Raw genomic sequence first — 59,972 nt, 5'->3', positions numbered from 1 at the left:
GTCTTCCCTGATTTCCTTGATGGTGTGCTCCCTCTCCTTCAATTGTCCTTAACTTCTACTTATTTGTGTACATATTGTGTCCTCTCAGTAGAATATAAGCCAGTGTTAGGTAGTGCAGTAGATGGAGCACCAAGCCTAGAGTCAAGAAGACCTGAGTTCAAATCCAGCCTCAGGCATTCACTAGCTGTGTCATCCTAAGCAAGTCACTGCACCTCTGTCTGCAGGTCTAGCATTCTATCCACTCTGTCACCTAGCTGCTTCTTGTCTTCACCTGTTGTTATGATTGTTCAGTCATCCAGTCACATCTGACTCTTTGTGACCCCATGGACCTTAGGATGCCCTTCTATCCTTCGCTATCTCTCAGTCTGTCCAAGTTAATTTTCATTGTTTCCATCACACTATCTATCCACCTCATTCTCTGCTATCGCCTTTTCCTTTTGCTTTCAATCATTCCCAACATCAGGGTCTTTCCCAATGCATCCCATCTTCTCATTATGTGGCCAAAGTATTTAAACTTCAGCTTCAGTATTTGACCTTCCAGAGAAGAGCCTAAATTAATTTCTTAAAGTATTGACTGATTTGATCTCCTTGCTGTCCAAGGGACTCTCGAAAGTCTTCACTAGCAGGACAATTTGAAAGCTATTCTGTGGTGCTCAGCTTTCCTTATAATCCAACTCTCGCAGTCATACATGGCTCCTGGAAAAACCATAGCTTTAACTATACGGACCTTTGTCAGCAAGGTGATGTCTCTGCTTTTTAGTATGCTGTTCAGATTTGCCATAGCTTTCCTTCCAAGGAGCAAGCATTTTCATTTCATGGCTGTAGTCACCGTCTGCAGTGATCTTTGAGCCCAAGAATATAAAATCTGACACTGCTTCCATTTCTTCTCCTTCTATCTGCCAGGAAGTGATGGGGCCAGTTGCCAAGATTTTAGTTGTGTTTTTTTTTTTTTATGTTAAGCTTCAAGTCAGCTTTTACACTCTCCTCTTTCACCCCCATCAAGCAGTTTCTTAATTTCTCTTCACTTTCTGCCATCAGAGTGGTATATTATCCCCATATCTGAGATTGTTGACATTTCTCTCAGCAACCTTAATTCTGACTTTTGATTCATTCAGCCTGGCATTTAGCATGGTGTACTCTGCATACAAGTTAAGTAAATAAGGTGACAATATACAGCCTTGTTGTACTCTTTTTCCAATCTTAAACCAATCAGTTGTTCCATGTTTGGTTCTAACTGTTGCTTCTTGGCCCACATACAGGTTCCTTAGGAGACAAGTAAGTTGATCTAGTACGGATTTGCCACATTTTGTTGTGATCAAAAGAGTCAAAAGAGTACAAGAATATTACAGACCTATATAAAGCACTTCATCTCATTAAAACTCTAAAGATTCATGCCACATATTTCCATGACCAATTTAACTCAAGACTATTTGGGCCAGTCAAACTAGCCTCTGATTGTTCTTCCCACATGACACTCCATTGCCTATTTCCATATTTTTGCAAAGACTATCTCCCATGATTGGAAAGCATGGCTACCTCCAAGGGCTTCAGCACTCAGCTCAAGAGCCCCCTCTGCAAGAAGCTTTTCCTGCTACCCCCAGCTGCTAGTGACACCCTCCCCCCATTCATTTATATCTATTTTGTATGTGCTCTCTCTCTATATATATATATGTATGTTGTCTCCTATAGTAGGACATGAGCTCCTTGAGGACAGGAACTACTTTGATTTTTTTCTTTTTATCCCCAGAACCTAACACAGTGACTGGTACACAGCAGGAGCTTCTCCATGGAGAGAGAGAAAGAGAGAAGGAAAGAGAGAGAGTTTAGAGAGAAACATATATGTATACATACATATATATGCATTTAGAGATGACACATGTATGTATATATATATACATATATATACACATAAATGTGTGTGTGAATGTGTGTGAATATGCAGAAACCTTGTGATTTCATTGGCGGTTTCAACTCATTGCCTTAAGAGAGCTTCCTAGAGCACTGAGAAGTTAAGTAGGATCATGCCAGTGTGTATCAGAGACAAGACTCAAACCTAGGACTTTCTAGCTCTGAATCCAGCTCTCTATCTACTCTGCCATATTGCCTCGCATTCATATTCTCTCTCTGAATACATACATATGTACAAATATGTGCATGTATGCATGTACAGCCATATGAACTTTGACCCCAGAATACTAAAATTTGACTTTTGACTTGTAAGCCAGTTCATTGAACACATCCAATCTCATCTGTCTTCATATCTGGGAACCATACATACAGAGGTAAGAGCTAAATTCATGCTTCCAGCCCCCATCTCTCTCTAAGGTTCAGTCCCTATATTTCCCATTTCCTATCTGACATTTCCACATGGATATCCTATCTTCAGCTAAAATGCAGCATATCTAAAATGAAATTCCCCATTTCTGTCTGGAGTGAGTTCCCTGTCCTAAGTTCTCAATTCTTGTTCATGGCACCATCGTTCCCCCCCGTCACCCACACACAAAACCTGAATCATCTTTGACTGACCCTTGTCAATTATAATGGATGGATCACTGGCCCTGGAGTCAGGAGAACCTGAGTTCAAATTTGACTTCAAACATTTACTAGCTGCGTTACCCTGAGCAAGTCATTTAACCCCTATTGCCTCAATCTCCTCATCTTTAAAATGAGCTGGAGAAGGAAATGGCAAACTACTCTGGTATCTTGGTCAAGAAAACCCCAAATAGGGTCACAGAGTTGGACACAACTGAAATGACTCAACAACAATCACAGTTATTATGCATCTTAGGCAACCAATTTTTGTCATTTGTTCCTTCATATTGTCACTTGAAAGAGGTAAGTGAAAAGTGTAAGGTAGTAAGTCAAGTCTAACATAATAGAATTCTGAGTTTGAAGTTAAGAAGACCTGTGTTCAAGTCCTGCCTGACATGTACTGGCTGTATAATCAGCTGTATGTACAGTAGAAAAAGCAATGATTCTGGCTTCAGAGGACTCAGATTTGAAACCTCCCTCTGCCACTTATTATCTGTGTAAGCTTGAGCAAGTCAATTAATCTCTTTATGCCTCAGTTTCCTCAACTGAAAAATGAGGGGATTTGGAGGTGGCCTAGATGGCCTTTTGGTGTTTTCCAGGTTTGGATTTATGATTCTACAAATTCACTTAGTTTCTGGACACCCCCAGGTTACTCTACAACTTATAATTCCTGATCTGCATAGAGGGAGGGAGGTTTCCACAGAGAATTCTCCACAGCAATAAAATCAGGTCCAGACCAAATGCCTCCTGCCTGTACTATCCTTTCAATTTTTTTTTCAAGTGATCAGAGTTAAGTGATTTATCCAGGGTCACAAAGCTAGTAAGTTTCAGAGGTTGGATTTGAATTCAGGTCCTCCTAACTACTCCAGGGCAAGTGTTCTATCCACTGCACCACCTAGCTGTCCTATCCTTTCAATCTTAGTTGATGCCAAAATGAGGCCCAAATCATTTGTGTCTGATGTGTTGCATTGACCTTCTTATGGATTTCGTCTAGCCCTCTGGCCTTCATGTACCAATCCTTCTGGCTTGTCACTACAAATTAATTTTCCTAAAATGCCACTCTCTAAAGCAAAAACAAAACCCTCAAGAGCTCCACAATGCGTCAAATTCCAAACTTTTTATCAGAGACCCTTCAAGATTTTCTACAATCCTGCCTCAACCCCTCCACTACCAACTTTGTCTCCCATCATTTCCCAGGGCTTCTTAACAATGACTTCCTCCCATCAGGAATGCCCTCTCCCCTCTTCACTACTTAGACCAGGGGTTCTTAACCTGAGGTCCACAAACTTGTGTTTTGAATATTTTGTTAAGTGAATTTCAACATAGTTTCCTTTGTAATCTTTTGTGTTATTTTATTCATTTAAAAACATTATTCTGAGGGGTCCATAAGCTATATCAGACTGCCAAAGGGGTTCATGGAATGATGTGAAAATAGATTAAGAACTTCTAGTCTAGACAAATAGTCTTAATCTGTTCAGGACCAGTTTAAATCTCATTTTCACTTCCAAGTACCTTAGGTTTAGATTGTTCCTTTTCTCAGACAAGTAAACAGTACAGAGTGGTAGTTCTCAAACTTTATCTCAGGACCCTTTTACACTCTTCTAAATTAATGAAGACCCTGCCCCCTCAAGAGCTTCTTTTTGGGGGGATGGTTATAGATATACTATGTATGTATAATTATACATTTTTACATATTTAATATTATTACACATATTTCTATATATGAAAATTTACCATATTAGAAATTTAAACAACTTATTACAAAAAAAAATTTACCTCACAGACCACCTGAAGAGATCTTAGGGATCCCTAGGGGTCCCCAGACCACTTTGAAACTACAGGATATAGGGCAGGAGTTCTATAAGAATTCAATTATATGCTGCTTTTGTACCCCGTAAATGGGGAGTTGACATGTATTGGTGGAAAGAAGGCTGGATTGTTGAAAGCATTAACTCATCTTATGTTTCATTTTATCCCCCTCATTTAAGAGTGCCTTGTACAGATGGCTCCCCAAAAGGTTACTGTTTGAATATGAAGTCCAACACCACAATAAAGAGTGTAGAAGAGATGGCAATGGAGTCAAAGGACTCAGGTTCAAATCTCAATTCTGCTATTTAAATACCTACTTAACTTTGGGCAAATCACTTTTGTTCTCTGGAGTTCTATTTAATTTATAAAATCGATATCTTGGCATAGATAACTTCTAGGGTCCTTTCTACCTATAAAGCTACGAACCTAGGCTATTGAAATGATGCTGTGATATGAGAAGAATGGGGCTTGAGGGAGTGATATACGTATACCCCCCCACACACACACACACATACACACACATATACATCCCTCGTAGACTCAAAGAGTATTAGAACTGAGAGGGATCATTTAACATTTTTACAGATGGGGAAAACTAAAGCCAAGAACAAGAAACTAACTTGCCTAAGGCCATAAAGGCCATCAGCATGGTATAGTGGAAAGGGCACTGGTTTTAAGTTAGAGATCTGGGTTCAAATTCTGACTCTAACACTTATGACTTTTGTGACTAAGCTTAGGAATCTGAGACCTAAGTTCAGTCCTGCCTCAGACACTATTAGAGTGATCCTGGGAAAGGCGAAACCTCTATTTCTTCACCTGTAAAACGAGGATAATAATAGCATTTACCTCACAGGGTTGTAGTGAGGATCACATGACATTACTTATGTGCTTTGTAAACCTGGGCATTGTGGCCTCGTGAGAAATATTTAACAAAATACATATGACCAAAAAGGTGAATTCTTGCAAGGTTGTATATCCCCAAGATCTCAGTTTTAGCCCAGCCCCCTGCCTATCCTTCCTCTTTCTCTCCCTTACCCTTTTACCCTTGGCTGGAGAAGTCCCTCCCCAACCTAAGGCTATTTTCTATTTGCCTCCTCTCCCAATATTGAAGTCTTTGGACCCAGCAGTACTTGGTTTAAGACACAGAGGCAAGTCATCACCAAAGGGATGATGTGTTAGAAAGGAATGCTGGGAATGCAGACAAAACCTTAACAAAAGGAAGCAGCAACAGCATCAATGGCACTGAATTTTTTTTAAGCCATCATCTCTGTAGCCAATTCAAAGACTGGTCAGTGTTTGCTTATGTCAACCACAGGACCACAAGGCTCAGACACAAAGTCCATATCCCCTAATTCCTTGTAAGAGCCAGTAATGAAATTAACCACCGACTCCAACTCTGTCATTGAAAGAGCTACCAGACCCTTCATTCAGTCTGTAGCTCTCCTTCCTTTGAAACCATGACAGTCTTTATGGCGGCACCAGTCAAATGGCTGCCTCGGGTAACATTTTCTCTGGGAACTAAATATATCACAGAGCTAGCCAACTCCTTGCCACACCAAAGGAACCACAGGGTGTCCCCACAAAGTGGGCCCCTGGTTTACTCTAGCACCTTTCTTTGTTTTTCTAACATTTTTCCCCAAAAACCTATGAGGAGAGCACACCATGCTTTTTCAGCTACATGATTTTAATGGGTAAATGAATTCTTTCATTAGAGAGCTTGCAAAAAAAGAGAAAGAGAGAGAGATGAGCAATATTATTGACATCTCACTGAAACATAAATATATAAATTACACTTTTACACATTAAAAAAAAAACTTTAGACATATACATTCATGGGCATAGCATTGTGAATGGTACCCAGCTGAGAGTAAGCACAGGTGGCCTACAGAATTCAGGTTTCCACTCTCTGGGGAGAGAACATACCCCTCCAGGCATCTGTCTGGCATCTGGGTAAGGCTGAATTCTGACTTCATGCTGCCATTAACAGCCTGTTTCCCAAACTGCTTTTCTGTGGCTTGAAATGTGATCGTGCCAGAGATGGCAAGAACAGGTTCAATCTTTTCCCCAAAATTTGAAAGGCTACAAATGTTGGTTCCCCTCAGCCTCTCCCCACCCACCCCCCCTTCCCCATCCCACCCCAATGTCTTAGTGTTTACATCTCAAAGCTTCAGTTCATTCACATTCAGAGGCATTCCATTCAGGCTGAAAGCCTTATCATAAAGACATGCTACTTTATAAGTTCCTCTTTAAAAAACAAAAACAAAAACAGAAACCCTTTACTTCACTAACACATACAACAGAGAGAAAGGTTCCATCTCTTAGGAGACATTTCATGTGAAATGTGATAAACAAAATTAAAAGGAAAATGGCCACATGACCTAACCTACTTGGAGGTTTGAGGGAAGAAGAAATGAGGCAGCGTAATGAGCCACCAGGGTACTCAGAATAGTTAACTATCTATGTCTACCCAAGGCCATAAACTGAAGAAAAGTAGAAAATAAAATCAGACTCTTTTGCCTATACCGTCCAAGCAAGCCTGACTCAAACGTGGGTTTTTTTTTCCTTTTAAGTTAAATTCAGTCAAACAACCCCTCTGACTGAAGTTTTCACTTCCCTCCCAAAGGCTTTTGGCATCAGATGGACAAGAGCCTCAGTCAACTAACCAAATGTTTGGTCTGTGTGACAATAAATGAACAGTTGGGCCAATTTCTTTCATCAAATTGAACTGACCAATGATTCTGGAATTTTAAATATGACCACATCCTCTTTAATTTTCAAAGCAGTGGGTGGGGCCTGAAGCCAATTGGGTTCAGCTGAGCCCTCCAGAGAGGGCTCCAATGGAATCCCGGTGCGCCACTGGTAAATGAAAGAAGTATATGCATCTTAACCAGCCTTCTACTGCAAGGCAAGCTAGGTTTGAAACAGAATTTGAAGTTGATTGGGCTCTTCTACTAGAAAAATATGACCATAAAATATTGGGGTTTGTTGGGTTTTTTTTTTTGGATTCCTTTGGAGGTGGAGTTTTTTTGTTTTGTTGTGATGAGGGTTGGGGTCTTGGGGGAAGGGAGGGAAAAGGGGATGGTTTCAAGAAAACATAGGATTTCTCAGGTATATAAAACTGTTAATTTTAGATAAAAATACAAACTTCACCTTTACAAAAAACACATTTTCTGTTGAATACACGCAAAGCATAACATCTTACCAAAAATAAAGAATTTTAAAGTTCTGTCCAAATATTGGCAGCAGGTCCACTTCTCTGCTGTGACAACATTATACAATACAGATACAAGAAGAAGTTGTACATTTTCACCCAGCCAAACATGTCAAAAATTAACTTTCTATCTCATATATTGTAAAAAGAATGGCAAATTGCTAACACAGATATCACTGAATAGTCACCAACTGACAAAAGCCTGGAAGGGAGGATTTGGCATGGATGTTTCTATGATTGGTTTACGCACATTGTTTTACTCAAATGGCTTAAATTAAAAAGGGAGGGGAAGGAAGGAGAAAAATATAAACCCAGAAACATTTAGAAAATTATGCATAGGTAGGTATACCATGTTTATTTTAATACATCTCATTAGTTTGCATCCTGCTAGGAGAAATACCATCATACTGCCTGCCTTACTGTTACTTACAGCAGCCTTTTTCATGTGTTATTGGTAAATGGAGTCCAAGAGATTTAAAAAAAAAAAGCTAGGCAAAGAATAAAAAGAAAAGCTTAATAATCACTTTATGGTGTAAAAAAAATCCACTTAAGGCTCTCAAAAAGGTCTTTGTATAGACTTAAAACACTACGGAGCGAGGATGTATTGTGTCTATAGTGTTCGCGTGGCATTGGATACATTCCTGGTTGTTGTTGTTGTTTTCGTTTTGTGTGTGTGCCTGTAGTCCATCAGTGTCCATCCATCTTCATCAAGAACACAGGCCTATTTCTTGACAAAAAGCACCTTTGACCACTCTTGACAGAAATCCATTGTTCATTTAGATTTTTGTCACATTTTTGTAGGACTTTTTCGTCTCATCCATTCAGTCAACCTTTTATCTTTTTTTTGTATGGGTTTTTGTATAGTTTTTTTCTTTTTTCTTTCTTTTTTTTTTTTTTGGACAAGGAAGCTTCTTATTGTTTCACCGAGTGCTACAATACTTGCTTTGATGTCACATTAAACAAATGTACATTGTCTCTTTGTTCTCATCAAGTGTTCTTTCAGACAGTTTTTCACAGAGGAGAACGAGTAGAGTATACTGTCAATGAAGCACCATACATAGAAGGTTCAGGAATGTAACAAACCATGTACATCCGTGTCCCAGAGAAGGTTTTCTAGCTTATTTTCACCTCACATCTGTTGGGGGAAGAAAAGGATACAATAACTTTGGGATCAAAAAAATAATTACTGTTATCTTTTTATTTCTTTATCACCAACCAAAAGATATTCTAAATGGAACAATTAGCCCAATTAAAATAGCACAGAAAGTTGGTTAATAGGATTTAGTGGCTTCTGAGACCTGTACAAGTTGAAGTCCAAATTATCTCCTAAGTAGTAAAAAAAAAAAAAATTCTAGAGTCAGAATAAGGAGATCCGGAATATTCACATCCCAAATCTATCTCTATATGAACTTTAGCCATGGCAGCCATTTTACTTGGTCCAACTGTCTTTTTTGGTTGTGACATTGGTGTGATCTCCAAAGTCCCTTGAAGTTTTAAGATACTATAATACAGGAATTATGAAGACACTACCCTGCTTCACAGGTTTCAAAAGATCCTTGATTTGATAGGTTTCTCATCCTCTCCTCAACTCCATGTTTTAGAAGTAGAGAAGGAGAAATCTGAGATCCTCATAGAAAGTCATGTCTAGTTGTCTTCAATGAGACAATCATTGTCAAAGAGGGCTGGTGAATCATCTGCCATGGGGTGGGGGAAGGAGGATGCAAAATATTTAAAGCTCCTTTCTTACTCTAGGATTCTATGATTTAGGGTATTAAATCCATGAGTCCTTCTTCTAAAGTAGGCCAAAGTGGATGTAGAGATCCTCCCAGGTCTAGGATGAGATTTTTCCAGACATTCAACTTTTATATAGCCCAGTCCTTTGAAACAGAAACCATTTTCAACCTTACAATCCATTTCATGCATTGTTACAGGATGCTTTGACCCTCCAAATCAGTAAAAACAAAAAACAAAAGCCAGAAGAATGATACTTCAGATCACAGAAGCTCAAGTATTAATTAGGGCCTTTACAAAGGCAAGAAAGGCAAAGAGTCAAGGGATGGAAGAGGCCATTGGTTCCGGATAGCTTAAAGGGAAAACACCAGCAGGGTAGAATGATTAGAGCCAATCATATCTAATCTCTGCAGCTTTCAGGTAGCAAGTGTCAAGATTGGAAGAGTGATTCAGTTGGTGTGATAAAGAGTTTGATTGAGTTGTCCATTGTTTGTGGGATAACAGCGTATCCAGTTTATAGGTCCTACCTGATTACCAAATAGCTCCAGTGGGCCTTAGGTTGGTTTTAACTTTTTTCTTTTCCGTTTTTTACCTGTTTCCCTAGGCCTTCCTGTTAACATAAGGGCAAGGAGGGTGAAAAGCCCTAAGGGAATGCTGTTTGCTTAAAAACTGAAGTAATAAATACTTGAGATGTTTATCATTCTGAAAGAAAACTTCATAATCTTTTGCATTAAGGTACTTCCTTGTACTCTATTTTTTTTTAAACCGACCTTAGGAGTATATTATAAAACCATGCTGCTTTATCAACAAAGACTCACAACAAAAACCTAGGTTTCAACTGACTGAAGTTGGGAGCCTGAAGTTGAAAAAATATTCCCCTTCATCTCTACCATCCTGAAAAGCTAACTTTCATTAAAAGAAAAGGGGAAAACAAAAAACCAAACGAACAAAAAAACCACCTTTCCATCTCAAACCTTTGTTCTAATCAGGTTTCAGCCATATCTTTAGCTGTACCCCTGGATAAGACCTCACCACCCACTCCCATTCTACTCTCACACCCTTACCTCTCCACCATAAATAATCTTCAATTCCAATTTCTTCATGAGTTAATCTTTATGTTAAAGTCCAGATGACATATATGCTCAAAAGTATATGCCACACTTAATTCCAGCATTCACCAAGTATCCTAACAATTTTGCTGCTTACACCAACATACACCCCAACCCCTACCCCCAGAAAACAAAGATGTACAAGGCACCCACATCAAAAAGGTGGCCACTTACCAGTTTCTTCTTCTCGATAATCTGAATTAGAATTTGATGACATACAGGTGCACTCCAAATGCTCTTCTAACCTCACTAGAACTTCTTTTAATTTTGGTTTTTTCCTAACATATTCCACTTTTGCCACCTGCAAAATAAAAAAGTAAATACCAGTGAGACCCATATTGGTGCTTTAGTCATTAGCAGTCACATACTGAAAAAGAATGAACTCTAACAGTTTTTCAATAAGAGTGCAGAGCTAGCTGGTCATGGAGCGCCAACCAGAATGCAGCCCTCCTGAAGAACTAGTTTCATTCACTTCCAAATGGAATCCAACAGGATGCCCTCTGAAACTTCCAAAGAATCTAGCTGCCTTCCAGCAAAATCCCCACTACTTTGAAAAAATAAATCAAGACCAAAAATATTCTAATCATGATAAATATTTGAGATCTAGTTGGGTTTGTGTGCACGTGCTTTAAGAAAAAGCAAGATGCAACAGAATAGAAATCATTTGGTTGGAACCAGCAGGGAAAATCAGCAAAATGGAAGAAGGCATCTTTTTGAAGGTAGTTACGCAAATACATTATTTAACATCCTGTGACTTGTATATCATGCCATATTATTTTCATTTAAAGCAGTTAGCCAATGAAAATAACAAACTAAGGCTTGTTGACCTGGCCAAATACATTAATAACCTACACAGGAAAAAAAAAATCAGGATTTCAGTTTTCCCAACATTCCCCTCCAGCTTGTTTTCAGAAATTTAGGCCAAAGACCCTGGCACATAATCCCAGCCTGATGAAATCAGTTCCCAAGAGGACTGAAACATCCATCCAGAACAGACAGGGCCTTGGTTCTAAGATCTGGGGCGAGCCTGCACTCAGGGCATTTTGAGATAATGCTACCCAAACTAGGATTCTCTATCTTTAGATGAGACAACCCATGGAAGGTTCTGAATGAATCAATCGGCTTAATTGGCCCCAAGTGGCAGCTGGAAATGGAAATAAAACATTTAAAATTCCAATTACCCTTCAGGGAGAGTGCTAAAATAAAATTATTTTCTTTGTCCCAAAGAATTTGAGGTACAAAAAAATCCAGTGGAAGACTTTAGGGAATTGTGGGATAAAAAAATCATATTGGCACATCATAGATCATAGGCCAAATGCCAAACAATTCAGCCATCTTAATCTCCTGGGATTTTAAACAGAGTCCACTTGTCTTGATGCAATATTGAATAGGGTCCTGCAACAATCACATTCGCAGGCTGGGAAAACCAGGCACCAAGATGGCACTAAATGAACTTCTAGAGAGCACTTGCTATCTGGCAAAGCATTTCCTCATTCAAGGGTATGTCCAAGCCATCTGTGAGATCATTATCTTTCACATGAAAAATTAAGGGCACTGAAATTCCCTTGGTATGCTATTCAAGGCCACCTTCTTATGCTAACCTAACCATATTTCCCTCTAGTACACAGGTTCTTAACCTAATGCCCACGGAGAGATAACAAGGAGTCTGTAAACTTGAATGAGAAAGAAAAAATTGTGTGTTGTGTGTGTGTTGGAGGGGGTTTCTAATCTTATATATTTTATTTTATGCATTTAAAAACATTATTTTGATCAGGAGTCCAAAGGCTTTAACTGCCAAAGGGGTCAATGACATTAAAAGAAAAAATTTAAGAATCCAGTTGGTAAGCATAAGGAGAGGCCAACTGGAGATCCCTTGTTGTAGCATAATAAAACCCCTCTCCTCTAGCTAGGCCTGTCTCCTTTTCCTCATGGGTATGTTCGTTCCAAACTTGTACACTTTTCTAAAATATGAGAGATAGAGAACATCTATTAGATAGATATCTTAAACTCGATATTCCATAGACTTAAATATTAAACTCAACATTAAACTCATTATCTTTCCCCACAAACTCTCCCCTCTCCTTAGCTTCTCTATTACTATCAAAGGTACCACCATCCTCCCAGTGCCCCCAGGTCCACAACCTAAGGGTCATCCTGGCTGAACTCCTCAGTCTCTCTCTCTCTCACTCCTCCATATCCAATCTGTCACCAAGGCTGTCAGATTTTACTTTCAAAATACCTTCAATACATTCTCTTTTTAAATCTGACACTGCTACCACCATCTTGATATAGGTCCTGATCAACTCACACTTAGACTGTTGGTTGTCTGCCTGCCACAAGTTTCTCCACAAATCAACCAACATCATCTTCCCAAATTACAGGTCTAACCATGTCACACCTGCCTCCCCTTGCCCCACCCCCCAATAAATTCCAGTGGCTTCCTATCACCTCCAGGATCAAATATAAAAATCCTTATTTGGCATTCAAAGTTCTTAATAACTGCCAGCCTCATCTTTCCAGTATTCTTACATCTTATATACCCCACATACTCTGAGATCCTTTCAGCTGTTCCTCAGAACAAGACATTCTACTTTATTTTCCAAGTTTGAGAATTTTTGATGGCTGTTCCTCAGGCTTGGAATGCCCTCTTTACTCATCTCTACCTCCTGGCTTCTCTGACTTCTTTCAAGTCCCAGCTAAAATGCCATCTTGTATAGAAAGCCTTTCCCAATCCCTCTTAAGTCTAGTGCCTTCCCTCTGTCAATTATCTCCAATTTATTCTGTATATAACTTGTTTGTACATAGTTGTTTGCATGTTGTCCCTCCCATAGACTGTGAGCTCCCTAAAGCAGGCTCTGTCTTTTTACCTTTCTTTGTAGCCTCAGCACTTTGTTTACTAAATGACTTACTATATCTATGAGCCTATGAACAACCACTTGACTTCTGTGGGTCAAAAAAACAAGTAAATTAAAAATAAAAGATGATGACAATCATTTCCAATTCCTCCAAATGCTTGCTATGGGACTTTCTCCACCTTCCTTGTAAGGAGGAATTGACAGTTGAATTTTTCTTTTAAAGAAAAAGTTGTTCCTCAGTGAACAGAAAATGGACACAATGACTTGCATTGTACAATTAAGTTTAAGACAATCTCAATTTGTGATCGGAATCACCTGGATGGCCAAGACTGTCTACTTCACTTTGTGCACGTAGGCAAAGCTAGAACAAGATTCCACTGTAACATCTCAAGATGTCCATGGAGTAAACATACACATGCTATATTAATTGTTAACTCAGAGATGGTGCAAAGGGCTTTTGAGGGAGAAGTGAAAAGATATTTGGCCATGTAATATAACCAAACATGTTATGACCCTAAACTAAAGATTTGGGGAGTGGTAGTTGTTTTGTGTCCTATTTTGGAGATAGGAGTTATGAGGCAACCAAGCCCGTTTTATATGAAATTTCTCTAAGAATAAACTTTCACATGGACACTCACTCCTAAGGCATGTTGCCCTAGCCTACAATAAGGTTATTTTTCTCTTGTGCCATATTTATATTTGCGCTGTGTTCCCTCGCTGGGAAGCTCTACCCAAGTGATCTTTGCAACCTCTGACCAACATTGGTTCTTCAAACCAGAGAGCTGGATTTGAAGTCTGAGCCCAAAAGAAATTAGGAGAGCAGGGACATGGCAAGAAAACTCCTTCTTCCTTCCCATCCAACCTCAACTTCTATGTATTCACACTAAGGCTGTACCTGTATCTGCTAACCCATATGGTCTCTGTATCCAAGGACTGAGGAAAGAACAGATCATGGACAAAAAGAACATTTCTAGGTGTGTTAATAGGCTAGGCAAGGAACTCTTTCATATGTCTGTTCAATTCTATATTTTCACCCTATGCCCCTACTGCCAAGGCCTGTAGAAAGGTAAATCACGCTGGTGACCCATAGGGATGAAAGCAACAAAAAAGAATTTTGAAAGTTTCTTAAAGATAGAAGGTAGGAAAGACTGGGGCATAGAGGCATCATTTCCTAGATCTAAAAAGCCCCCTCCAGATATTCACCTTCCTTCTTTTGTGGGTAGAAATGGGTGAATATGGATACAGAATATTTTACACCCATTCAGTTGGCTAGCATGTTGGTTGTTTTAATTAACTATATATTTCCCTTTGTTAGTGAGAAAGGCTCACTGGGGAAAAGATATGAAAAGGAATATATTCAGAAATGACTGCTATGTTAAGGAGGTATCTAACGACCTAAACAGAGAAAAGGCCTTCATGCCCATTACTCAGAATCACAGACATCTTGAGTTGGAAGTGACCTTTAAGGTATTCTATTTCAAATCTTTACCTTTTACTCCTACATTGTGGTCAAATAATCCTATGGCCTCTGCATGAACAATTCCAATATAAAGGACAATCAGTCAACTAGCATTAAGTACCTACAATATGCCAGGCTGGGCAGCGCAGTGGATACAGAATTGGGCCTACGAGTCAGAAAGACTCATCTTCCTGAGTTCAAATATGGCTTAACATACTTACAAGCTGTGTAACCCTGGGCAAGTCACTTAACCCTGTTAGCCTCAGTTTCTTCATCTATAAAATGTGCTGGAGAAGAAAATGGCAAACCACTCCAATATCTCTGCCAAGAAAACCCAAATGGGATCACAAAGCATCAGACATGACCAAACACAATGTTCCAGGAACCGTGCTATGCACTGGGGTTACAAAGAAAGGCAAACAGTCCTTACCCAAGGACCTCACACTCTAAAGAGGGAGATGGTGTGCAATGACTGAGAACTTCCTATCTCACCAGGCAATCTGCTCTTGTTAAGCTCCCCCCCAAGGGCCATTACTACTTACATCTATTTTCTACACTAGCACTCCCGTTTTAACATCCAGGTGAGTGTGGTATAGTAGAAAGAATGTGAGATTTGGAGTCAGAATGGAAAATGTCAGAGTGGAGTCTAAATGCAAATCCTCCTTGTGCCACTTACTATCTGTGTGTCCTCAGGCAAAATCATTTCTTCCTGAGGCTGCTTTTTCATCTTTAAAATGAGAAGGCTGGACTAGATTAGTGTGTGCTGGTAAATGTTTAACAGCTAGATCTCCAGGGCAAAAATGTGTGCAGAGCATCCTTTTAAGTTTAAATTACATTGTTAACATTTTCTTCATCACTTCCTTAATTCTAGACAATCAACAAAATCATAAATCAAGCCCCAATTTCTATGTAGCATGTACCAATTCCCAAGGTGTAAAATGCTCACACTGAAATTTAACAAACAACAAGCCAATTAAAACTGGCCCAAGGACACTCCCGGCCTATTCGAACTTAAAAAATCCTTTCCACCTCTGTGTCCCATGCTGCTTCTACCCTATATCCCTGAAAGGATGACTAGAGAAGGAAAGAACAAGATGCTAAGCATCAGGACCCTCGTAGCATCAGGCCAGTTCCGCAAATGAACAAAAATTATTACAATAATCAATTTTGTAGTATGAGACTTAAGCATTAATACACAATACAAGGTAGACTGAGGAATGGCTAAACAAACCGTGATATGTGAATGTAATGGAATATACTGCCAAACCAGAACAATGAAGATCAAGAATCCGGAGAAGTATGGAAAGACCTACATAAACTGATGTAGAGGGGAAAACAATATGCACAATAACAACATTGTATAGTAAGTAGAACAATATACACAATGACTACAATACATACAATAACTACATTGTAAATAAGCAGAAGTAGGAAAACATTGTATAATAAGCAGAAAAATGTAACCAGTGACTACAATATGACTGACTACATTGTGAATAAGCAAAAGTAGGAAAAAATATATACAGTGACTGTAACATTTTGGTAAACAGTAAGGAAAAAATGAAACCAAAAAGCTTGAACCTGGAGAAGAGCTGAGAAAATGCACCTCAGCCACAACTCATTGAAGACAGGAGGGAGAGAGTGAGAGAGAGAGAGAGAGAGAGAGAGAGAGAGAGAGAGAGAGTGTGTGTGTGTGTGTGTGTGTGTGTGTGTGTGTGTGTGTAGAATACTGCATATACCTTCAGAAATAGTTGGTGTTTACTTCTGATGGACCACTTTTCTTAATTTTTGTTACAAGGGATATTTCTCTAGTTGAGGGAAGGCAGAACATAAGATATATGAGATATAAAGGCAAAAGAAATCACTAAAAATAAGATTTTTTTTAAACAAAACTGAGAAGCTGAGTATTAAAAAAAGTGATTTTTGTCTGATTAAAATCTTTTAAATCTCCAAAGAGTAAATATTTATTTTCTACTATTGGCTGTGTGAATTCATAATATTCCTGTCATTGTGTGTGTGGTTTTTTCTTTTCTTTCTCAGCCACACAACTCAGACATCACACTCCATTGGGCAAAATGAACACAACACCTCCCCTCCCCCGACACACACACACATACACACACACGCACGCACGCACACACACAATACAAACTTATTGAACCTGTCAAGAAAAGTTTCAGAGACCGAGCTCACCCCATCACTTCCCCTTTTATCAACAAGAACTCCATGCTACTCATCTTTTGCCCTGCAAACAAAAGTGCTACACTCAAGTCTTAGAAGCAGCAGGGCCCAAGTTAAAGACAATTTCCAAGGCTGTCAGATATCCATATGAAAAGATTTAGTATTGGTTGGGCCACAGAACACCACTTGGCTGGAAGGTCAACAAAGGGTCAAGCAATGTTTCCATCTCTTTTCTGAGTATCTGATTCTACATACACACCCCCTCCCTGAAGTCCTGATGGTCAAAATTTAAAAATAGATGGGTCAATAGATTTACCCCACATCAAAGGGCACATGACCTTCACACTTTTACAACAGTACCCAGAACAACTTGTTCTTAAGGCCAGTGGTTAAAGGTCAGGAGTTGTAGGCAGCAACGGTCTAAGACAAAGGTGCCAAACACCATGGGCAACTCAGCCAGAACCAGATGAAAATGTAAATGGGAAACAATTAACAAAAGAAATGAAAATACAGTAGATCACAGAGACATACATTGGTTTTTTAAATTAATATGTGCCAGCAGATCGCCATGCATGGTTTAATGTTCTCCCCCCCAACCCCTAATCCTATTTGAGTTTGACACTGCTGGTTTAAGAAATCAAATTCTGGGGCAGCTAGGTGGCACAGTGGATAGAGCATTGGCCCTGAAGTCAGGAGCACATGAGTTCAAATCCAGCCTCAGACCAGCACTTGCCACTTACTAGCTGTGTGACCCTGGGCAAGTCACTTAACCCCAATTGCCTAAAAACTTAAAAAAAAATCAAATTCTTCTCCTAGGTCCCATTTAAAAACAAAACAAACAAAACCCCTAATACTTCATATATGTTTATGCAAGGAGCCCACAAGACTGCATATTGGTCTAACCAAGCAAGACCATATTGTTTAAAAATTCTTCCTCCACCTGGTAATATATAATAGGAAACAGGATGAAGTGGCATTGAAAACACTTGATTTTCCAAGTTGGAGCAGCTCAGGTCACAACTATTCTCTGGAGTCACCCCAGTATCTTCTTCAACTCCAGATGCTAATCCATGCTAAATTCAAGGACAAAAGGTTTTCTAGATCTCTTTTTCATTACCAGAGCATCTCCTACTTTTCTTCCAGTCCTTACAATGACTTCCATGTTTCCATTATCAGGGCAGCTGTAACCTGGTCTTTGTATTTCTTTTTTTTCTTTTTTTTTTTATTAATTTATTTTGATTTATCAACAATCACTTCTATAAGCTTTTGAATTTTAAAAATTTTCTCCCTCTCCCTCCCCAAGATGGTGCACAATCTGATATAGGCTATACATATACATTCCTATTAAACATATTTTCGCATTAATGATGTTATATGGAAGAATTAGAATCAATAGGATGAACACCAGAATAGGAGGAAACAAAACAAAACAGAAGAAAAAAAAATAGCAAATAGTATGCTTCGATCTGTATTCAGATTCCTGGTCTTTGTGTTTCCACTAACTATACTACTGACCCTGAGGACAAGTCACTTCACCTGAACCTCAGGTTATTTACCTGCAAAGCAAAAAGGTTGGACTGGAGAATCACAAATGTCCTCTTAGCATTCTAGAACTCTATTCTATTTATGCATACCTGGTTCATATCCTTGTGTCTGCCTTGGATCCAAGATACAATTTCTGGATCTTCCAGTCAAAAACTCTCTGAAGGCAACCTTGAGTCAAATGACAACGAACAGGAACCCTACCCCTCATACATGCCCAATTCTTTTTTCATGAGGTTCTGTATTATTAGGTGGTATTTTACACCTGCTTCTCACTGGTTGTTCAAAAAACTGACTTTAAGATTATTAGACTGAAATGTTGTTTTTCTCAATTTCGCTCAATAAAAGACTCAACATTTCCCAAGAATGAGAGGTGATGTGCAGAGAGCACCCCCTACTAGCAATCAAGAAACTGGAGTTGTCAACCCAGCTCTGCCTTGATCCAAGTATGTGACTTTGGGTTAAAGTCCTTTCCTTATTTAAGGCCCTCACCTTCCATATCTGTAAAACAGGTAGTTGAATTAGCTAATCTCTAAGATCCCTTCAGGTTCTAAAAAGTCCTCAAGTGTTAAAAGTGCTAATCTGTGTATGATGTTCAAAATACTCATAACTCCAATACACATAGTCAATTACCATTTGCTGCCTAGGTTCCATACTCCCACACACTCCCACCAACATTATCTCCATAATGATGGGGTTGAAATGAGCTTGCTCAACATAACTTCAAGTTAATTCTGATGCCAGGGCCCTGACAAAAGTTTCATTGGTTTACAACTTTAGAACCGGTAGTAAAGCAACTACAAATCTTATTTGTTATACAGGTCTTTGGATGGGGGAGGAGAAGGGATACTGGGGAAAATTTTGGTGATATAAAACAGGACATCAATAAAAAATTATTTAAAAAAGAAAAAAAACTGCTGTTTTGCTAGAAGCTCTGTTAGAAAATATTAAAGAGAATTGAAGAGAGACATGGACACACCCAAAAACAGAGATGGACCAAAGAATCCACAGTGGAGAGTGTCCTTTAGACCTAAAAATTCTAAAAAATATACATGTTTATCACTTGGTCCTTAATTCCAATTTTTTAGCCTTCAATGCCAAGCTCAGTAATACATATTACAGGATGATTATGCATTTAGCACTAATTAAGTTCTTGATATGTATCAAATGGCAAACACATCATCAGGAACCGGTTGGATTCTTTGAGACCCAGTGCTTTGAAAAGCCTCTAAATGTGACCAAAAAAACTGAGCCTGGCTATCTATCCCTTACTCCTCCCAAAGAGCCACAGGACTTCCAAGCACAAATGGGTGGCAGGGTCATTAATTTATAAGCTTTCATCTAAACATCCCTCCTTACCTACCTGAATGCTATGCAATGTATTTTGTCTGTTGGCTTCATGATTGCTTAAGGTATACTAATGAAGGTCTGTAGCTCTATATACCACCAGCGATATACTATAGATATGTAATTTTGAATGGATTTCAATGAAAATTTGGGCATCTTCTCAATGAGTGTCCTAGCACTTCACCTTTGAACCAGAGCTCAAAGGCCTTAAGTCTGCTTTTTCCACATCAGAACTCCTGTTCTGAGACACATCCTGATGGGTGAATATCTCACACAGCCCAGCCACATTTCCCGTTATACCCCAGACAGTTCACCAGTCAGACTCTCTCCTTTAAACATGTACCCTCTGCACCAAACTCCCTTTTTTCAAATACCAGAATCATAATCAAATCATTACTACTAGAAAGGGTGTGTCAATCTACCACCCAATGGCTCCACTCACTATGCCTGTCACTTTATTTACCAAAAACTCTATTGGTCACAACTCTCAACTCACAACAAACACAACTGTTTATGTGTTATCTCCCCCCTGTCTTAAGGACAGGGACTACATCTATTTTTCTGCTGATGCCTTCATCACAGCACTTGACACACAGTAAGAATTTAATAAATGCTTTGTCCTTCATTCATTTCCAGGTAGAAGCTAAAGAGAGGCATGTTTACAGTGAATAAGGCCTACTTTTTTTTTAAACATAATTAGTAGTTACAGTACAAGACTGAGACTCAAGGCTCAGCTCTTCTAAGAAGCCCAGAACATGCCACAGATGGGAGCCCACATAATGAGGTAGGAAGAGTGCTGGTTTTGACGTCAGAGGATCTCAGTTCAAATTCTACAGATGCTAACCCTTTCTACGCCACATAGGACAAACCATTTAACTGGGGGCTCCAAAGTTTCCTCGGCTACAAAATCAAGAGGTTGACTATCAGATATACCTTTCAACTTTAAATCTATGATCCGATGATTTTATTACTCCTCAATGACTGCGCCCAATCTCAGAGTGGAGAGGATTATAGTCAGAAATAAGGGTGACGGGGCAGCTAGGTGGTGCAGCAGATAAAGCACTGGCCTCTGAATCAGGAGGATCTGAGTTCAAATGTGACCTCAAATCTGACCTCAGACACTTACTAGCTGTATGAACCTAGGCAAATCACTTAATCTAGATTGGAAGGAAGGAAGAGAGTGAGAGGAAGAAAGGAAGGAAATAAGGGTGTTGGCAGTTGGGGAACAGGAGTTGAACTAAAGATCATTCATTTCTCTTGTGGTGTTAAGAAAAAAAAGCAGGCCTTATTCACTGTAAACATGCCACTAGCTACTAGCTTCAAGTTACTAGCGGGTAGAGGGAATAGGAAAGAATGCCTAAAGAAAGTGGGATTTGAGCCAAGTCTTGGAGATAGCCAAGAAAACCAAAAGTCCAAGTTGCAGGAGCAGAGCACTGCAAATTTAGGAGATAACCAAAGGAGAGTGTCCATCTCCGGCATGGCGGATGGAAGGTCATGTCAAAGGAAGCACAAGCAGGCCAGCATAGATACATACAGTGTAGGATGGAGAATAAAATCTAAGACTAGGAATTGGAGAGATCATCTAGTCTAAAACCTCCACTTAATATAATAAGAGGAAACTGAGGCCCAGCTCTGTCACTGAGATGTATAATTCTGGTACAAGTCACTTCCCCTCTTAGGACCTAAAAACCTACAAGAGATATGGCAGTTGGAATTCAAAGTAATCTAACCAAAATAGATGGGCCATAGATACAGCTAGCTCCCAATCTACCCACCAGAGAGGGAAGTCAACTTCAATTTGGAGAAAGATCTTTTTTTGTCCTTTCTGTGCCATTTGAGATTCCTTGTAGAAATGATGACAATGATGATGACAAAGATGATGACAATTATCATTATCATCATCATAATTTTATCTAATATTCAGGTAGAGAACTAATAATACTAGTGCCTTACATATACTATCTGATTTGATTCTTATAACAACTCTGGGGTAGTGATACTATTACCCTCATTTTATAGATGAGGAAACTGAGACTCAGAAAGGTTACTTGCCCAAGGTCTGAGTGTCTGAGGCAGGATTTGAGCCTTACTCCACAGCCAATATTCTATTCATTATACTACCAAGCTGTTCCACCATTCTTGACCAGCCAGCAACCCTAGTAGCTATAGAGACTGGGCAAAGACCAAGAAAAGGAATTTAAAAAAAAAAAACCCAGAGATTCTTCAAGGCAGTAGAAATGGATAGGGGTCAGAGGATGTGGGCACAGTGGACAACTCCACCCCTGGACTTCAGTGGGAACTGGCCAAGCCCTCTTATTAAATAGAGCCCAGTCATGGAAAATCAAGAAAGCCTAAAACAAAGACTCTTTCAGGGGAAGAGATGCAACACATTTCTGGCACCACATTCTATAAATAAATGTCAAACATTACCCCTACCAATCAGGAGAAACAACTGTCAATGGGTGAACTGAGGCCCTTCTAAGTGAGGGCCCTTGACACAGGTGCCTTCCCAATGGAACAAAGATTAAAAGTCATCATATCTAGAAGCCATAATCACCTTGTCAATAAACAGTAAGGAAGCAAGTTTTGGCCTGGCCCCTTGTGTAATGTGGGGGGAACTGACCTTTATGCCTGGACATGTTTTCCAGTGTGACAAGTTCTTAGAGAACTGACAGGCCTATGAGCTCACTGCTGGGTTGTTATTGTTTGTTTGTTTGTTTGTTTTTTCTTAAAGGCCTTTTAGAATTTTAATCAAGAGACTATATTTATTGAAAAAATGTTTTACAAAGTGGGGGGGGGGCCGGGGTTTGAGAACTGGCCACAATGCCTAAACCTGATCATATCCTCAGCTGCTTTCCAGGAATAGCCCACATCAACCTGCTAACCATCACTTCCCTACTACCTTCCCTATGACCCCTGGGTAGGGTTGGCTAAGAAAGACAAAGGCATTCAGTTCTAAATATGGAACGTCAAGAAAGAGGCTGAATGAAATGCCTAAAACAATTCATTATATCAAAGCTCACCAGTGTCTGACATTTGCAGTGAATCAATATGGAGTCTGTATAATGAGTTCTGGTATAAGGACACTATCTGGGAAAGACTAAGAGGGGCAACAAATATGCAGCCTCTACAATAAGTATCCTGTTCCCTGCTGACCTCTTGTCCTCTTCTATGTGAAGACTCATGACTGTTTGGGGCCAGATGTTTTCTTCAGAAGGTCCTGTTTAGTATTGGGTGGGTGGCAGCTACGGATGGGCTAACAGAGGGTAAGCAAGGAGGTCATAGTGCCCTGGGGTATTTGCTTAGGAAGAGTTGAATGAGAAAATAGCCATGGAATCAGTCCTTAAATCTGGGATGATTTTAACTCTTTGAAAGTCAAAAAAAAGCAAAGAAAAAATGAAGGCTGTGTGACTTGTCTTGGACAAATTGCACATCACAGAAAAGGGAAAGAGACACTATTAATTTTTAGTTTTGTGCCCTCTCTTCCATTAACTCATGGGGAATCATGCTACATTTGTTTAACAGGATGGACCAAGATCCCAGGTCTGGAAAGGTGATACAGGACAGAAACCCATAATGTTAATACTACAGATGCCACCATGAGGTATGTTTACATGCCAACTTCATGGCTGACATTCCATATCTAAAATGATAGTACCCAACTTCCATTTCCCTAGTATGGTAGAGTGCCTTCCAAATAGTTGTCACTTAATAAATGATTGAAAATCATGAGGACAGTATTTTAAGGTCAATGAATTGAGGAGCCCTCCATCAAAGTAGTTTTACTAAGATTATCAACTGATTGAGAAACTACATAACCAAAAAAAAAAAAAAAAAGAACAATGCTTAGTGTACAAATGGATTTCCAGACCCTTTGCAGCAACTGCAGAAACCTACAGAAACCTAAAATAATAGGGGAGACAGGTGCAAATGCCTAGGCCATCACTTGTAGTTCATCTGGATGGGAGGTAGAGGTTACAAAAGGCACTCAAGTCAGAGGAGTTAGGGACCTCACATTAAAATACACACCAGCGTGAAGCAGCTGCACCACTTGATAAAACCAAAGAAAGGTCAAGTTTCAAGCTGTGTCCCATGGGTTACAAGTATGTGTGCCCCCGGAGTCACAGGAAGAAGGGAAAACTGTCCTAGTAACCCCAATGCTAGTTTAACCCAATGTCCAACATTTATAAATTTGAAAACACATGAGAAATAAACAGAGCTCCTTTTCTTACATCTTCCAGATGTCTCCTGCCACGTAGAATGATTTTAAGCACACCTTCCTCCTTCCTGTTGACAGCTAGTCAGGGGAATGTCCTTTGTAGGAGGGGATAGTTCGGAAAGCCTATAATGCCCCCAAAATAAAACGTATCTAAAAAGAATTAAGTCCAAGTGCATAGGGGTCTTTAGAAGTAAGGGTCACACCGACACTAAAGTTGGATTAGAGGACTCCTCTTCCCCACCACCTCCAAGGTGAATTCTACTAAGTCCGAACTTTCTTTGGTCTTGATGCCTATTGGTAAATTTAGCATGAGAAACTTTCATTCTATATCTCAAAAATGACCATCTTCTTTTCAGATAATAACAGTTTGGACAGAAAACCAAGGTAAAGTTTTCCATCCATGAATGAGGGTGGCTTGCGGAGATATTTACTAGGAAAATAAAGTGGGAGGGGCTTCATCGATCAGAAATAGGGAGGGAGTGACAGGGACTCCCAATAAGTGCACCAATAAACCCCTGAGGCAAACCAAAAATAACGAAAGAAGAATAGGATGAGGAGGCAGGCACGAGGAATGCCATTCTTAATTAAACCTGCTAATAGGATATGCCCATGCCTTACTAACAAGTGAGTCATTGAAATGTTGGTGAGCATCAATTTTCTCCTGTGTAAAATGACAGAGCTGGACTGACCAACTCTCAAGCCCCTTTCCAACTCTGCCTCTAGGAAGATCTAAGAGGATTGGCAGTCTCTGCAGGACAGAAGCAGCTAGCCAACAGCTTTAATGGCGACACCTCAATCAGAAAAGACTCCTCCAAGGGCAGCTGCCTGATAAGGCTGTCCTTATGGGTGGCCCCACTCCTTCCCCTCTTCCCCAAAAAGCAGTCTTCTAAAGCAAGAGATTGGAGCTTTGCAGGCAAGAACTTGCGATGTCATTAGGAAAATGTCAGCCAAAAGCATCGCATGTTTTACATCCTTTTCTTTCTTTCTTTCTTTTTTATTTGCTTTGCTTTTAAAGGGAGTTCTGAAAGATCTTGCAGCAGAAATAGAAATTACTTTCTCAATACACCTCCCCAGAGATCAAGATAACCCCATGACACATTTTGATTCTTCCCAAATGCCTCCACATTACAAATAAATGCCTGTTAAATCATGTGGTATTCAATTAAGAAAATATGATTTAAAGTGTCTTGATGGGTTGTTATTGGCCCAAAATGAGAGCTGTGTTTGAATGGTGTAGATTTATGGGAGGAGGGATCCCTGGGATGGATGGATGGATGGAGAGAGGGAGGAAGGAGGGAGGGAGGAGAGGTTATTCAAATGGTCAACAAGTTTGAAGCAAAGCTAATACATGAAACTAGAAGTCTCAAAATATTTTCAGTAGACCCTTTGCTCAGAAATACACATCACATCCAGGTCAATGGGCTATACACATACACACATTCTCTGCTACAGGACAACAAGCCCTTCTCCTGTCCCTGAAGTAGAGAAATTTTTGAGCTATTTCAGGTGGCTTCACAACCTTGGACATTTCACTGGTTCCTAATTTCCTTTCTTGGACAGTTCAACTGTCGAGGGAAACTGCCACTGAGGATTGCTGGACCTGCCCACACCTGGCCACTAACCACAGCTTCTCCGAATTCATTCTTAATAGGACCAACATTAAGAATTTTTTTTTTAGACAATTGGGGTTAAGTGACTTGCCCAGGGTCACACAGCTAGTAAGTGTCAAGTGTTCGGTCTGAGGCCGGATTGGAACTCAGATCCTCCTGACTTCAGGGCCGGTGCTCTATCCACTTCGACACCTAGCTGCCCCAACATTAAGAATTTCAAAATTGCGCAAAGATTTTGGGCCTTATACAAAGTAGCACCTATCCAATAGTAGGCTAAAGAATGATCCCCTCTGGAGGTGAGTGGGATGACATACCCATTTCTACATGAGAAAAGTAACTTACCCCCAACCCCCTCAGGAAAACTGAGGTCAAGAGGTTAACTTGTCCAAAGCCAGTAAGTGGAAGTAAGTAGTCTTATTTCTAATGAAATAAGTAAGAAAATATTTCTAGCCCCATTTTATGAAAATTGAGACCTAGAAAAGTTAAGGAAACTATGTGGCTCAAAAGAGATTCAATGGTCATGCCAGGGTTTAAACATCCTAGATTCTATATCCCACATCCCACCTGTAATTGAGTGGTTATAGGATCATAGATTTAAACAAAGTAGAAAGGTACTATAGAGGTTAGGTCCAACGGAGAGTTGGCAGTAATGTAGTAATTGAACCCAGAGCTTTCCAACTCTCAAAATCAATGACCTATGTATTGCCCCACACTGACTCACGATGCTCAACAGGGAGAAACCATCCCTTGAATTGATTCTTCTTTGGCAAAGTTAAGCAGGCAGCGTTAGGTGCCCTTTCCCTAAAGCCCTTGAAAGGAACAGCTTTTCTCTGTGCATAACATCAGTGAGCTGTGATGTACCTTGAATTACCAGTAAGCTAAAAATTACCTCCAGAAACCTTGTCATCCACTCCCTGCCCTCTCCCCTTCCCCATCAAGGCCTCCTGATACAGCTGGGTATGAAACAAACATGTTTCCTTAATTCTGGGCAGCTCTCACTGATGTTGACCATCACTCAACAGGGGACAGAGAATAGGATTGGACCTATGCTAAGCCAATCCCCAATAATCAAGAGAAAACTAGTTAAGAATACACCCCCTCTTATGGGGAAGTAGGGGAGGCAATGTCTGGATCCCTACCTGACAGGTCAGGGATGGGAGCTCAACTTAACTCTTGGGTGTAATAGAAATAGGTCCTCAGATAAAGACCTTGCAAAAGGTACTGGTGTGTTCAACAGAGTATGTAGTTCTCAAGACTTATAGCCAGTGAATTCTCCACAAACCACAGACTCTGAGATCCAGCTCCAGGGTACTTTATGAAAATTAGGACTTGAAAAACTTAGAAACTAGAAACTACAAGTATCCTTCACAACACATTTTTTTAAACAGCAGGTTCTTTTTAGAGGCTAACTATAGACCATCAACAGTCAGTCAGTAGGAACGCATTAAGCACCAATTGAGTGACAGACACTGTGCTAAGTGCAGAGGATGCAAAGAAAGGCAAAAGACGGTCTTTGCCCTTGAGCAGCTCACAATGTAATGAGGAAGACAGCATGCAAACCATTATGTACAAAACAAGCTTTATCACAAAAAGGAAATAATTAATAGAGTGAAGACTTGAGAATTAAGAGTGACTGCTAGCACAGAATCTGGGCTGAGAGATAGAATTTAGCAAAACTGAACTATTAAAAGATATTGCAATGGAAGACTAATCAGAAAGACAAAAGGCACTTTGAAGACAATTAAGACTTTCTATTCGCACTTTTCACGGTACTTCCACGTCAATTAGTCATATGACTTTAGATGGGTAAGAAGCAAGATTTGGTTTATGCACAATTATCAAAAAATATGGCTGTGGTAATGCAAAGCCCCACCTATGGGAGACCCTGTACCTCCCCTTCCCCAAATTGTGCCCAGGAAAGAAGGGGAGTGAGCAAGTCCCCTCACCTTGACACTTCTGTGGTGGATCCGTGAAGGCTGGCATTTGACACTGCTGGTGTTACAGCAGCCCGTGCATCGTCTGACCTCCACACATGGGGGCCAGATCAGGAAGTTGGCCGACGTGGGATCAATCTGACTCCGTGGTATCTCATAAATAACCGTTCTTGTTTTGCAAACAGCAGGAACAGCTTCCTCTGCAGAAACAAGAGTTACAAGTGAGTAAATAGTCACAAACACACACACAAACATACACACACACACCAGAGCATCAAGGAGAGATGGCAAAAATGACTGAGTTGACATCTTCCCCCTGGTCACTACAGCTATAGGGCATGGTCTACATTTTTAGTCCCACTTCATTGAGCATGTCCTAATCAAGTTTGAAAAAGTTTCAAAGGACTGCTCTTGAGGACTTAGAGGGCCACTTGTGGCCTCGAGGGTGAAGGTTCCTCACCCTTGGCCTATGGGATACAGCACTGGAATTGAATTAGGAAGACCTGGGTTCAAACATTCAGATGCTGTGTCAAGTCACTTAATTCTCTGTGCCTCAATGTCTTCATCTGTAAAATAGGAGGGTTGAATGCAAGGATCTCTTTAAGTTTCCTCCTAGCTCCAAATCTAGACCCCTATCCTGGTCATTCCTGTATAACGAGAGAAAACACCCTGAATGAGAAAGTGACTCAGAATGATAATACAAAGTGCTTCCCAGGAGGCCAAGGTTTCTACACAGTTCAGTGAGCTTTTTAGAGGTCATCTTATGGCCCAGACAGCTTTAATAAGTAGAAAATACACTGAATATCAGCAGAGAACCTAGCTTTGCACGTCATGTCCAAATCTACTATTTGCATGTTGTTTACCATATGAATTTCAGCAAGTTGCCACCCATCTCTAGACCCATTTTGTCATCTCTAAAATGAGAAGACTGAACTAGATAAACTCTTAAGTCCCTTCTAGCTATAAATATATAATCCTAAATATTCTCTGAGCACTTTTATCCAGCATTGAACTGAGTTGTGGGATACAAAAGTAGAAGACAAAAATCTCTGCCCTGAAGGAGTTTATAATCTATTTGGTATGAAAAGAAACAGACCCATCAAAAAATGGAATATGATAATGTGTAATAATAATTTGATAATTATAGTTATATGATACAAGCCCTACCAAGAGTGGGGAAGAGATCAGAATTCTACTAAATTTAGCTCTTATATTTGCTACTTGCATGATCCCTGGCATTGGCTAGGACTTGCAGGGGAAACAATCAATTTATTAGTCAACAATTATTCATTAAGTGCTTACAATGTACCAGACACTGTTCTAGACCCCAAGAATGGGGATATAAAAATGAAACAAACCTTGCACTCAGGATGCTTACATTCTATTGGGCAAATACCACAAGCAGAAATGTACACTGTAATACAACATAATTTCAAGGGGGAATGTTAATAACTTGAAGAGGGGTCCTTCTGGACTCCATTATATGGCTTTAAATGGTCTCTAATCCTTGCTTAATGTCAAGTTTTCTGTCCAATGTCAACAGATAGGCTATACTCTACAAGTAAAACCCTAGGCCAAAAACTGTTTTTACTTAAAATGACCAAGCTAAATTTCCACCTAAAAGGTAGAGGGATTAGAAAAATTAAAAGTCCATTTCAAAAGTATAGCAAGGTGTACCAGTCTTATTTTTACCAGTCTCTCCTAAAGAAAAGTGGGCAAAAATTTGGAGTCATCTTCCATCTTGGGACCTCAGTTTCCTCCTCTGAAAATAAGGGGCATGAACTCAAACTGTAAGTTCCTTTCCAAATCTGACTCTAAGTGCCCAAAATGCATAGCTTGAATAGTCAGAGGAGATCAATGTTACCTAAAGTTATAAGGGGAAGACTTAATGTAGCTAAGACTTCATGGAGGATGGGCAGAATTCCTGGTCATGGGAGGAAAGAAAAAAAGATATTCCAGAATAAGTGTAAGGGGATAAGGGATGAAGGGTAGAATGCCTTGTATAGAGAACCCTGAGGAAAATCTGACTTGATTGGCTGGATCAAAGGGTGCACAGTGGAGAGTAAGTGTAAATGGGAGAATTATAGACAGAACAAGATTTTGAACAGATTATAGAGAACCCTAAATGCTAAGAAGAGTAGTTTGGACTTGATTTTGTAGGCAACATGGAACCACTGTCAGCTTTTGAGGAAAAGAGTGGCAAAGAGAAAGCAATAGTCTAGGAAAATCTGTCTGGCATCAGTGTGCAGGATGAATACACACTATATTTATATATACATGTACATGTATATATACACATGTATATGTATATATACATGTATATGTATATATGTACATGTATACATATGAAATTTTTAATGGGTTGTTTGATAAAGATTTTCCTGAATTTCACTGAAACCAGCAATGGATTGAGTAAGAGGCATGATAACTTTCAACACATAGGTCTAACACTTCTACATCATGCAAGAGCCACCATTTCAAAGGAATAGACTATTTTCTGCTCTTCTCTACCAAGTGTGGCAGCTGAAATGGTACAGATTGATCTGTACAACCTGGAACCCTGAGGAACGCTCAGAGAGTGCCAAAAAAAGATTAACTGAGAGAGAAATCCTTCTAACCAAGCTCAAGTTTACACCTTAATCTAAGTGCATTACTGGGAAATGTGGCCAGAACTTAAGAGTCCTCAGCTGTTCTCTGACTGGCAGACATTATATAATACCATTTTTTTTCAATGCTAGCTAAGACTTGAGTCAGAGTACACTGTCCATTATCAGTCAGACTTGTGACCCTAATTAGCCTAAGAGTAGGGAGAAAACATGACTGGCACTAACTCATTTATTTAGAAGTGAATATGAAATGTATTCATCTTAAATGATGTCTCCACCACAACCCTAGAGGCAAGCCACTAGGTGTTACAGGTATAACTATTAAGTAAAGCCCAAATGTCAATTCTGATGTAAGGATAAAAGGTTAATTTTTCATTCAGAAAATGAGGAAGAAGCAATATATTTCCCTAGAAATAGAACAGGATTGGAAGTCAAGGCATCATTGGTTTAAATCCTAACTCTTCCACTGCCTACATATGTAATCTTGGACAAGTCATTTCCCCTCTATGAAACTTCATATCCTTGATTATAAAATAAAGGAGTTAGACTAGATAACCTTGAAAGTCCTTTCCTACTCCAAATCTCTGACTTTCATGTTTATTCAGTGGGTTCACTTGAGAGATAGTGGGTTCCCTCTTATTGGAAGTCTTCTAAATTACTATACCACTCATCCTGTCTGATAGGATTCAGCCTTTTCAGTATTGTGTTTTTATCTCTATTGTTGACTGTTTCATATGTTATCTTGCCTCCCCAGCTGGATTTATAAGGGCACTGAGAGCAGGGACTAAGATTATTTACTCTAAATCTACCATATCCTTCAAAGGGCCTAACTGGGAGCTGAATACATATTATTTATTTTATCTAATTACATATTAACATATTAATCAGTCAATACATATTGTTAATACATATTAACAATACATATTAACAATATGTATTAACTGATTAACTAATCACATATTTATGTAGATGATACAATTTAAAATTATTCATTTACAAAAACTTAAAGGAATCTTTTCCCCAGGATATATCTACTGAATCAAGTGAGGTACACACCTAAATAGAGAGGTATGCACTAAACAGTATAATTAGATGGCTTCAGAAGTGGTAGAATGATGAGACTCAAAGGGTCACTGGTGGTACATGTTAATTCATAAGCAACTATCCAGTGGAATGCTCCAGTGAGCTATCTGTGTACTTAGTCCCAATGACTTAGGTAGACCAATCTTTAGATGGCATGTTTTTTTGAATGGGAAGCCAGGAACGATAGCTCTATACTAGATGTCAGAGTAATGATTCAAAAACATCTTTAATTGGCCTCAGGCCATTGAACTAAATTTTTAATAAGCTAAAGTCAAAAAGGGCTAAATGTGAATCCTTACACTTGGATTCAAAAACAAATCAATTTCACAGATACAAGAGAGTTAGTGATACACTTGATTCTTCAAGTGTCACCATCCCTAGCAATCTAGAAAGAAATACTGCCTGGGTAGGCATCTTTGTTACAGCCCAAGAGGCAGAGGGCAGCCCCATCAATTGAGGATATTGCATGGGCACGAAACTCAAGATCCTGATTGGAAATCAAAATTCCTAATTCCCAACTCCCACCATCAAGGTCCCACGTTACCTATCCCAAACCCCTCACAAAGGGTTACCAGCACTGATAAGATAGAAGCCAACACCTCACATACACACATACTCTTTCTGAAACAGCTGGCATTTTCTAAATGTAGCCAGACACCCACAACTTGGAAAAAAAAATGGTATGAAAATAAATGTCCCGGAAATTTGTGCTGTTTTCTTGCACAATGACAAAGCTGATAAAGCCCCCACAGACAGTCATTCAAGCTACATTTTGGAAAAGATGTGATTGGAAGAAAATGCAGAAAAAAGGCAAGTTGCCCACTTTTCCAGAGTGTCTGTACTACTGTGTACCCTACTGTTCTGAAGCTAATAGCTGTAAGCACTCTGTGTGCTCCATGTTATGAATTGGAAATTACATACAACCACATTTTCCAACTGAGGTCTACTCTCTAACATGCTGCAACAAGACAAGGCACTGAAAGAATTTATTCACGCTCCTCTGTCTTGGACTCATTGTTCACCAAAGCACTATAACAGTGAGAAGGCTGTGGTTGGGGAGGGAGGCACCCACAAAAACAAATGGAGAATTTTCATTTAATCATAAAAAGTTAAAAGCAGGAAGAGACCTTGGAAACCAACACATAGGTCCCTTCTAATCTGACCTGGTCACAAAATTAGTAGTAGAGACAAGATTCTAGGATCATAAGATTTAGGGCTGGAAAGGACCGTGGGAAGTTATCTACAAAAACCTTCAGATTTGACAGTTAAGAAAATTGAAACCCAGTGAAGTGAACTGACTTAACTAAGGAGAAGGGAAGCATTCATATAGCACCTACTTAGTACTAGGTATCCTGTTAAGCACTTCACAAATCTCATTTGATTGATCCTCAAACAACCCTGGGAAGTAGGTGATGATGTTATCTGCCACCTTTCCCCTCTTCCCACCCCCCAACTTTACAGTTGAGGAAGCTGAAGCAAACAGAAGTAACTTTCCCAGGGTCACACAGATAGTTAAGTGTCTGAGGCTGGATCTGAACTCAGGTCTTCCTGACTGTAGGCCCAGCACTCCCCTGAGTCACTTAATTTCCTCAAAGTCACACAATGAGTAGCATTTAGGATTAGAAGTCAGAACATGAACTCCAAATCCTCCATTCTTTTTCCTTCACCTTTAGAATCAAGGTATTCTGATCCCCAGGTTCAGTGTTCTTCCTTTTCCATTATCTCTTCCTGCCTCTTTTTCAATACTGCCCCCCTTTATCAACAATCTGTCCATTAGGGGCCCCCTCATTTTATATTTAAAACATTTTGTAAACTTTATACAGGGTATCCCAGAAGTCTTAGGGCCATTTTAAGCTTCAAAAGCTATTTAAGCTCATTTAGTCTAATAAAAGTCTAAACAGTGTTAAAACTTTTGGGATACCTCATATTGCTATATAAATGTTAGTTGTTATTTTTACTATTGGAGGAAAAAAACAAGTCCTTGTGGTTTCTTACCAATACTTCTTTTTCTTCTAATGGGTACAGGATGCTTTTCCTGCACATGTTTGGGAGCATGGACCATATGAGCTTTCAGCTTTGTCTCTGAAACATCCTCGTATCCTAAGGAGAAAAAAGAAAGGAAAGGTGACCAGCTTGAACAAGGGACTAAGTATGACCATGCCTGGATTGAGCTAAAAATAGCACCTGTAGTATAGGCAGCTGTGTTTCCAGTTGAGCCTCTTGGCTCCTACACTGCCTCCTGGCATACTGTGAGTGACCACGGCCAGCTCCCGGCGGATGAAATCAGTAACACAGAGACATATTTTAACTATCTACACCTCCAAGTGAAAGAACAATAATCAACAACAGTATGGTCAATGGATATTTGCAAATATGACTTGTCAACATAAAAGACTGAAAAATGGATTTCATAGTGATCCAACCTAGTTGCACAGAAGACAAAAGAATCTCACTAGAATCCAGTTCCTAGCTGCTCTCTCCAAATTAAAAAATGAAGCCTTGGCCTACCCAACATTCAAGAAGGAGCCATGTGAGTGAACTACATAGGCAGGAAAATTTCTTTGCTCTCTTTCTAATTTCTCCCTCCAGCAATCCAAAGGGGTCTTCTAATTAAGGCTAGATGAGGCAAGCAAAATAAGGGGATGGTATGTGGCCACTACACAAGTCCCCAAGAGATCCAATGGACATCCATCCCACAAGATATGGTATCATGACCCTCCATGGGACAATGTTTCTTCTATAAATTCTCCCACCATCTGACATTCTAGAAATCACTACTAATTCAAGAACAAGAAGCAACCAGTTTGGGTTTTCTTTTTGTCTCTCAGTTGTGGAAAATATCCCTAATAGGGTGTCCTAATCTTCCAAAGGAAATCAGAAGCTACACCAGGCTCTTGGACAGGATCTAAACTTGTCTTGTTCCCTAATTAACCCTATCACATGGGTTAACCTTATTAATGGGTTAAAGGGACATGAGAAAAGCAAAATCAAAGACAGAAAGATTGGCATTTAATTTATCATAAAATAACCTAATAACTGCTCCATGATTGGGTTCTGCTAAGTAGAACCATTTCCTTAAAGACATGTAAGAAAAATAAGGTTCGTTTTTTTTTTAAAGCAAGTTGACCTGAAGCGGAAAACAAAAATCAGAAAATACATCCCCCATCCCTTTCTTTGCAGGTGAGAGACTATCGACGTAGGACGTTGCACATACACTAGGTCTTGCTGAATGTGTTTATTAGGTACAATGAACTGCTTTTTTTCTGTCTTTTTTATTCTTTGTTACAAGGGATGGGAAGGGGAAGGAAACAGGTACATTCAGAAATGAGTTATATACAAAGATATCATTAAATTCAAAATTACGAACACATATAGAGAAAATAAAAAAGCAAGCCAAAAGCAATAAAAATCAACTCAATTCAATTGACAAAATTCTTCTACATGCTACACGAGGATCATAGTGCCCTTTGTGACACAAGGGGATGTTTATAGGTTTTATAGGTTTTACTGATGCCTGCGAAGATAAAAGAAATACATTTTTTAAAATGCAGGTGGGTAGCTTGCCCCTTGCAAAAAATGTCAGTTGCACTGCATGCTGGCTAAAAGTGTTTTTACCCTCCTGAGTTAACTTTTGAACTGTCCTAACTTCTGCACCATATGCAGCTGAAAGCCTATTTCATACTTTATTTACCTTAAGACCTGCACCATTTGCCATATGAATCCTCCAAGTCTCTCCCCCACACCCCTACAACTCCTTCAATGAACAATATACAACTATGTGCTCTTGTGTAACAACTTGCTAGCTTCAGCCTCGGGCAACTGAAAAGATAGTGTCATAAGACACCTGAATAGTTATCTCACTGGTAACACATACCTGAGGGCAAAAGAAGTCATGAAACGATATCATTGACTTTTTTCCTGTTAAAGAAGTTAGGATTTATTCAGTTTCATGATCACAAAGAGGCATTAATTGGTACTTAATTGGCATCTATAAGTATCTTGGCCAACCCATAGAACTTCAAGGCCAAAAGGTTAGAATATTAAAAAAAAAAAGATGACCACTAGGCTAACCTGGACCTACAGAGTCCAGAGACAGGATTTTGGTTCTGCCATAACATAGTACTATTTATGCCACTCTATTTCTCTGGGCTTCAATTTCCTTATCTGTAAAAAAGAGTCTTACACTAAGTCTACAAACTTTTATGGTTCTCAAATTCTATGATTCTTCATCGGCTTCTCCAGTCCATTCAAATCTGACATTTGCATTACAGAAAAATAGAAGCCCGTATAACGTTCATGGAAACTGAAAATACTAGATTTTGAACTTATTTTTTTTTACCTAACCTTGGATTTCCAATGTAGGCATTGTTTTCTAAAGACCTAAAGTAATCAGATCAGAATTCATGTTGACTCTGCTGATGCAAAAAGTTATTTCTTATCAACCAATCATTTGAGAAGCACTTTTTTCTTAATGAAAGGGACATTTCTGAGTCATCCTTTTATGGTAGCCATGTTGCCAATGCCAAATCTTCTTTACAATACCACCTAGTTAAGTTTCACTGTCAACTTCCTTAATAAGCTTTTACTCAATTTTTTGTACTAATTTCAATAAACGTGGGCAAACAAAAAAAATCCTGTTTAGCAATGTTCTTTAAGATCAGAAAGGACTTTACTATGGAGAAAGCTTTCTCCCAATTATAAAGGGCAGAAAGTGCTTCCAAGGTGACATAACTCTTACCTGCCCAGGAATAACTCAGGCCAATAGAAACGTCATTAGTTAACAAGAAGGGTGGCCAAGAACACAAATTGAGTAGCGCCTGATTGTTGTTGAGCCAGGGAAAAGATATCTTCACTCACAAATCCAGAGAGGCAACTTCACCCACATGAACTTTCAGGATTTGTCATGGAGCAAAGTCAGAACAACTTTCAGTTGGGCAAAGCTCTCCTCTGAATCACTTTTTAAACTGTTTTCAAGACAGTTAATCAAGTAGCTCTGCTTTAATCTTTTCTGCATTGATGTACTAACAACATGGAAATGATGGGTAGAAATTCTCAGCAATTAGTCCAGGGCAGTGCATTAATGGGGCTGAATGGGTATATTTATTCTATTAGCTTCACCAGGACACCTTGGAACTGTGCCAATCTGACTAGGGGAAAACCCAGATCTGAGACAGCAACAATAATATTGTTCGGTTTAATTAATCATAGCAGATGTGTCCTAAAATTCAAGACTATCATTTATGTATTTTAAATAAATAAATAAAACTTGCACAGGCTAGAGTTTGATGGCTTTCAAATGATGTTAGCAAACCCAAAGTTCAACCCAAATTGTAGTCAGTTCCTTGCCTTATCAAAACTAAAGCCATAGCCCAGCCTCCAAGAAATCAAGAACAAAAGATAAGATTTCAAAGCCCTATTAGGCCCTAGTAAGGCAGTGCTCTGCCACATTCTACCTATATGACCTTAGGCAATTAATTAAGCATGTTAAGCACCTATGTACCTCAGTGGGAACAAGTAAGGGGAAGGGAAAAAGCATTTATTAAGTACCATATACCAGGTACTTTCTAAGTACTTTATAACTATTATCTCATTGGGACAATAATAAAAATAATAATAACCAGCATTTTTATATAGTACCTACTATGTGCCAGATACTGTGCTAAGCACTTTACAAATATTTCATTTATTTCTCAAAACAACTCTGAGGAAGGGAGGTACTATTATTATCCCCATTTCACAACTGGGGAAAAACAAAGGTTCAGTGACTTGCCTAGGGTCACATAGCTAATAAGTATCTGAGGCCAGTCGTCCTAACTCCTGGACCTTTACCACCTAGCTACCACTGAAAAGTACAAATGATGTATTACTCTCCAGGCACGTAGTGTGTAGGAGTGTCAGCTGGGAGAGCCACAACTTTCCCTGAACTCAGTTTCCTCATCAGCAAAATGAGGGGATTGGACCCTAATGAGGGATCCATGAGCTCCCTTCTGTCTCTAAAACTAGGGTCCCTTTTGTGCTGAATAGCATTGCTCTTTGGAGGAGAATCTTTTCTGGTGCCCACCTTATACCTTTTTTTTTTCCTTTTAATCAGCCTCTGGTGAAATATTTTGGTGAAGAAGGAAGTTGAAACTCTTGACTGAAATGAATTTAACAGCAGGTATAAACCCACACATAATTCCCCAATGAATAATCAACTACTAAAGCAACCTCCAAGCTACCTGTGGATTCCCTTCTAGGCCTGTTCTAGCCCTGCTGGAATCAAATGCAAAAAACAAAAATCTCCGCCCAAGGTCAGCAGTACTTGTCATAACTCCCAACTTACTTTAAAAAAAAAAAAGCCTTTGGAAATTTTCCTACAGTTTTATGATCAAGCAAGGTCAACAAAAGTTGTCATGTCACCTGCATTTAAGGTAATTCTTGAATGGCGCATCCCTCTCCCGGTTCTTTACTGCCCAACAACATTAACCACTAGACTGTCTCTTACGGTGCCCCCTTCTAAAGAATAGGAATCCCAAGGGTTCTATTGTCTTCATAGGATGAAAATCTGGTGTAGTGCCAAGATAACTGGTTTTTTATTCTATTCAGAAGACTTGGGTTTGAATGCCAACTCCCTCTGCTACTATACTGCCTCTGTGTGAGCATGGGTAAGTCATTTCACCTCTACAATAATGGAGTGGGGAAGCTAGGTGATACAGTGAGTGAGAAGGACCTGAGTTCAAAATCCATCCTCAGACATTTGACACCTATTGGCTGTGTGACCCTGGGCAAGTCACTTAACCCCATTTGCCTCGAAAAATAAATTTAAAAAAATACTAATAATGAAGGAGTTACATTAATCATCTCTTAAGGGCCCTTTCCACTTCTAATTCCCAGAATTCTATGAAGGTTGTCCCAGAGGGGCAACACCATGAGCCAACATAATACAACAGAAACACAGGCTTTGGGGACAGAGTACCTATGTCTCAGTTAACTACCTCTGTGACTTGGGTTCCCCATCTCCGTAGGCCTCAGTTTAGTAATGTGTAAAATAAGGACTATTTAGAACAGGGGTGGGGAACCTTTGGCCTCCAGGTCACAAGCGGCCCCTCTAGGTCCTCAAGTCCTTTCACTGAAGGCAAACTTCACAGAACAAATCCCTTAATTTGTTCTGTAAAACTTGGACTCAATCAAAAAGCCACACCCAAGGACCTAGAAGGCCACCTGTGGCCTCGAGGTCGAAGGTTCCCCACCCCTGATTTAGACCATGAAGGGTTCTCTTCTAGCACTAAATCTATGATCCTATGAACAGCTCAGAAGCAAGGAGAATTCCAAATATCCTTCTCATGAGAGGTATCCCAAGAACCAGATTACTTTCCTCTAACGAGATTACTTTTCACAATTAAGGAAGATAGAAAGAAGGGCCTCCTTAAAATTATCTTCTGCTAGACTCTAGTGAGAGGTCCAAAATTAATCCTTTCAAAATAACACCTTTTAAAAATTGGAAAGCATTCCCAGACCTTCCATCATCTGAGTAGGCAAGGTCTGTGCTCTTCCCCCCTTATCCTAGTATACAGAGAGGGCTTAAAGGAAAGGATCCCAGGTGGGCAGAGTGGTGATTCCTCAAAGTACCCTTCATTCTTACTCCTCCAGGTGTGAGGCTAGCCACCTCAGAGCAATGCAAAACCTATCAATTCAACAGGCTGAGCTTAGGTTTTAAAAGGTGTTAATGGGTGGGGGATGGAGGGATGTGCAGCAGAGAATAAGAATGGTCTAAGTAGGAAATGAGAATGGTCTATTTCCCTGCTGCTTCTATTCTCTTCCAAAATGGTGGTCCACCCCCACCAAAAGATGAAAAAAAAAATCCTTCCTTTAGTGGAAAGAAATCAAAGTCATACAAACTCCCTGTGGTCTCCTTTCTCTCCAAAAGTACATACAGCACCACCAAAATACCAGCTGCGACTCCAGTTCAATTGAATGAAACAAAGACATCCAAGTTCAATACTTGTTACAAATCAGGGAATGGAATCAAGCTAAATTTCTCTTTCAAGTGTTAAGAGAAATTCTACCTCAGAAGTGATAAGGATCAACCAATGGATTTCCTGGGTCAAGAAACTCCAGAAGCCATCTTTCTTACTATAAAAATGGTCTTGGCATGAAATGAAATAGTTTAGGCCTCTCCACTCCCATAATTAAGTACAAATTTCCAAATGAGTGCACCATATGATTATGTTCATTTTTCCTCCCTCAGTGTTCTCAGAATAGTTTGCAGGAACAGAATAAATTCAAATACTAGGCTCAGCAATTCACTCACTTGTAGCCTTCTGACCAGTATCTGCCACTACATATGCATAAATAACGTAAGTGTCCTCTAGCTTCAGAGAGAGGCTGACTCAGAATTCATTTTTTTTCCCAGTAAGGAAGAATGTATTCTGAGCAACCAAATTCCCCAAACCAAAGAAGCATGGTGAACAGCCTATTATATAATGTTCTGGAGGGTCTAAGAAGGAAGAGGTTTTTTTTCAAAACCCCAGCGACAAAGTATCACCTAGTTCAGCTACATTTCAGGACCCAAACCAGGCTGGATTTGAATAAGCACTAACTTGTTCCACCCTTCAGCAATTCACCGCTAAGGCTGAAGCTATGTTTCAGTACAGTGATCAAGATAAGAGACCCCTCCCCATCACGGTAAGGAGCTCACTGTCGTTCCCCCCCCCCACCATGTCCCACACACACTCCCACCCCATCCTAGCTCTCCTCCGTAGGGTTTAAAAAAAAAAAAAAGTTGGCCGTAGAAAAGTGCCTGAGTTTGAGGCAACTTTACCACAGGGCTCCTTGCAACTTCCAGAAGTAAGCCTTACAAACAACAGTAACAACAATTAAGGGATTCTATGGACTAGAGAAGCACTGAGGGAGATCTGAAAATAGCCCGAAAAACAGCAGATGTGGCTGCATGCCTTTTTAAATGTGCTAAGAAAAGGAGGGTAGAGAAAGGGACAAAGCTGCATTTGTTTAAACCACAAAGGCCAGACCCACAATCAGTAATATGGCAACAGCTTGCTGTGATTACAAAGAGCACTTTAACAAGGGGTAACTACTCCCCACCGCCGCCGCAGCGGCTGCACCCCCTCCCCCACCCCCAGGCCACCCCACCTTGAATTGCAGCAACAAACAAGGTGTATGTGCGATAGGAATCGACCAGTCCAGCGATTTGTTTCACAGAGAGGTCGTTGACTAGCCGGCATCTCATCTCTAGAAGCGTGTTTGCAAACCCAGTGGAGGGGAAAACTACTCTCTTCTGGCCCTTTGAATGAGTGCCCGTAAGTTTACAATTCCAGCGTGGGGGGTCATGTTTTGACGGCCGGTTTCCTTAATACTCCTCGAGAAGCCGTGAACTGGATTGGGGCTGGCGGGTGAAATCACCCGCATGTGCTATGACCCTCCCCCTTTCTCCTCCAAAAAACCCTCACTACCGAGGTCTGAAGGGAGAAGACCAGCCTTCGGAAGCCAGAGTATCAATTCTTCTCTATTTAACTGAACTTCTATTAACACTGACTACATTTTCCTTAAAGAAAAAAACAATCCTCCTTTTGAGGAAGGAACCCTGGGCAGACAAGTCACCCAAGTCAAGCAGCCTGGGAGAGAAAGTAGTGATTGGGGAAGAAACTCCTGACTCATCGGCATGTTTTTATAGCTCCCGGATTGGATTCTGACCTTTCGGTCTGAGTTGCCTACTCCGGTTGGGAGACCCAGGGGAGAGCAGTGCAATCCCTGCCATAAGCAAACACACGCGTGTTCGCAGCTGGGGGTGAGGGGGATCAGTCCCCCCTCACTCACCACCTTCCCTCAAGCCCCCCCCCCCTTTTTTTTTCCTGGCAGAGCAAAGGAAAAAAAGAAATTAATTTACCTACGGAATCTATCTCCAGGAGGCGCTGCAGGTCGCGGATGCTGTTAATCTCACTGTGAGCCAGTCTCTCGATCACCTCCCGGGGGATTTCGGCTTCCTGGGAATCAGACCCAAACACCTTATGAGTGCCCTGCCGGGCTAGGAAAGCCTTCGCCAAAGCGGGTGGCACCTAGAAGCAGTGGGGCTTGTGGGCGTGTGCGTGCCAGTGTTTGGGCAGTGGTAGCCTTCTAGCCCAGTGAATTACTCTTCAGTCTGGCTGTGCTGGGCACTTGTTTATCTCTCCTTCTCCTTCAGTTCTCCCCCACTGCCTAAACCCACTTTAAGAAAGAAAATTCATGTAGCGGATATGCACAGCGCCCTTACAAGCAGCCCATTAATTCCTGCAACCGGCTGTGCAGGCCGAACGCCCCCTCTAAATCTTAATACCGCGTTACACCCCGGCTTACTTTAACAGGAAAGAAAGAGAAACGTAGGGGACTTAGGAGGTGTATAATAACCCACCCCCATTAAAAGGACTTTTCGGCCCTCCCTCGTACTGGTCCACCCACCTCAGAATGCAGACTCTTTTTAAACACCACCACCATCACCACCCCCCACCTCTTAATGTGGAACAAAAGCCCCAGCTCTGACTACTTCGATCTGGGGTGTCAGTTGCAGAAGGAACAGTGGGGGCTGAAGAGTCTCGGTGGCCCCAGTGTGTTTAGGGTTTAAAATAGAGAAATTGACATCCAGAAAGATCAAGTTGAAATGCGTCACGGATGGGTAACTGAAAGCCACAGGCAGGGTTTTGTTTTTTTTTAACACTTTAATAAGAAGAGTTTAAGTTTCTCGCCCTGGAAACCCTAATCTTACCCTAAGAGGAGAGATCTCCCCCCCATACTTATCTCCACGCCCCCTCCCAGCCCCAACCCCAACCCCCACCTTTTCTCATATAGCACCCCCATCCCACCCCCTGAACCACCTCCTTCTCACCAACCCAGCCGAGCCTGAAGAATTGACAAGCTTTACTTAAATAAATTGACCAATAAAAGCGATCAAGATGGTTGGGGGTTAATATCCACTACCTTCCCCCAGGAAAAAAAAAGGGGGGGAAGGGAGCACCCACCAGGCCATGGTCCCTGCTCTTACTCTCCACACCTACTCTTTTCCTCGGCAAAGCCCTTTATTTAAAAAGGGTCACCCTAGGGGATTCATTGTAAAATTCCCACGTAGGAGCTTTCAGTGAAGAGGACGTTTCGGTTTTTGGAAAATCATTAATAACAAGGCTTCCACTAAGGGCCCCTGTCATTCTTCCGGGCATATGGCCCAAGGGGAGTGGAATGGGGAATCTCTGGCTGGGAAGGAGCTGCACAGAGCCGAGGAGAAAAAGCCGCGCCCGCCACCCGAGCCCCCAGCCAGCCCTTGCCGGCTTCCAACAGCCACCTGTAACCAGGCCCCGGGCGGGACTGAGTCCGTGCCCCTGCACGAAGGGCTCGTCTACCCTGGTGCTGCCTCTATTCGTCCAACCCTGCTCCGACCACAGCCGCCCCTACCTGTGGGGGAACCGGGGCAAAAGAGCTTTCTCCTCTCACACCCTCCTTCCGCAAGCACCCCTCACACCCCGTCCCCCAAAGTCTATACACACCCCTTTTCTTTCACACCCCGTTACCGCAGCCCTCCCCCACATGGGGGGGCAGCTTAGGGGTTCTCAGGAAAGAGACAAGAGCCTTGCCTGCTTATTCCTGTCTATAGACCCCCCCAAGTTTTTCTTTTCCACAGACAACCCATTTTAATCCTTCCCTCCAGCTTTCCCCCCCTTAATGTAAAGCAACGCGACATCCTGGAAACTCACCAAAAATAAATACTTTGAGAGCTTCTAGAATAAAACGTGCTTGGGGGGAGGAAAAAAAAATACACCACCACAATTTTTAAATAATATCTGCAGAGCAAGATATGCAGTGCAACTACCTGCCAATGATCTCTGCCTAGAAGGGTTTGGGGGGTCTTTAGCCACCCCAGCCAAGACGCCCCCAGGTGCCTGAATCCTAGGAAAAGGGAATAGAGGCAGCACAGGAGAAGCAACGAGGGGGATAAGGAAGGTGGGTATGGGGCAGGGGGTACCTACCTCGGAAAAGGCATAGGACAGGTATCCAAACCCTAGGAGCAAAACACAAACCCAGGTCCTCATCGCGTCCGGGTGCACTTTAGACTCGGTGGGAACGCAGAGCTGCGGTGTAGGAGCTTCAGCCGGGCTCCAGTGGCGGCGAAATTCAGTACCATCCCTCAGGGAGAAAGACACTGGTGTGTGTGCGCGTGTGTGTATGTGTGTGTGTGCGCGCGCGTGTGTGTGAGCGAGTGTGTGTGCGCCGCTCCGGGATCCTCCTCGGCCGCTGGGGTGGGGGGGTGGGGGAACTGGTGGAGGGGAGGAGGAAAGGGGGGTTGGGTTTATTATTATATATATTTTTTGTAGCTCCCGGATCTGGGGCTGCAGCCGTCTCTCTCACTCCCTCTCTCCCTAGCTCTGCTTTTTTTGGCTTTAAGAGCAGACCAGCCGGTACTTCTGCATATTTGCTTAGATCAGACCAGAGTGAAACCCAAGGAATGGAACCGGAGTACCACCGCCGCCGCGGCGGCCGAAACGCCCATCACCTGTCTGCTTGAGCCGGGGTTCGCCAGCTCCTTCCTTCTTCCTCCCCCCACTATACACTCCCCGCCTCCGACTTGCAGAGACGATGAAAAGCCCCCTAAGCAATTCCCCTCCCCGCCCGAAACACCGCAGCTCTGCGCTGGGGCTGGGCTGTATTCCGAAACGCTCCGGACTCTCCCCCAGCCAGTCTACCAACAGCCGGGGCTGGCCTCTGCCTGGGACCTGCTCGCTGGATGCCCGTTTTCCCACACCACCACCCCACAACGTCCCCCTCACTTCTCCTCCTCCTTCTCTTGGTCCTCCTCCTCTTGCCTCCCTCCCCTTTCAGCTTGAGGTGGGGAAATACAGACAGCGCCGAGGGAAAAAGGGCAGCGCCAGATGGCAGCCTTCGCTGCCCGTTTTAAGTCCACCTCCTTCTCCTCCTCCCCGTTGGCCAAAAAGAGAAAAAGGTTTTAAATCCCTGGGGCTAGACTGGATCAGACAGGAAAAAAAATTTTTTTTCCAGAAAGGGAGGGTAGTGGTAAACTCCTGGAGAGGTCTCCGGAGGTTGTGTTTGCTCCGCGCCTAGGCGAGTGTGTGAAATCGGGCAAGCTACAGAGGAGGTGGTTATACCATTGGCACCCTCCCTCTCGATGCACCGCCTCCCCTCCCCTCCCCTACTTTTCTTACCCCACCCCCTTCCTTCTCCCCTCCCTCACTCCCTCCCTCAACTAGCCTTCCCTTCCCTATAGTATTCCAGGCACCAAACCACCAACAAGTAGTGGGGGTTGGTTTCCTGCTGCGGCAGTGCATTCAGTCTTGCAACCCAGGCTCCAGCAGTGCAGCGGTCACTGCTGCAAAGCAGAGAGAAAGAGAAAGAGAGAGAGAGAGAGAGAGAGAGAGAGAGAGAGAGAGAGAGGAAAGCACAGCCAGGCTTTGGGTAAAGGCAAGGGGGCAAGTGGGGAACGGGGCCGGACCCAGGAAAGAGGGTGAGTGGAACGAGAAGCCAGGGTTGAGATGGGGTGCCGGGAGGAAAGGGAGACACTCTTCTTCCCAAGTCGGGGTTCTCCTGACCTCTCCCTCCCCCCCAGCCCTTCCCTTCCCCACTGCTCTGGTACCAGCCGCAATCCTGCGGCACCCGGGAGGGGAGGGAAAGGGAAATGAGCAGATCAGTCGCTGTCGCGTTCAGCCAAAGCCTTCTGAAAAGCCGGGAGCTTCTGCGCAAAGAAGAAAAAAAAAGAAAGAAAGAAAATCCTTCACTCACTCTAATCTCACTCCGCCTTGCCTCCTAAAATACAGAAACCTGCGCCATTATTATCAGCTGGCCCCATCCTTCACAACCCCTCCCCCATGTATAATTTCACGTATGCACACATATACACGCATGTACGCTACTCTGAAGAATCCGAGAGAGGTATCTAGCCTCAGTATCCGTGCAGCTGCGTTTGCGTTCTCAGCGCAGTGCGCAAAGGGGATAGTGGGGTGAGATGAGGCTGCAGCGGATGGCTGACCCTTCCCTACTCGCCCCCCATCAGAAATCTGAGGATAAAGTGAATGGGGCGAAACCCCTCCCTTCCAAAGGCACACACACATATTCCACCCCTACCCGTAGACTATAGTCCATATAGTGTTCCTCCCCGCCCCCCGCCCCAATTTTCAGGATGTGAGAAACTGTCTGCAGGGGCTGAGAATGGTGGGGAGCGTCAGGCAGCGCGCCAGGTCGGGCAGCTCTAGCCTTTGATGCTAGCAGCCAGCTCTGCGCCAGGCCAGCCGCCGCCCTGGGGTCCAGCCCGGTAGGGAGGGGACTGTCCTCCAGCCTCCTGGGCCTGTCTACACCGCACTGTCCCCGCTTTCCCTTCGGGGAACACAGGCAGCATTAGGGCGTCAGTTCCACCCATGTTATCAGTTAGAAAACTTGATGGGGGAGAAGGTGGCGGGCAGGGAGGTGGACGCCGGAGACAGGAACTCCTGTATCGATTAATCTGGGATCTGAGAGGAGCAGAGAGATCCGGGGTGGCGCTGTCAGTAGCCCCAGTACCCCCAAGCTGCCTAGGCCCAGAGCCACCGGCGCAGCTTGGCAGATGAGCCTTGGGGAAGAGGAAGAAGCTTTAGGTGGGAGCAGTTTCGGAGACCCACACCTCTTCAGCTTGGGGAGTTCAAAGTCAAAGCCCTGGTGGACTCCTTGGCCCCCACTGCTTCCCTCCTCCCTGGAGTTTAATATATTACATATTAACCTGGAACTGGAGTAGATTCCTCCCTTCCTGTATATGATTTCGGCGTGGGGCTGGGGCAGAACCAGACACCTCGAAGTTTATATCAACGGTCGTCCCCAATTATTCACATTTGAACTCACCCATTAAAACACTAATATTTGATCCAGGGGAGGAGAAAAGAACCTGCTATTGAGGTGGGAGGGGGCAGGGAACAGAGAGAAGGGTGCAGTTACGTGCCCTACAGAATACTCAAACCTGGGCGCTGCTGAGCTGCTTCTGGCGTTCCCAAAAGGAATTATTTTTAAAAGTCCATTCTACCGTACTGAAGTCTATACTGGGAGCCGGTCGGGCGACCCCCACCCGAGATCTCAGTCCATTGAACTCATTGTAATTTAAATGGAGACCCCCTTGACTGGGGGAAAGAAATGCACCTTAATAGCAGCGCGAAGAATTTTGCTCCACAGAGAATCCAACAGTATTTAAGTGGATTAACTCCCTTTACCCAACCCAGAGAGCGATAACCATCGCTTAGCTAGACAATGGGCAGTAAAGGCGCAACCTACCAGCCCCAGGGCCTTTCATCTCCCGGGCCTCCCGGTTGGCCCATTTTCCCGCATTTCAAAAGACAGGCCCTTGAAGGCATTTTTCTTCGTCTTTCTGCTGGGCTATAGACTGAAGCATGCTTTAGAGAGGAACAACCCGTACTGGCTAAGGGTCCTTTTTCACTCTTATTTTTTTATTTCTTTACCTGTCTCTCTCTACCTCTGTCTCCGTGTGTATCTATCTTTTCTCTGTCTTTCTGTATCTTTCTCTCTTTCTGTGTGTCTAACTCCCCCTTCCCTCTCCTGTCACCAACAACACCCCGGTCCAAACAGAAGTAGATTTTTCAAGGGGGGTGGAGGGAGGCAGTCGCAGAACTCCCGTGATGTAATAGATACTCTCAGGGTGGTCTGGAGAGAGGGGGAGAGAGAGAGGAGGGAGAAAAACTTTAAAAGACTTGGAAGCACTTAAAAGAAAGGCCTTTTTTAGGATGGAAAACATTTCATCCAGTGAGCAAGCATTTCCAAATGTTTTATGATAAGGAGGGGGTAACCTTTAGAGGCTCATCCTCTTCCAATGATACCCAAATGGGAGGGGGGTTTAAGCTCTCCAACCCCGAGGGGATGGGGGTGGCCTGGGTGGAGAGAGGGCACAAAGTGATATCACACCGAGGTGGAAAGTGATAGCTGCATTTTTTAAAAATGCCTGAGCCAGTTTTAATCATTGGCTAGCGATTAAAAATAAAACCACGGTCCACGTTGTCATAGTAATAACAACAACAGCGATAGAGCTCTGTGCGAGGTTGTAAAAAACTTCTCTCAACAATGTGGGTCCCTCCAGTGTTGCTTCAGGGAAAGGCTCAGGGACCGCGGTGCCTTAGCTCAGAGGTGCAGAAGCCCCCGTACCTTGCAAGAAGGAATTGCATTGGTTCTCCAGAGGAGCTCTTGGAAGAACTAGAGGAGAGGAAGGGAAAAGAAGTACCCCGAAGGGACTGGAATTTTATTTAGCCCCAGGATCCTGCCACCTGATTTAGCCTCGGAGATTCGAGCTTTCAATTAATTAAGAACCAGATCTTCCTTCCCTTCCTCTCCACCCCCCACGCCCGTCACTTTCCCGTGGCAGCTAAAGGCGCTTAATATCTGATATTTATCTACCAGGTATCTTCCAATTCTCACCTTGGTTTATCCTTCAAAACACCTGTGTGATAAAAAGACCCAGTTAAGGATTCTTCACTTCACCCTAGACCTCCTCGGGCTCTCCTCACCTCCAGGCAAAACTCAGATCTTAGAATAATTAAAAACTGACTGTGGTGGGGTTCTATCAAGACCCGGACTCTTCGAAAAAGAGCTGGGTACGACATGGGGAGGGAAATTTCTAACTCCCTAAAATGCTATTTGAGAAGCCGGCAGACTTTTCTGCTTGGGTTGAATCTATTTTGTGCACCAAAGTTCTACTCTACCCCAGTCTATTAATCTATGGTAATTGATGTGGTCATATGTGCATTTCTCCTCTGGAGTCAAGTTACATTTCAAGCCGCTATTAGGAGGCTCAGATGGTTCAGTGCAAATATTTGATAATGAAGCTAAATATATTTGAGTCCGAGGAGGAGTGGCCCAGGGATCCGTAGCTTTTGCTAGGAGGCTAGCGCCTTCGGATTTGTTCCTCTAGCAACTTAGAGTGAAACACAATTTTAGAGTGAAAGAGTGGGCACTTCGAAAGCCCGGAAACAAAGCTGGGCGACACCTGGGCTTTGTTTGAATGGGAGAGAGGCTCCTACCTCTTCCCTATTCTCACTCCTACCCCAACACATACCTTCCAGGCCTCTACATGATAATGCTAGCCCCAAATATCCAATAAGGGGGTGGGGGGAAAGGGGAGGGAAGGATTAGCGAAGCTGGGGTGGAGTGCAGTGTCAGAGAGAAATATGCTGGGGAGTTGAGGGACTTTTAAAACCTGCTAAAGGGAAACTGGAGTTTGTAATGCTCTTTCTGGGGGAAAAAATGGGGTTTCTTGGGAAGAGGGGAAGATTATCTTATTATTATTCAGCACGAAGATTACAAATTGCTGTTGAATAAAACAAGGAATTTATTGGAGGACCGAGGTTTATGTGGCAAAGGTTATACGCCAATAAAAGGCACAAAGCATTGTGCTCTGGATGCAAATGAAATGGCAGGTCTTGGGCTAGTGAGAGAGGCGGGAGACAGCTCCAGGGATTAGTTCCTCTCAAAGACCCAGAGCTCCATTTGGATCCTTGAAAGCACCCAGGATACATTTTATGCTCCTAGCATGTAGCAACACGCCAATTTCCCCATAATTAAGGTGAGTCAGATGCTATAAATAGGTCTACTATGGGAAGTCAGCCCATCAGAATGATGACTATTATATCCCCAAGTTTCCCAGCAGAGCCTCCAAGGGGGGAGGGGGAGAAGTAGCTTGCAAAAACTCTGACATGGCACTAACCATGATAGATTTTGAGAAGAGGAAGGAGAAGGAACATAGAGTTAAAGGAGAAGGCTGTGGTATCTCACAATATTAAAGTTTGGGGTTCAACAATTAGAGTGGGGATGAAGAATATAATTGTAAACTTACAGGACACCTGTAACATCCAGTAAACCTGGAGCTTGGGATTTCTAGGACAAGGCCATTTTTATGCTTAAAAAATCCATTTCTAGTCAAAGAGGTCAAGAAACTGAAGAAGATTCTGAACAATTTGTAATGACTAGACACAACATTTTTCCTTTATCTTTGGACAAGTATTTCTTAGTTCTGGGCAATTAATGGGAAAGTAGCCTTGGTTCACTTGATAAACAGCTCCTTGAAGATCAAACGTGCTTTCTCCAAGTGTTAATTATACTATCATTATTAGTCTTATCAGCAGTGTGGATCAAGACTTTCCAGTTGGTGTCTCCCCCAGAATTGAAGATAAGTTAGGGGGGAAGTCTCCTCCAGAGCTCTGAGGGAGCAGGAATTGTTTCCTGAGGGGCAAGAGGGCAAAGGCTCTCCCCTCTAGGGGAAGACCGGGCTGAAGAGGAGATGAAAAGGTGTGGAGGGCCTCCAGTGGTGAGCTCCAGTTCCTACTTAGGGGGAGAGTTGAAGATGGGGGAGAGAAGAGCAGGCCATTCTCTTTAACACCCTATGGTGAAAACAGGTTGCTCTCCCACACCCCCTCTTTCTCTTCCCCAGGGCAAATTTCACATTAATTCTGGCTGGCCCCACCTTCCCCTCACTACCCTAAAATAAACCTTTACACCTAATGAAAATAAGTTCCAAATGAAAACAGGTGCTGCATTCATCTGAATATTCACTCCCACCCCCAACGACATTCTTAGTCTTTCTCTGTCCATTCCTGAATAGTGGAGCCCTTCAGCACTCAGATAACCAGCACCAGATGATGTGACCTGTGACCTTATGCAAATTATTCAGCTTATTTCTTCCAAAGGGAGAGGGGACCAGCAAGAGAATGAATTTGTAGAAATAGTCCTTGTGTGCACTCCTTACTTTCATCTCTTAAAATCTTTAACTTCTATAAAGCTCAAATCAAATTCCACCTCTTTATTAAGCCTTAGGGATTCCCCTACTTCCCCCTATCTAGTATTTACTTCCTACATATTCTCTATATACTTATGTACATCTGTTCTTTGCCCTCATCAAGATTGTAAGCTCCTTGAGGGCAGGAGTTGATTTTTGTTTGTTTTTGTCTCTGTATCCACAATATCCAGCCTGGCACTTGGTAAGAGCTAGCAAATACTTGTTGATTGATTGATGGACACCCAGGGAAACACAAGGAAGCTTCAGACTGGAACTCTGCTCTTAAGGACCTTACAATCTATTTGGCGACCTAATGTTCCCTGGCATATATACATGTAGCAGATCTGTGCTGCCTTATGTTTTGCTCCATACAATGTTAAGCCTTACTATTAGTACTACAGGATCTCAGAGGACAGGAGATAATTTTAGGCCAGGAAGGATTTGTGAAGGTGAGATGATCATTTTGATCAGGACTTAAAAGGATGGACAGGACTTGTACAGCTGTATGAGGAAGAGAAGGACATTACAGGTGGCAGAAACTCTAAAATGAATATGGAAGGGTTTTGAATACGTTAAGGGGCAAGGATCCTTCTTCAACAGTTGTTACTTAACCTAAAGACTAAGACATTAGTGATATCTAAGGAGAAGAAAAATAACACTTAGTCATCCTGTGGTTTTGGGTCCAGATGGTATGAAATAGACACACCACAACAGGAATCATTATAAAAACAAGCTACCAAATGCATGATATGGCTTTCCCTCCTAGCCTAACAGATTTTTAATGTCTCTTAAAAATAAAAATAATTCCGTGCTGTTCAATGGCAATCTAAAAACTCCAGTCAAGTCAAATCAAAGCTTGTACTGCAGAAATAAGGAGAATTAATTTCATCCATGGAGGAAAGGAGATGACAAGGATAAATAATTGGGAGAAAGTGGCACATGGCAGTGTGCCAATATCCAGGACTGGGGGAAGGGCCGGAAAGATAAAGGAAGTTCATCATCTGTTGGAAAAAACCAATGACCAGAAATAAGGAGATCCAAGTTATTTGTTATCTTGACACTGTCAATAGAATCAAGAAAAATTAGAGTCCAAGGTAATATAACCCATCTCCTCTTCCCATTTTATAGTTGAAAAAACAGAGCCAAGAAGACATCTTGATACAGTGAAAAGAATATTGGGTTTGGAGTCACAGCACCAAGTTTCAAATCTTACCTCTATCATTTGCCACCTATGTGACCTTAGACAAGTCACCTCAGTTTTCTCATCTGGAAAATGAATGCCCTGAGCTAGGTGGCCTCTCAAAGTCTCTTCCACCTCTAAGCCTACTACCTTATGAAATAAGCTCTGTCATTACCACAAATTTAACAGAAGATTTTGTAAACTTGAGGTCAAATCACTTCAGCTCTGTTTCCTCCTCTCTAAAACGAACAATGGAAGTATGATCTTAGGATCTCCCTTGTTCTTATTTGGGACAGCAGTACACCTCACCTTCAGGTTTTCTAATTTTGATTAGAGACTGATTCGCTGACTATAAGGATCAATCAGTAACTGAACTTGCAGCCTAGCACATAGTCTCTCCTAGGCCACTGATAATGTATTGAAAAATAAAAGCTCATTAATATACACACACACACACACACACACACACACACACACACACATATATATATATATATATATACATATGTATATATTCTGGGAGCTAGATGGCCCATCTCTGTAATCCCTACTGCTGAGGAAGCCTAGGCTAGTAGACCACTTGAATTCAGAAATTCTGAGCTGTAATAAGCCCAAAGCCAATTGGATATCTGCTACTAACTAATATGGGTGAGCCTCCAGGAGCAGAGGACCACCAGTGGCTGCCTAAGAAAGGGTGAGTTGGTCCAAGCTGGAAAACAAATGGAGCAGGTTAAAGCTCCCATGCCAATCAGTAGTGGGGTTGGGCCTGTACATGACCACTGCATTTCCAGACCAGGTGAGCCAGGGAAATTCACTCTCCAAAAAAAAAGGTGGGGGGCAGGAGGGGGGAGGGGTAGGAAGAGAGAAAGAAAGAAAATACACTAAGGTCAGGAACCAGACTAGAAGGGCAAGACTTTTTGAAAATCTATTTCAAGTCTCACCTGTAAAATGGGAAGAGGAGGTGGATTAGATCCCCTTCCGGCTCTAATGTTCTTTGGTTCTATGATTCATGTCCTCCTGGGACACGGTGCTAATTTGAGAAGGGCAAATGTGTTTAAGGACAGATACAGCCCTCCTACATTTTTTTTCCTGGCTGGTGAGAGAACTGTCCATTCCACTTTCTCCATGACATATGGGTATTTCCTAGCTCTTGCTTCCAGAAGCCAACCAGGGTCCCCTGGCCTGAAAGTTGATGTAAGGAAATTACATTCCTCTTAAATAAGCACTTTGGCCCAAAATATAACCTGTTCCCAGCCTGGGTTTGAAGCCAGCATGTTTATGGTGACGGATTGCTGCTTCCTTAATGGGTTTGGAATCAGCAGTTGTTACCCAGTAGCCTTCCACAGGATGGGAAAGAAGTTTGTTGAGATCCACACAAATTCATTACAGAGAGAGAGAGACAGAGACAGAGACAGAAACAGTCAAACAAGGAAAGAGAAAGCCAGACAATATCAAACTAAACCAGGGTGGTAAACTACGTCTTCCCAAGCAAATTTGATCTGTTAAAGCTCCACTGTGAGTGTCATTATTAAATTAAATGGACATATTGAGACCAAACACTTATTGAATATTTATGGTGTACAAAGCAAGGTGTTAGGGAATTTGGGAGATAGGGAGACGTGGTTAGTCATGGTCTCCACCCTGCTGCAGCATGAAATCTAGCTAGACAGTTTTGGATAGCCAAAGGTGGCACATATGTCTACAACTAAGATTCCAAGAGACTGGAAAAAGTGCCAGAGTAATACCAACACAAAGTACTCCATGAGTTCAGGGGAGAGAGATAAGGTGGAGTGATCAGGAGTGCCCCCAGTCATAAGCAGTAGTTCCCTAGGGTAATTCCTAGGAAATTACAATGTCCAAACCCCCCCTTAATTTACAGAGGAGGAAACTGAGATATAGTGACTTATCTGGGGTCACATAGGAAGGAGCCCATGTCTTCTGACTCCAGATCCAAATCTCTTTCTGCTAATACCACACTGCTTCTCCAAAATGGTGAAACGAACTAAAATGCGATGCATGTGGAGTCTGCTCTTGGCTCTGTCCATTGCCTTTCCGTGGGGTCATGTGTAAGGGCCATCTTTGCTTTTGCTGTTGTTGTTGGTTGGGGGTCTATAGGTATGGACCTATGAGTCCATTCATGTGGGGAACTCCTAGTGAGGAAACTCTCTCTACCTAAGCAAATCTGGCAAGTTTTCTGCAACTTACATAGTTGCCAGGGGCACTGAGTTGCCGTATCATCATCATCACTAGCATTACTAGATCACTTTAAAGTCTGCAAAGCACCCAGAGTGACCTGGATAGCATGCATCAAAGGGTAAACTTGAACCCAGGGCTTCCTGATTCCAAAGTCATCTCTCTATCCACTATTCCAGTGGATAAAGCTCTGAAGTTAGGAAGACTTGAGTTCAAATTCAGCCTCAGACACTTACTAGCTGTGCGGCCCTAGCAAGTTACTCAACCTCTGTTTGCCTTGGTTTCCTCAACTGTAAAATGGGGATTATAATAGTGCTTACCTTGAATTGTTTTGAAGTTCAAATAAGATAATATTTATCAAGTACTTAGCATAATGTTTGGCACATATTAGATACTATGTACATACTAATCCCTTTACCTCCCTTCTTTTGGGATGCTGAATTTGATTACATTATGCAAAATCTCAACTATTCCCTAACTGTAAAATGAAGAAGAATCTAGACCTTATCCAGTTTCTCAGGCAGTGTTAAGTAAAATCAAGTCTCTCCCACCCACATCTCCGTGATATACCAGACAGCTGGGTCTCAACTCTGACTCAACCTAGTCTCATTCCCAGTTTTAATTTGAGTGGGTAAGAAGAATTGGCAGCTCTAGTAATAACTGACTAATAGGTCTAAAAGCAGACATATACATTATTTCATTTGAGCCTCAGAACAACCCTATGAGGCAGGTTCCAGTGTTATCCCCATTTTATTGATGGGAAAATTGATGCTCACTACAGTTATGGGTCACACTACCCTTGTCTGAGGCTAAATTTCAACTCCATTCTTTCTTATTCCAAGTGCAGGTCTCTGTCTGTTACACAACATCATAAAATTAGGAAAGGCAAGAAAAAATGTGAGGGCTAGGTCTGCCATTAAGGAAATTGCAAAAATATCCCCAATATTAGACAAAGTTTTCAAGGGTTTGGGACCATTGCTCTCCTGCTACAGAAAAAAAAATACAGATTTCTTCATCAACCAATGAGCCAACAAGTCATTGTCCTCTGAGATTGTTTTATATTCCTACCCTTATGGAAGGCCTTGCTCATTCCTTCCAGAAGTCATTCATAACTCTGTCTTCTCTTTCTTTGTCTGTAAAATAGGACTAAGGCATAACATCAGCTACAAATAGGAAGTGATAGATAAACTTGAAACCACAATAATAAAAAAATTGGCAGGAATATTGGACAGCCAACGTTTAACTACAGTGGCAGAGGGAAGAACTATGAGTTTAGCCTAAAAAACAGAATCTAAACCCCACAGAGACACTGCCTGTTAGCTTCTAATCTCTCTGACATTACACCAACAGTCAGAAAACCTGGGTTCTAACCCTGGCTTGACCACTAGCAAGCTATGTTACCTTGGGTGAGTTATTTCTTCTATCTCTATGTCTCTGGACGCTCAGTTTGAATTAACCACATCTTCTCCAACATGCCATTTAGTTCTAAGTTTATGAATATTCTGTTCGGTCATTTTTCAGTTGTGTCTGACTGTCCATCACCCCATTTGGGATTTTCTTGGCAAAGATACTGGAGTGGTTTGCCATTTCCTTCTCCAGCTTATTTTACAGATGAGGAAACTGAGGAAAACAGAAAGAAGTGATTTGCTCAGGGTCACATAGCTAGTAAGAATCTGAGGCCAGATTTGAACTCAGGAAGATGAGTCTTCCTGACTCCAGGCTCAGCCCTCTATCCACTGTGACAAAATCAGAGGACCTGAGTTCAAATCTTGCCTCTGATGCTTATTACCTGTGTGACCTCAGTCAAATCGAGTAACTTTATAAGCTTCATTGTCTTCATCTTTAAAGTTAGGGAGTCAGACTAGATGACCTGAGTTCTCTTCTAGCAAGTCACTACCTTTTTTGCTTCAGTTTTCTCATCTGTAAAATGCACTGGAGAAGGAAATGACATACTACTAAGAAAACCCCAAATGGGGTCACAGGACTGAAAAACAACAACAGTATCTAAATATAGACAATGTAGGGATGCAGAGAAGTCAAAGATGTGGTCCCTGTTCTTTTGTAGATTATAGCCTGGTGGGGGAGACAGCACATGTGTGTACACATGCTCATACACATTCATGTTAATGTGATTTGATTTTACCTAATATTGCCTCAAAGCTGGGTAAGGCCTAGGATTCCCCAGGTAAAACCCCTGCAATTTTACAGTTAGGGAAACAGATAATAAAGATTCCCTTCCTGTCCTTCTTTTGGGACACTAAATTAGGTTACATAATGCAAAATCCCAACTATGGGGATTTTTGCATAATGCAACCAAACTCAGCACTCAAGATGAGAAGGGGCACTTTAGGTATAATGGAACTGACTCCAAAGACGGTTCTCTATGTAACTCCAGTGTTAACTACCAATACCAGACAGTGCCAAGCTCAGTGCCAAATAACATGGGAAAGATAGATCATTACAGGTTAGTGTGGCCAGAGAAGTCTTCAAAAATGGCTCCAACTTGCACCATTTTCTCAAGTTACAGAAATTAATATTTCTCGTCATGCTCATGGCTTCTTACTTACCTGTATACTTTATTTATCTATTTACTTATTTACATTAGACCTGGGCGCTCATTTATTCATTCAACAGCCATTTATCAGCAACTACTATGTACGAAGAAACAATATCAAGTGAAAAAGAGAAAAATAAAATATCCCCGTCCTCATGAAACCCACAGTCTATCAGGGAGGAGACAAATGTGATAATAGTCTGAGGAAGGTAAAAAGCATTACATGAGAATTAGAGAGGAAACAGCTTTTCTCATTTAGAGTCAGTCTAGACCACTAGCTACTTCCTCTCTATCACATTCCTTCTTCCATCTCCTTTTGCCTTAGCAATGTGCTTGCTGTTAGGGGTTAGAGCTATCTAGCTCTTGAAATTGTTTTGATACATTGCTTTTGTCGTTGTTCAGTTGTGTCCCGCTCTTTATGACCCCATGGACATGGGGACGAAATGGTCCATGGGTTTTCTTGGCAAAGATACTGGAGTAGTTTGCCATTTCCTTCTCCAGTGGATTAAGTGATTTGCCCAAGGTCACACAGCTAGTAAGTGTCTGAGGTCGTATATGAACTCAGGTCTTCCTGACTCTAGGACCAACACTCTATGGACTGAGCCACCTAGCTGTCTCCTCAATATGTTGCTATTGTACTTTATACTACCTTGTAAATGCTTTTTATGATTGAATAAAACATTTATTAAGCATAGATAGAGCACCAGGCCTGGAGTCAGGAAGACCTGAGTTCAAATTTAAGCTAAGACACTTATTGCCTGTGTGGCCCTGGGCAAATTACTTCAACCTGCTTGCCTCAGTTTCCTCACCTGTAAAATGAGCTGGAGAAGGAAATGGCGAACTATTCCAGTATCTTTGCCAAGAAAATTCCAAACAGGGTCAGGCAACTGAAACTACTGAACAACAGCAACAAAGTATTTGTTAAATAAAGCATTTATTAAGCACTGTTATGTTCAAAGTACTGTGCTAAGCAAATAGAAAAGTAAGACGATCCCTGCTCTCAAGGAGTTCATATTCTAATGGGAACATAAAAGGTTTTACCTATAAGTCAGATGGAAATGAGGGAATGATGGAGATGAGGCCTTAGGGTAGCGTGGCAAAGTAGATGCTAATGCCTTTTTTTAATGTCATTACTTTGACTTCTCTGTGTGCTTGCTGCATTCCCCTCCTCCATCTCCCTCCAGCTGTCCTTGAGGTCAAGGACTATTTTGCTTTTGTATTTGTTTTTCTAGAGTCTAGTATGAGCCTCACACATTGTAGGTTCTTAATAGAAAGGTGCTTGTTGAATTGAATTTCCATCTGGGGACTGGAGAATCAGGGAAAAGACTTCATTTGTAGATAAGGTGGCATTGGAAATAGCCACTTGATGGTTGGTTTACAAGACCATAGATTTAAATCTGGAAGGGGGACCTTAGTGAGTTTACACCCTCATTTTACAACTGAGGAAACTGAGGCCCAGAGAGGTTAAAATGACTTGCCCAGGGTAAGACAGTTGGTAGGTACACGAGGCAGGTTTAGAACCAGCATCTTCCTGACTCTAAGTCCAGTCCACCTCTCAGTTAGAATACTTGAGATCATCTCTTTTCAAAATCCTCCTTAATCTCCTGTCTGATATCTTCATAAGGAATGATATCTTCATAATTCATTTATATAGCTCTATGTAAGCAAAGCACTTTTTAAAAATGCCCACATTAAAGTTCCATAGTGCAAGTATTATGTTCTCCACCTTCTAAAGACGAGAAAACTGGGTTTCAGAAAAGCTAAAATACTTGTCTTATATCCAGTCCAATCCAACAAGCATCTATTAAGGGCCTAATATGTCCAAGGCACCATGACAGGTATTTTACATTCAAAGACAAAACAAAACACAGTCCCTGCCCTCAAGGTGCTTATGTTCTACAGTCACTCAGATAGTAAATGGTAAAGTCAAGATTTGAACCCAGGTTCCTTCCAATGCTTCCAGGTTTTTTCACTACACTTGACTGCCTCTCTTCAGGAACAGAAAAGACAACAATCAGGCCTGGATGATGATGTGTACCAAATGGTGCCAATGGTGATATGTGCCAATTCTAAGTATCCCGAAGGAGCCTGCTCTTAACAAAATTCTGAAGGCAAGCATCGTCTTTGGCAGCCTTCTATCTCCCCAGTCAGCACCCTTTATCTCAGGCGCCTCCCAAATTCTTTCTCTCTTTTGGCAATCAACTAACCTAGGCTAAAGGATGATTCACCTTTGCTCACTCCCAGGGGTATGTATATTTTTAAAGGGTATTCTTTTATTCTTAAAGACAGAAGACCTAACCTTCCCCTACTATTACTCCACCCTTCTCTCATCTGGGAAGGAACAAATGAAGACTTGGCTAGAAGTCTCTGAAAGGTTGCCAACCTCTAGTTTAGAAATTCACTGGCCTGAAGGCAGGGGACTAGCCCAAATGATTTTTCCAGATTGCTTCCAGCTATAGAATTCTGTTGTTCTGCGGCATGTTATGCTTAAGGAACCTTCAATCATAGTCTTTCAATCATTTTATTACATTGTTATGAAACAAGGTCTTTGGTGCATACTGAAATGAGCCAAACCCTAGTTCTTCTTCACACTGTGTGACCTTGGGTAACTCATTTAATCTCTGGGTCTCAAGAATCATCTATTCCAATCCTCTCATTTTACAGATAGGGAAACTCAGATTTCTTCTCATCTTAACATTCTGTGGTTGTAAGGGTGTCAATTTTAGCCACAGCCTTTCCAAATTTAGCACTCAGTCACTTTTTGGTGTGATACTGGACTAATAAATTCAGCTATTGACCCTGGCAGAGAGCTGGCTCTCCACTGAAATCAATGGGGAGAATCAATAGCCGGATACAGTCTTCAAAGTGGAGTCTGCTTTTTACTGAAGTCTGATCTCTCTAGTGTAGACCTGAGTGCTCTTCCTAAGTAGCCAGTCATCCCTGGCAGGCAACAAATCATAAATAATTCTGTGCTCAAAAACTGGGCTCTCACTCATCACTGATGGAGGTATAAAAAATGTTTGCAATTAAAACCCATGGAGAGTACACGGCTATTCAATCCTGGGGAGGGAAGGGGAAAAAAACTTTCCATTAGTAAACATTAGGTTTCAGTCCTGCCCTAGACAAATGTCCACAATTCCCATTAACACTAACAGGAGGTGGGTAATCATAATTATAAAAATAACAATCATATTTATATAGCACTCTGCTATGGAGAGAAGAAGGCCTGATTCTAACAACAGGAGCCCTTTGCTTTCAAACAAGGGTAGTTTTGCTATTATCTCTAGGTGGAAGAGAATCCCTCCAGTAGCTTGCAGGAAGCTCCTTGACAGCAGGGGTTCTTTTCATTTTTTTTTTTTATTTCATTCTCAATTCACTCTCCAGATTGCTCTATCTCCCTTTTCCCCCACCACTACTTTTTAGCCCTTCTAAATGTTTTGTCTTCTCCTATTAGACTGTTGGGCTACTAGGTTGATGTAATGGATAGAACCCCCAGGGCCTGGAGTCAGGAAGACTCATCTTTGTGAGTTCAAATCCAGCCTCAGACACTTACTAGCTCTGTGACCCTAGGCAAGTCACTTTACCCTGTTTGCTTCAGTTTCCTCATTTGTAAAATAAGCTGGAGAGGAAATGGCAAACTACTCCAGTATCTCTGCCAAGAAAACCCCAAATGGGATCATGAAGAGCTGGACAAGACTGAACTATCATGATTAGAATATGAGCTCCTTGAAAGTAGGGATCCTTTTGTTCTATTGTACATGTATCTCTAGCATTTAGTATAGTGCCTGGCACATAGTAAATGCCTAAGTGTTTTATCTATCTGTCTAGGCATCTGTCTTTCTGCAATGCAGTTATTGTTGTTGGGTCATTTCAGTTGCGTCCAATATTTCAATTCCTATTTAAATTGTGACACATGGTAAGAGTTTAATAAATGCTTCTTCATTCTTTATTTTTTCCTTCTTCCTTTTCTTTCTTTCTTTCTCTTTCTTTTTTCTTTCTTTTTTCTTTCTTTCTTTCTTTCTTTCTTTCTTTCTTTCTTTCTTTCTTT

General features: G+C 41.6%; 1 protein-coding gene across 2 annotated transcripts; it reads right to left on the bottom strand.

Annotated features, from left to right (window-relative positions):
- Positions 1–7,881: 7,881 nt before the first annotated feature.
- Positions 7,882–43,478, bottom strand: LOC114051918 (platelet-derived growth factor subunit A-like). Of its 2 annotated transcripts, XM_027874317.1 has the most exons (7): positions 43,216–43,478; positions 41,112–41,208; positions 33,224–33,328; positions 27,552–27,739; positions 10,567–10,693; positions 9,811–9,893; positions 7,882–8,687 (listed from the first exon to the last, which is right to left on the bottom strand). In XM_027874317.1, the coding sequence occupies exons 1-6, from the start codon at positions 43,276–43,278 to the stop codon at positions 9,838–9,840; spliced, it is 636 nt and encodes a 211-aa protein (XP_027730118.1). In that variant the 5' UTR covers positions 43,279–43,478; the 3' UTR covers positions 7,882–8,687; positions 9,811–9,837. The 2 variants fall into 2 exon arrangements, with proteins under 2 accessions (XP_027730118.1, XP_027730119.1); XM_027874318.1 differs by lacking the exon at positions 9,811–9,893.
- Positions 43,479–59,972: the final 16,494 nt, after the last annotated feature.

The sequence above is a fragment of the Vombatus ursinus genome, unplaced genomic scaffold (genome assembly GCF_900497805.2).
Source record: "Vombatus ursinus unplaced genomic scaffold, bare-nosed wombat genome assembly UNPS02014807.1, whole genome shotgun sequence".
NCBI classification, from domain to species: Eukaryota; Metazoa; Chordata; class Mammalia; order Diprotodontia; family Vombatidae; genus Vombatus; species Vombatus ursinus.
The sequence above is the reverse complement of the archived record's forward strand: the minus strand, read 5'-3'. Positions and strand labels throughout refer to the sequence as shown.

Bases quoted from the DNA above. Each gene is read 5' to 3' on its own strand.
- LOC114051918 (XM_027874317.1), bottom strand. From the start codon at position 43,278: ATGAGGACCTGGGTTTGTGTTTTGCTCCTAGGGTTTGGATACCTGTCC. The intron at 27,740-33,223 runs GTAAGAAACCAC...TTGTTTCTGCAG, and splicing joins TAGAAGAAAAAGAAGTATTG to AGGAAGCTGTTCCTGCTGTT. The intron at 9,894-10,566 runs GTAAGTGGCCAC...TTATGTTAACAG, and splicing joins TTATCGAGAAGAAGAAACTG to GAAGGCCTAGGGAAACAGGT.